The 68,619-nt window shown below is 43.8% G+C and overlaps 1 non-coding gene and 2 pseudogenes across 1 annotated transcript; 1 reads left to right on the forward strand and 2 right to left on the reverse strand.

The window, feature by feature from the left end:
* Positions 1-15,623: 15,623 nt before the first annotated feature.
* LOC101034898 (peroxiredoxin-1 pseudogene) lies at positions 15,624-16,228 on the forward strand (annotated as a pseudogene).
* Positions 16,229-24,632: 8,404 nt separating this feature from the next.
* On the reverse strand, positions 24,633-42,098 carry LOC101035212 (coiled-coil-helix-coiled-coil-helix domain-containing protein 2-like; annotated as a pseudogene).
* On the reverse strand, positions 35,923-36,119 carry LOC120362213 (small nucleolar RNA SNORA74). Its single transcript, XR_005578175.2, has one exon. It is a non-coding gene; the product is annotated as a small nucleolar RNA SNORA74 (small nucleolar RNA).
* Positions 42,099-68,619: the final 26,521 nt, after the last annotated feature.

The raw sequence follows: 68,619 nt of genomic DNA on the forward strand, positions 1-68,619 counted from the left end.
GAGGATTCTTTGTTCCTTTCTCCTCTCTTGCTGTCTTCCTTTGTGATTAAGTGATCTTCTCTGGTGGTATACTTTGATTCCTTACTTTTTATCTTTTGATCTCTATTCTACCATAACTTTTCACTTTGTGGTTACCATAAGGCTTACATAAAATGTTTTATAACAGGCTATTTTATGCTCATAACAACTTAATTTTGATGACATTAAAAAGGCTCTACTCTTTTATTTCATGATTCCCTCATTTTATGCCTTTGATGTCACAATTTGCATTTTTTATATTGTGTGTCTCTTAATAAATTATTGGTAATTATTATTTCAATACTTTTGTCTTTATAGTAAAGACATATGTAATTTACATATCACCATTACAGTATGAGTATTTTTAATTTGAACTGTGTACTTACTTTTCCCAGTGAGTTTTATACTTGTAAATGTTTCATATTATTAATTAGTTTTTCTTTCTTTCAACTTGAAGAGTTCCTTTTTTGCATTCCTATAAGACAGGTCTGGTGGTGATAAGCTCTCTCAGCTTTGTTTGTCTAAGAAAATCTTTATCTCTCCTTTATTTCCAAAGGATAGCTTTACTGGGTAAAATATTCTTGCTTGGCAGTTTTTTCCTTCAGCACTTTGAATATATCATTCTTCTCTGTTTTGGCCTGTAAAGTGTCTGCTGAGAAATCTGCTGCTAGCCTTATGATAACTCACTTATAAGTGATTTGCTTATTTTTGCTTGCTGCTTTCTATATCCTCTCTGTCTTTTCAACAGTTTGAGTATGTCTTAATGTAGTTGTGTTTGAATTGAATCAGATTGGAGACTTTTTAACCTTCCTTTGCCAGGATATATATATCTTTCACTAGATTTGAAAAATTTGTCTGTTATTTATTTAAATAAGATTTCTGGCCCTTTGTCTCTTTCTTCGCCTTCTTAAAATCCAATTATTTGTGGCTGGGCACGGTGGCTTGCACCTGTAATCCCAGCACTTTGGGAGGCCAAGGTGGGCAGATCACCTGGGTTCAGACCATCCTGTTCAAGACCAGCCTGGCCAACATGGTGAAATCCTGTCTCTACTAAAAATACAAAAATTAGCCAGGTATGGTGGTGGGCACCTATAATCCCAGCTCCTTGGGAGGTTGAGGCAGGAGAATCACTTGAACCCAGAGGCGGAGGTCACAATGAGCTGAGATCATGCCATTGCACTCCAACCTGGGCAACAGGAGCAAAACTCCATCTCAAAAAAAAAAAGAAAATCCAGGCCGGGCGCGGTGGCTCAAGCCTGTAATCCCAGCACTTTGGGAGGCCAAGGCGGGTGGATCACGAGGTCAAGAGATCGAGACCATCCTGGTCAACATAGTGAAACCTTGTCTCTACTAAAAATACAAAAAATTAGCTGGGCATGGTGGCGTGTGCCTGTAATCCCAGCCACTCAGGAGGCTGAGGCAGGAGAATTGCCTGAACCCAGGAGGCGGAGGTTGCGGTGAGCCGAGATCGCGCCATTGCACTCCAGCCTGGGTAACAAGAGCGAAACTCTGTCTCAAAAAAAAAAAAAAAAGAAAGAAAATCCAATAATTTAAACATTTGCTCTTTTGATGCTATCACATACATCTTGTAAGCCTTCTTCATTACTTTTCATTTCTTCCCCCCCTGACTGTATATTTTCTTTTTTCTTTTTAAGTTGGAGTTTTGCTCTTCTTGCCCAGGCTAGAGTGCAGTGGGGGCAGGATCTTGGCACAGTGCAACCTCTGCCTCCTGGATACAAGCAATTCTCCTGCCTCAGCCTCCCAAGTAGCTGGGATTACAGGTACCTGTCACCATGGCCGGCTACTTTTTTTTTTTAAGTAGACATGGAGTTTTACCATGTTGGCCAGGCTGGTATCAAACTCCTGACCTCAGGTGATCCACCCGCCTCACCCTCCCCAAGTGCTGGGATTACAGGCATGAGCTACTGAGCCTAGCCTTTGACTGTATATTTTCAAATTACTTGTCTTTGAATCCATGGATTCCTTCTTCTCCTTGATCAATTATTTTGTTGGTGCCCTCTATTGCATTTTTAAAATTTCATTCATTGTGTTTCTTAGCTTTAGAATTTCTGTTTGATTTTTTAAAATATATTTTCAATCTCTGTTAAATTTCTCACATTGGTCATTTATTTATTTTTTCTTTTATTGAATTGTTTCTCTGTGTTTTCTTGAAGTTCACTGAGCTTTCTTATTTTGAAGTATTTATTTTACAGTTCATAAATCTTAATTTCTTTACAGTCAGTTACTGATGCTTTATTTTGTTCCTTTAGAGATGTCACATTTCCCTGGTTATTGTTCTTCTTCTTCTTTGAGATAGGCTTTCACTCTGTTGCCCAGGCTGGAGTGCAGTAGCATGATCATGGTCCACTGCATCCTCAACCTCCTGGGTTCTAGGGATCCTCCCACCTTAGCCTCCCAAGTAGTTGGGACTACAGGTGCAAACTACCACACCCAGCTAATTTTTGTAGAGACAGGGTTTTACTATTTTCCCAGACTGATCTTAAACTCTAGGCTCACATGATCCTCCTACTTTGGTCTCCAAAGTGCTGTGATTACAGGTGTGAACCACTGGGTCCAGCCTCGTTGATTCTTAGATGCTGGTGGTCACATGTTGGTGCCTGTGCACTTGAAGAGGTAGGGACTCATTCTGGTCATTGCAGACTGGCTTTGTCTGGGAAAGTCCTTTGCCAATCAATCCACCCAGAGATTCTGAGCAGGCCATCTGGCATGGTCTGCAGATGGGCTTGTCGTTTTGTCGTTCAAGACCTCAGTCAAGCTGCCCTGGTGCCTAGATCAGCTGGTGGGTGAGGTTGGTACCTGAGTCTGTGAGTTAGGCCTGTAGCCTGGATCCACTGGAATGGATTTACTGGTTGGGCATAAAGCCTGGGTCCACAAGAGCTGACCTAGCACTGAGTTGGACCTTGAGCCTGAGTCTGCAGGGCCTGGCCATACTCTGGGATTGGCCTGGTGCATGGGTCTGCAGGGTGGTCTTAGGACCTTAATCTGTGGGATCCAGCCTGGTACTGGTATCTACTGGGGTTGGCCTGGCTCTTCAGCCTGCTAGAGCAGATCTGGGCACTGAGTTCACTGGACACTGGAACATTGGGATTAGTCTAGAGCCTGTGTTTGTCCTGGTGCTGGAGATCTTGGATGCAGCCCTGATCCACAGGGGCCAGGCTGGGGCCTGGGATTATGAGTGTTAGCTTGGTATCATGGGGTCTAATTTGGAACCTGGGTTTGTGGGTACCATGCTGGAGGTTAGGTGTGCAAGTGCTGGGCAAGAGGGTAGGTCTGTGAGGGGTAGCCTGAGTCCTGAGATCTTGGGGGCCAGTCTATAACCTGGGTTGGCAGTGATGGTCCTGGAGCCTAGGTTTGTGGGAGCTGGCTCAACACTGGGGTCTACTGGGATGGGCCTGGACCCTGAATCTGCTGGAGCAGACCTGCTCCTTATGCCTGCTGGGGCATGGAGTTGCAGTGGCCACCCTGGAGAGTGGGACTATATGGGCTAGCCTGGTACTGGGCAGACCGGGAGCCAATGTCCATGAATGCTGGCCTGATGCCTGAGGCCAGGGGTACTGACGTGGCACTTGAGTGGTCTGGAAGCCTGGGGCCATCTGGGTGAACCTGGCTCTGGGCTGGCCTGGAATCTGGAGCAGGTCTGAAGCCTGGGGCTGCAGTGGGTGGCCTGGCACTAGATAGGCTTATCTATGCCTTATCCACAGGGAAAAGGCATAGAAGCTGGGCCCAGACTACAGGCTTGATGATTAGGAATGTGGGTGCTGGCCTGTGTGTGGGATGGGCTTGGAGACTGAGTCTCCCAGGCAGATCTGGAACCCGGGGCTAATTTTTGTATTTTTGTAGAGACAGGATTTTACTATTTTCTCAGAATGCTTTGGTCTCCAAAGTGTTGGCACTGGGGCAGGCCTGAGGCCCTGTCTGTGGGTATTGATTTTGGAATCTAGGACCATGTGGGCTTGACCGCTGCATTCTGTGGGGGGTGGCCCTAGTGTTGAGGTCTGAGACAAAGCTTGTTGCTTACTTCCCTCTCATTCTCATAAGTGGAGGGTATGCCTCGCCACACTATGCTGACTAAGGTTGAGGCAGGGGTATTATGGGTATTGTAAAACTGTCCTTCATACTCTCCTCAATATGTCTTTTCTTATTTCTGCACTACAATCAGGTGCTGTAATCTCTCAGCTGGTATCCTTAGTGCTTGTATTTTCATGCATGAATAGTTGTTCAAGTTGATGTTTCTGTGGGAAATATATGCTGGAATGGCCCATTTTGCCAACTTACTGATGTCTAGACCCTGTCTTCTTCTTCTAGGGAGAAAGATGTTTGAGCAAGCAAGAGGAGTAGATGCATAGGTAACCATCCAAAAGCCCACATGCACGAAATCTCGACAATTTCTTTGTATTGAATTGTATGGTTATGAATTAGTAGCAACTACAATCATTTCACTTTAATGCGTTATTAGTTCTATCATGGGTTTTGCTCCTTATTTTGAAGATTTAGCCTTTAGTGGCACATGTGTGTACTACAGAGGGACAGGGTATTTCTCTGTAAACTGAAAATACCTAAAAATATCAGGAAATATTTTCAAATTCAAGGGAAAGGCTTAAATAAACCAATAGATTAGAGAAAATCAGGATGGATGCCAGGCGCAGCGGCTCACACTTGTAATCCCAGCACTTCAGGAGGCCAAGGCGGGCAGATCATGAGGTGGGCAGATCATGAGGTCAAGAGATTGAGACTATTCTGGCTAATATGGTGAAACCCCGTCTCTACTGAAAATACAAAAATTAGCTGTGTGGTGGTACATGCCTGTAGTCCCAGCTACTTGGGAGGCTGAGGCAGGAGAATCACTTGAACCCGGGAGGCAGAGGTTGCAGTGAGCTGAAATCGCACCACTGCACTCTAGCCTGGGTGACAGAGCAAGATTCCATCTCAAAAAAAAGAAAAAAAGAAAAAAAAGAAATCAGGGTGCGCACAGTGGCTCACTCCTGTGGCTTATTCCCTACACGTTGGGATGCTAAGGTGGATGGATCACTTGAGTCCAGGAGTTCAACACCAGCCTGGGCGAACATGGTATACGCTGTCTCCTCAAAAAAATATAAAAAATTAGCCAGGCATTGGTGGCAAACACCTGTAGTCCCAGCTACTAGGGAGGCTGAGGAAGGAGGATCGCTTGAGCTTAGGAGGTTGAGGCTGCAGTCTAGGTAACAGAGTAAGATTCCTGTCTCAATAAAGAAAGAAAGAAAGAAACAAGGAAGAAAATCAAAAAACCTACAAGCTGTATAATGCTTAGTTCCTGAATGTTGGCCAACAATGAATAATTCAGGACATCTGAAATACAGTAAACAACAAAAACTTACTTGACTACTCTCTCATTTCAAAACGTGAAGCATATTGAAGTAGAGATGGCAGGATTTTCTCATGCATAGAATGTGGGATGTGAATTAAAACAGAAGGATCACTTGATTGCTGTGGACCTGAGCACTGGAGGGATAGAGTTGCAATGAGATAAAGTGAGGAATTCCGCAGGGGAAGCAAGTTTTGGAGTAGAATATTTTATTAGGGATATTTTAGTTATTAAATATTTAGATTTGTGTGTTAATCACAACTCCACACTCTTACCTGATTTAGAGCTCTGTCAGTCTCCCAGCTCCGAGCATCCTTAGGCTGGGAAGCCAACAGGTGGGGAGAAGGCATGGATAGCTTCTGGTCCTCTTTCCCCACTGTGGCTCTGCTCCTCTTCCCCAGCCCTCACCATGTTTTCTCCAGCTCCTCTTCTGGGACAGAAAGGGACAGAAAGATCTTACTGACAGGTACCCTATGAAGGTGTCCCCTAGGGGATGGAGATCCTAGGGCTGGCCCTTCCCTGAATCCTTTAGAGATTCCTGGTAATGCCCCTCATCTGACTGCTATTTTGACTGCTCCCTGCCATCTTTTAGGCCACCTCTCTTTTGGGATCCCATGGCCTCTCCAGGGAAGGATCCAAGAGAGACCCACGATCCACATTTGGTCCATAAGAACCACCCGTGCTTTGCTCCATCCTCAGAGGGTGTGTAGTCCACATTTTTTTTTTTTTTTTTTTTTTTGAGATGGAGTTTCGCTCTTGTTACCCAGGCTGGAGTGCAATGGCGCGATCTCGGCTCACCGCAACCTCCGCCTCCTGGGTTCAGGCAATTCTCCTGCCTCAGCCTCCTGAGTAGCTGGGATTACAGGCACGTGCCACCATGCCCAGCTAATTTTTTGTATTTTTAGTAGAGATGGGGTTTCACCATGTTGACCAGGATGGTCTTGATCTCTCGACCTTGTGATCCACCCACCTCGGCCTCCCAAAGTGTTGGGATTACAGGCTTGAGCCACCGCGCCCGGCTGTGTAGTCCACATTTAACACAGCCCTCTCTACTCTGCCACCATCGGCCACTTTGGCCGGGAGAATGTTTTCAGAACTCATCTCTGTACTACACAAACTCCAAGGACCTCAAGTCAAACTCTCCAAGGGATTCTCTTGAGGTCCTTTCTGTTGCCTACTTAAAGTAACCTGGCAACTAACCAAACATATGTGTGTGTGTGTGTATATATGTATGTATGTGTGTGTTTATATGCACATACACATATACACATATAAATATACATACGTGTATGCACACATATACAAACATACAATTAACAAAAGACATGTAGGCAGATGGCCATAGCAGCATAATAGTCATATTCTGGAAAAAATTCAAATTTTAGTTAGCAATAGAATGGATAAATAATGGGCCAGGCACAAGTGGCTCACGTCTATAACTCTAGCACTTTAGGAAGCTGAGCCGGGAGAATTTCTTGACCCCAGGAGTTTGGGACCAGCCTGGGCAACATGGCAAAACACCATCTCTAGCAAAAAAATACAAAATTAGCCAGTCATGATGGTTCACACTTGTAGTCCCAGCTACTACTTGGGAGGCTTAGGTGGTAGGATCACTTGAGCCTGGAAGGTGGAGGTTGCAGTGAGCTGAGATCCCACCACTGCCCTCCAGTCTGGGTGACAGGGCAAGACCCTGTCTAAAAAAAAAAAAAAATGGGTAAATAATAGTAGTGTATATATATATATATATATATATATATATATATATATATATATTTTTTTTTTTTTTTTTGAGACGGAGTTTCGATCTTGTTACCCAGGCTGGAGTGCAATGGCTCGATCTCGGCTCACCGCAACCTCCGCCTCCTGGGTTCAGGCAATTCTCCTGCCTCAGCCTCCTGAGTAGCTGGGATTACAGGCACGCGCCACCATGCCCAGCTGATTTTTTGTATTTTTAGTAGAGACAGGGTTGCACCATGTTGACCAGGATGGTCTCAATCTCTTGACCTCGTGATCCACCCGCCTCAGCCTCCCAAAGTGCTGAGATTACAGGCTTGAGCCACCGCGCCCGGCCAGTAGTATATTTTTTAATGCAATTTTTTTTTATACTTTTTTTCTTTTTTTAAAGATGGGGTTTCACCATGTTGGTCAAGCTAGTCTTGAACTCCCGACCTCAGGTGATCTGCCCACCTTGGCCTCCAAAGTGCTTGGATTACAGGCGTGAGCCACCACGCCTGGATTTAAATGCAATTTTTTAAAAAAGAATGAACTACTACCATAATGTGGGTAAATTTCACAGGCATATGTTAAGTCAAAGAAACAAAATACAAAAGAATGTATGCTGTTCGATTCCACTTACACGACTTTCAAGAAGAGGCAAAACTAATCTATGCTGTTAGAAGTCAAGATAGTAGGGTAAGTAGTGAGTGGACAAGAGGGAGGTTTTGGGAAGATCTACTGGAATATGCTCTAATCTAATCTGGGTGATGATTACATTTGTTATGTAATGGGTTTATACATTTGTACAATTTCATCTAGCTCTACAGTTGAGATTTGTGCATTTTATTACATATATGTTATACATCATTAAGAAAGTGAAGACACAATTTGGCTGGGCACGATGGCTCATGCCTATAATCCCAGCATTTTGGGAGGCTGAGGCAGGCGGATCATTTGAGGTGGAGACAAGCCTGACCAACATTGAGAAACCTTGTCTCTACCAAAAATACAAAATTAGCTGGGCGTGGTGATGCTTGCCTGTAATTCCAGCTACTTGGGAGGCTGAGGCAGGAGAATTGCTTGAACCCAGGAGGCAGAGGTTGTGGCAAGCCAAGATCATGCCATTGCACTCCAGCCTGGGCAACAAGAGCAAAACTTCATCTCAAAAAATAAATACAGAAAAATAAAGAAAACACAATTCATGGAGAAATTTCTCCCAGTTATTCATACATTGCATTTTCATCATTTGATGACATAAGCTGGGGATTATTTATAAAGAATCCTTTAGTTGTGAGGACATTCTGAGCCCAAAACTGGCAGAGGCATTTCAAAAGTGAAAATGTTATGTCTAAGTAAAAATAGCCCTCTTCCTTTGCTGCATGCTTCTCAAGCAGCTTGGCTTCCTGGGCTTCTACCAGAATTTACCAGCAGGGGTCAGCCCTGTACAAAATCCAGAAGCTTGAGCCTCGCATGAATTGGAACTAGCTCTCTGGGTCAGCCAAGCCATTCTGGCCTTCTAGCTTTCTCACTTCACATTCCCAGCTACACTTTCCTCGGCTCTGTTACCACCACCCACTCCCATGATCACAACATGGACCAGAAACTTCACAGCCTTCCTCACTCATTCGAACACCCTCTCCTTTCCTTCCATGCTCTCAAGTAACCCCCCAGCAACACTCCTTTCACCTTACTAAGCCCTTCAGTCCAAGACCTGCTGTTCTTTCTCCATTCTGCAGTCCCCGCCTCTGTTCACTCTCCCCTTTTCAGCCCAGACATCACGGGTCATCAATGAAATAACTTTTGCAAACACCTCCAACTCTTTCACCATGCCAGGCTTCAGCTTTTAAACCATTAAGGATTCTCTTTTTCTTTTCCCCCGTGCCCCGCCCCATTAAGGATTTTCTATTGCACTTAGGATAAAGTACAAAACCCAATACAGGGTCCCCAAGGCCCTGAATGACCCAGCATTGGGCTGGTATCTCTCCCACCTTGACTCTTGCACAGCTCTCCCCTCTCCATGTTTCCCACTCTTCCCTCCACCAGTGGAGAAAAAGTCATTTCCTCCAAGTCCACTCTCTCATTCCTAACAAGGTGTTCATTCTTTCCTAGCAAAGTGTTCATTTCCTTCAAGATGCAATGTAAAACTTTTTCATATTTGTATAATTACTTATTTAGTGTTTGTCTTCCACTTAGAGCTGTGCAATCAAAAAAGGCAGTGCCAAGCACTTGCTAGGTTCATAGAATACACCTAAGAAGAGTTTGTTGGCCAGGCATGGTGGCTCATGCCTATAATCCCAGAACTCTGGGAGGCTGAGGTGGGCAGATCGCTCTAGTCCAGGAGTTTGAGACAAGCCTGAGCAATATGGCGAAACACTGCCTCTGCAAAAAAGTGAAAAACTTAGCCGGGTACAGTGCGCATGTAATCCCCAGCTACACAATTTGGCTGGGAAGCTGAGGTGGGAGGATCACTGAGGCCTGGGCTGTCCAGGCTGCAGTGAGCTGAGATTGTGCCACTGCATTCCAGCCAGCCTGGGTAACAGAGTGAGACCCTGTCTCGAAAGGAAGGAAGGTAGGAAGGAAGGAAGGAAGGAAGGAAGAGAAAGAAAGAAAAAAAGAAAGAAAGAAAAGAAAGAAAAAAGGAAGGAAGGAAGAAAGGAAGGAAAAAGGAAAAAGAGAGAAGAAAGGAAGGAAGAAATGTTTGTTGCATTAGAATATCAATCTAGACCTTAACCCCACCAAGACAGGAGACAGGCATAGTGCCCCTGTTATTTAGAAAAGTAATCGTAGTGGCACTTAATATTTGTATAGTATTTGTCTTTTCAAAGTACTTTAGCATCTATTATCATAATAATAAAGATAGGTAAAAATAGGTTGCATGCAATAGATAAGTGCTATTTTCCCATTTGACAAGTAAAAAATAAAGTCACAAAGAAAGTTGGCTAAAATATCAGAGTGAGGACTAAAGCCAAAATCTTCAACCTACCTGTTTGTACATCCTAATTAGTGTGTAAATGTTCTGTCTTATGATCAAACTTGCAGTTGAGATAAGAGCTTAATAGGTAAGTGTTCAGCCCTGGAGACAGACTGTTCAGGTTCCAAACCCAGCTCTAGTACTTAACTTGCTGTATGACCTGTCACAAGTTACCTAACTTCCCTGACCTTCAGTTTCTGTACGTTTTGTTGTTGTTGTTGTTGTTGTTTTTGTTTTGTTTTTTGACGGAGTTTCGCCCTTGTTACCCAGGCTGGAGTGCGATGGTGCGATCTCGGCTCACTGCAACCTCCACCTCCTGGGTTCAGGCAATTCTCCCGCCTCAGCCTCCTGAGTAGCTGGGATTACAGGCACGTGCCACCATGCCCAGCTAATTTTTTGTATTTTTAGTAGAGACGGGGTTTCACCATGTTGACCAGGATGGTCTCGATCTCTTGACGTCGTGATCCACCAGCCTCGGCCTCCCAAAGTGCTGGGATTACAGGCGTGAGCCACCGCGCCCGGCCTTAATTTCTGTACCTTTAAAGTGTGAATAATAATGCTTATCTGAGGGGGTTGTAGTGAGGTTACAGAGTATATTGCTGGGTGAGCAATATGTTGATATATTTATATCATATCAAAAATACATCAACGTACGTTGGTGCCTTTACATCCCGCCAACGTACGTTGGGGCTGTTACATCCCACCTACGTACGTTGGTGGGGCGCCAACGTACATTGGCGGGATGTAAAGGCGCCAACGTACGTTGGCAGGGCCCCAACGTACGTTGGCGAGAGGTAAAGGCCCCAACGTACATTGCCGGGGTGCCAACATACATTGACTGGATGTAAAGGCGCCAACGTACGTTGGCGGGATGTAAAGGCGCCATCGTACGTTGGCGGGATGTAAAGGCTAAAACGTACGTTGGCGGGACGTAACAGCGCCAACGTACGTTCGCGTGATGTAAAGGCGCCAACATACGTTGGCGGGATGCAAAGGAGCCAACGTACGTTGTCGGGGCACCAACCTATGTTGGCAGGGTGCCAACGTACGTTGGCGGGATGTAAAGGCGCCAAGGTACGTTGGCGGGATGTAAAGGCGCCAAGGTACGTTGGCGGGATGTAAAGGCGCCAACGTAGGTTGGCGGGATGTAAAGGTGCAAACGTACGTTGGCAGGATGTAAAGGCGCCAGCGGACGTTGGCTGGATGTAAAGGCGCCAACGTACGTTGGCGGGGCCCCAACGTACATCCCGCCTTTACATCCCGCCAACGTACGTTGGTGCCTTTACATCCTGCCAGTGTACGTTGGCGCCTTTACATGCAGCCAACTTAAGTTGGCGCCTTTATATCCCCCCAATATATGCTGGCGCCCCGCCAACGTACGTTGGTGCCTTTACAGCCCGCCTACGTATACCGCCAACGTACGTTGGCGCCTTTACATCCCGCCAATGTAAGTTGGCGCCCCGCCAACATAGGTTGGTGCCCCAACGTACGTTGGCTCCTTTGAATTCCGCCAATGTACGTTGGCGCCTTTACATCCCGCCAACGTACGTTGGCGCCTTTACATCCCGGAAACGTACGTTGGCACCTTTGCATCCTGCCAACGTACGTTGGCGCCCCGACAACATACGTTGGCGCCTTTACATCCCGCCAACGTACGTTTTAGCCTTTACATCCCTCCAACGTACGTTGGCGCCTTTACATCCCTCCAACGTACGTTGGCGCCTTTACATCCCGCCAACGTATGTTGGCACCCCGGCAACGTACGTTGGGGCCTTTACCTCTCGCCAACGTACGTTGTGGCCCTGCCAACGTACGTTTGCGCCTTTATATCCAGCCAACGTACGTTGGCGCCCCGCTAATGTACGTTGGCGCCTTTACATCCCGCCAATGTACGTTGGCGCCTTTACATCCCGGAAACATACGTTGGCGCCCCGACAACGTACGTTGGCTCCTTTACATCCCGTCAACGTACGTTGGCACCTTTGCATCCCGCCAACGTACGTTGGCGCCTTTACATCCCACCAACGTACGTTGGCGCCTTTACATGCAGCCAACGTACATTGGCGCCTTTACATCCCGCCAACGTACGTTGGTGCCCCGCCAACGTACTTTGGCGCCTTTACATCCCGCCAACGTATGTTGGCGCCTTTACATCCCGCCAACGAACGTTAGGCACCTTGGCGCCTTTACATCCCGGCAACGTTAGGCACCTTGGCACCTTTACATCCCGCCAACGTATGTTGACACCTTTATATCCCGCCAACGTACGTTGACAACTTTATGACACCTTGTACGTTGACATATTTATAACATATATTTATGTCCTATCAACATATGTTGATATATTTATATCATATCAACGTTGATATATTTATATCATGTCAACATATGTTGATATATTTATAACATATTTATATCATATCATATGTTGATATATTTATAACATTTATATCATATCAACATGTTTATATATTTATATAATACAAATATATGTTTATATATTTATATAATACAAATATATGTTTATATATTTATATAATACAAATATATGTTTATATATTTATATAATACAAATATATGTTTATATATTTATATAATACAAATATATGTTTATATATTTATATAATATAAATATATGTTTATATATTTATATTACATAAATAATGTTTTTTTTTTTTTTTTTTTTTTTTTTTGAGACGGAGTTTCGCTCTTGTTACCCAGGCTGGAGTGCAATGGCATGATCTCGGCTCACCGCAACCTCCGTCTCCTGGGTTCAAGCAATTCTCCTGCCTCAGCCTCCGGAGTAGCTGGGATTACAGGCACGCGCCACCATGCCCAGCTAATTTTTTGCACCTTTAGTAGAGACGGGGTTTCACCATGTTGACCAGGATGGTCTCGATCTCTTGACCTCGTGATCCACCCACCTCGGCCTCCCAAAGTGCTGGGATTACAGGCTTGAGCCACCGCGCCCGGCCATAAATATGTTTATATATTTATGTAATATAAATATATATAAATATACGTTTATATAAATATATAAACATATATATAAATATATGTTTATATATTTATATATAAATGTAAAGATACACACCCAGACACAGTGCTGAGCATGGTACATGGGAAGCACTGAAAGTGAGTTTATTTTATGTGGAAGTCTTTTGAGAATAATGATTATGTTTCACACTCCTCTGTAAATCTAACCTGTAGCACACTGCCTTTTACAGCAACGTTCAATACACATGTTTAAGACAACCTTCCAGTAACACAGGAATTTCTGTTTTCTTAAGTTTACCTTTATCTGTGAACACTGTTGCCTTTGAGGGTTAATAAAGGTGCGATATGTACTCAATGTGACCATTCCCATGCATATAATATTTAAGATGTGATACTTAGGAGCAGACTTCCAGATGCCTGGTTTTTATTAGTTCTCTCATTTTAGAGACTATTTTCCTGTCCTTCAAAGAAGGACAATTTGCCTCTAACCTCTTTATTCTGGAGTGGGTATATACTATAACACGGCAGTCACTTGAATTGCCTTAATAAGCATTGAATTAATAGGGTAATCTCGGGCCGGGTGCGGTGGCTCAAGCCTGTAATCCCAGCACTTTGGGAGGCCGAGGCGGGTGGCTCACGAGGTCAAGATATCGAGACCATCCTGGTCAACATGGTGAAACCCCGTCTCTACTAAAAATACAAAAAAATTAGCTGGGCATGGTGGCACGTGCCTGTAATCCCAGCTACTCAGGAGGCTGAGGCAGGAGAATTGCTTGAACCCTGGGTAATGAGCGAAACTCTGTCTCAAAAAAAAAAAAAAAATAGGGTAATCTCCACTCCTATAAGATAGGATAAAAAAATTAGTTTAGGATGCAAAGTAGTGGGTCAGTTCTCTTTAAATAAGTTTACTAGAATAGAAAAGTCACATGCCATTTACAAATTCCTTTTTGCAGGAAAAAGTGATAATTTAAAATAAACCTCTAAGAAAGAAGTAAAGGTTATGGCATATTACTTAATTTGATTTATCCTTTTGAAAAAAAAAAAATATCAGGCCAGGTGTGGTGGCTCACATCTGTAATTCAACATTTTAGAAGGCCAAGGCGGGTGGATCACCTAAGGTCAGAAGTTCGAGACCAGCCTGACCAACATGGATAAATCCCATCTCTATTAAAAATACAAAATTAGCTGGGCATGGTGGCGCATGCCCATAATCCCAGCTACTTGGGAGGCTGAGGCAGGAGGAGAATTGCTTGAACCTGGGAGGCGGAGGTTTCGGTGAGCTGAGATTGTGCCATTGCACAGCAGCCTGGGCAACAAGAGTGAAACTCTGTCTCAAAAAAAAAAAAAAAAAAAAGAAAAGAAAAGAAAAGAAAAGAAAAATCTCATGCTGTAATATTTTTCTCTTCTACAATTATTAACATGAATATATAGGAATAATGATCCTTAATGAAACTCGTGAAACAGATAAATGCATATTTAAATAGAGGTTTCCCTGGAAAGCTAACACAAATGATTAATGGGTTGCAATCTGTTGGAAAAGACTGAAGTACTTTATTTATGATGAGGCCTCTTTCTCTATCTTTGTCATAATCTATTAACAGTTATTGCATGGCTACCTGAGGTGATGAATCTGCAGGAAAAATTTGTTAAAAGTACATAAAAGCATTCTTCCCTATTCCTGTATTTTATAGAATTCAATAAACTATTAACGGCATAGAACAAAATGGTCTGTATACTAATTAATGTTCAAGGATCCCAAGTAATGAGGTTCAGCCTTCCAGTTTTCATTAAAAGACTACAAAGTTTTCTCTCATACCCATAGTCAACTTTTAAGAAATGTTTGATTCCTTCCTTTTATTTAATTTTCAAAATAATGAGTTGGTTCTCTAGCATTCTCTAAAAATGACCAATGAGATTTTTAAAGTAGAATTTTGGCCTTAATATTTACACCTATTTAATGTGTTTTCATGAATTACAGCTATTATTCTTATTGATACTTAAAATGTTCCAACTCTGGCTATTGAGACTGTCTACAATTTGTCTGAGTCATGTTGACAGGCTTCCTTGCTTTCTAGTAGAATAAGATGGTCCAGAGTTCATTTTGCGTATTTCTTGTTTCAGACTTGCAGTTATCCATTTCTCCAAGATTTGGCTCCTTTTAGTAAGAAACTGTGGGCCGGGCACAGTGGCTCTTGACTGTAATCCCAGCACTCTGGGAGGCTGAGGCAGGCAGATCATGAGGTCAGGAGTTCGAGATCAGCCTGGCCGATATGGTGAAACCCTGTCTCTACTAAACACACACACACACACACACACACACACACACACACACACACACACTAGCTAGGCATTGTGGGGCTTGCCTGTAGTCCCAACTACTTGGGAGGCTGAGGTAGAAGAATCACTTGAACCTGGGAGGCAGAGGTTGCAGCCAGCCAAGATCATGACACTGCACTCCTTCCTGGGCAACGGAGCGAGATTCTGTCTCAAAAATAAACAAATAGGGGCGATTGGAGACCAAGTGTTGGAGACCAGCGTAGCCAACAAGCTGATAGGAAGATGTTTTCAGGAAATGCTAAAATTGGGCACCCTGCCCTCAACTTCAAAGCCATAGCTGTTATGCCAGATGGTCAATTTAAAGATATTAGACTGAGTACAAAGGAAAATATGTTGTATTCTTCTTTTACCCCCTTGACTTTACCTTTGTGTGCCCCACAGAGATCATTGCTTTCAGTGACAGGGCACAAGAATTTAAGAAACTCAACTGCCAAGTGATGGGTGCTTCTGTGGATTCTCACTTCTGTCACCTGGCATGGATCAACACACCTAAGAAACAAGGAGGACTGGGACCCATGAACATTCCTTTGGTATCAGACCCAAAGTGCACCATTGCTCAGGATTATGGGGTCTTAAAGGCTGATGAAGGCATCTTATTCAGGGGCCTCTTTATCATTGATGATAAGGGTATTCTTCGGCAGATCACTGTGAATGACCTCCCTGTTGGCCGCTCTGTGGATGAGACTTTGAGACTAGTTCAGGCCTTCCAGTTCACTGACAAACATGGGGAGGCGTGCCCAGCTGGCTGGAAACCTGGCAGTGATGCCATCAAGCCTGATGTCCAAAAGAGCAAAGAATATTTCTCCAAATAGAAGTGAGTGCTGGGCTGTTTTAATGCCAGGCTTGCAGTGGGCAGCCATGAAAACAAAACCTCTTTTGTATTTTTTTTTCCCATGAGTAAAACACCAGACTTTAGATCCAGCTGACTTGTGGTGTGTAACAAGGCAGTTCTTTCCTGCAGAGAGTGGAGAGACTAGCCTTTCTTTCTACGATAGGAATGGACTGAGTTGTGTTGTGGGCAGGCAACTGATTTGTATGATGTATCAGTAGAGGGCATCAACCCACCCACTGATCTTTTGTAGTTTGTATTAAACTTGAACTGAGACAAAAATAAATAAATAAATAAACTGTATTTAGAGACTACAGTCTGATTGCTAAATGTGTTAATTGTTTCTGAGTTTATAATCATTTGTAGAATTTTTCGGCAAACTACTTTTAAGAAAAACTCTAATTGATCCATTCGATATATGCTGTATCTCATTCTAGCGCTTCACTTAGAACATCTTGTTTTTGGCCACGCATGGTGGCTCACTCCTGTAATCCTAGCACTTTGGGAGGCTGAGGCAGGTGGATCACGAAGTCAGAAGTTCAAGACAAATCTGGCCAGCATGCCAAAACTCTGTCTCTGCTAAAAATACAAATATTAGCTGGGCATGGTGGCATGTGTCTGTAGTCCCAGCTACTTGGGAGGCTGAGGCAGAAGAATTGCTTGAACCTGGCAGGTGGAAGTTGCAGTGAGCCAAGATGGTGCAACTTTACTCCAGCCTGGGGGACAGAGCGAGACTGTCTTAAGAAAGAAAGAAAAAAAAAGAATGTCTTGTTTCCCCCAAGTTCCTTGTGATTACTTTTATGGTCTTAACGCTCTTCTTCCTACCTGTTTTTATAGAAACTGACCTTTCCTTGACTGACAAGCCTAGGGTAGAGAAAAAAGAAGAAAAAAAAAGTGACCTTTCCTTTTCTTGCTCACCATGCAAGCTGTCAGTGGATCTACCATTCTGGGGTCTGGAGAACAGTGACCCTCTTCTCACAGCTCCACTAGGCAGTGCCCCAGTAGGGGCTCTGTGTGGGGGCTCCAACCCCACATTTCCCTTCTGCACTACCCTAGCAGACGTTCTCCATGAGAACCCCACCCATGAAGCAAACTTCTGTGTGGGCATCCAGATGTCTCCATACATCCTCTGAGATCTAGATGGAGCTTCCCAAACCTCAGTTCTTGACTTCTGTGTACCCACCGCCTCAACACCTCGTGGACGCTCCCAAGGCTTGGGGCTTCCACCCTCTGAAGCAACAGCCTGAGCTGGACCTTGGCACCTTTTAGTCACAGCTGGAGTGGCTGGGATGCAGAGCATCAAGTCTCTAGACTGCACACAGTATGGGGACTCTGAGTCCAGCCCATAAAACCATTTTTACCTCCTAAATCTCTGGGCCTGTGATGGGAGGGGCTGCTGCAAAGGTCTCTGATAGGCCCTGAAGGCATTTTCCCTATTGTCTTCATGATTAACATTCAGCACCTTGTTACTTATGCAAATTCCGCAGCCAGCTTGAATTTCTCCTCAGAAAATGGGATTCTCTTATTTATATATTTATTTATTTTTTGAGACGGAGTTTTGCTCTTGTTACCCAGGCTGGAGTGCAATGGCGCAATCTCGGCTCACCGCAACCTCCGCCTCCTGGGTTCAGGCAATTCTCCTGCCTCAGCCTCCTGAGTAGCTGGGATTACAGGCACGCACCACCATGCCCAGCTAATTTTTTGTATTTTTAGTAGAGACGGGGTTTCACCATGTTGACCAAGATGGTCTCGATCTCTTGACCTCGTGATCCACCCGCCTCAGCCTCCCAAAGTGCTGGGATTACAGGCTTGAGCCACCGCGCCCGGCAGAAAATGGGATTCTCTTTTCTTTTCTTTCTTTTTTTTTTTTTTTTTTTGAGATGGAGTTTTTTTGTTCTTGGTGACCAGGCTGGAGTGGAATGGCTTGATCTGACTCACTTCAACCTCCGCCTGCATTCCCCTTGTCCAGACACAGGTGCCTGTAGCAGAAGCTGCGTGCAGTCCACCAGGTCCAGCCACAGCCTTGCACGGAGCCAGCACCTGTGCCGACACCTGGAGCTGCCTGCCCTGCCACAGCATGCCTGGCTGTGTACAGTGGCTGGACCCTGGACTTGCTCACCCACACACTCCTCACCACTCCGTGCCTGATTTGCACTTAGCACGTATGGGATGAGTGCAGCCTGCTGGGCAGAATGAGCCCAGTGAGTGCACGCAGTACTCAGGCAGAAGGCACTGCTGGCCACAGAGGTTTTTGTCTGGCAAAGCGACACCTTAAGGATCCTGTGACAATAATATACATGGTGATTCTCCCAGAGAAGGAATTCAGAATGAAGTCATTCTGAAGTGTGTCAACTCCTTTTTCAAAGAGCATCTCAATAAATTTTCATCTGAGCCACTTATTTGCTGTGAGAACTTAAAAGTATAATTAGCCACAAAGAATAAAGAAATAAAAAAAATTTTTTTAAGTATAATTAGCCTCTTTAAACCTAAGTTTCTTTATTTAGAAAATGAAGACAATAGGCCGGGTACTGTGGCTCACGCCTGTAATCCTAGCACTTTGGGAAGCCGAGGTGGGTGGATCACCTGAGGTCAGGAGTTCAAGACCAGCCTGGCCATCATGGTGAAACCCCACCTTAAAAAAAAAAAAAAAAAAGAAAAGAAAATGAAAACAATAATCCTACCCCATTGCTACTGCGGAAGATTAAGAAGAAATTAGATAACAAGTTTATGGTGTCTAGCACAAACTCATTAAAGCTGTAACTATGATTAGTAATACATTCTATCGAATTGAAATACAAAGCATTGTTTGTATGTGTGAGGGTATTTAGAGAGAGGGTCTCACTCTGCCACCCAGGCTGGAGTGCAGTGGCATGATCATAGCTCACTACAGCCTCAAACTTCTGGGCTCAAATGATCCTCCTGCCTCAGCCTCTCCAAGTGCTGGCATCATAGGTGTTAGCCACCAGGCCGAGCCCTAATTATTATTTTAATTTGTTTTATTTTACTGTGCTGATGTACCATAGTTTACTAAGCAATTCTAAAGTCAGATACTTAGTTTTTTCTCCACTTTTAAAAATATATCATAGTCAGTGCTGTAAGGAAAAACTGTACTATTGCTTGTTTTTCGCTTTACTTTAAATATTGCCTTTAGGTTAAATTTTTAGAAGTCAAATTACATAAAATAGTATAAGCTTCATTGTTTGCTGTATATAGTCTCATTGTTTCTAAAAGAATTGTATCATACACATTTTTTACATGATACGATATTAAGCAGTAGTTCCTGATCTATTTCAAAATGTTTTTCTAGACTCCTTTAAAAATGCTGTTAAGGCTGAGTGCAGTGGCTCACACCTGTAATCCCAGCACTTTGGGAGGCTAAGGCGGGTGGATCACCTGAGGTCTGGAGTTCAACACCAGCCTGGCCAACGTGGTGAAACTCCATCTCTACTAAAAATACAAAAAATTATCCAGGCATGGTGGCAGGCGCCTATAATCCCAGCTACTTGGGAGGCTGAGGCAGGAGAATCACTTCAGCCCGGGGGGGTGGAGGTTGCAGTGAACCAAGATCCTGTCATTGCACTCCAGCCTGGGCAACAACAGTGAAACTCTGTCTCAAAAAAAAACCGCTGTTAATATTCATATATCTAAAAATTAGTCCTTGAAAAGCAAATCATATAACAGTAATAATCAACAGAAACTATTCTCATTTACCTAAAGAGTTTAAAAATAATTTTAGGCTAGGCACAGTGAATCACACCTGTAATCCCAGCACTTTGGGAAGCCGAGGCGAGTGGATCACCTGAGGTCAGGAGCTCAAGACCAGCCTGGCCAGTGCGGTGAAAACCTGTCTCTATTAAAAATATAAAATGAGCTGGGCATGGTGGTGCACGTCTGTAACCCCAGCTACTTGGAAGGCTAAGGCAGGAGAATCACTTGAACCTGGAAGGCAGAGGTTACAGTAAGCTGAGATCACTCCACTGCACTCCAGCCTGGGCAACAGAGTGAAACTCTGTCTCCAAATAAATAAATAAATAAATAAAAATAATTTAATAATATAATTAATTGATTCATTATTAATTATAAATTTTCTTCTGTCTTTGAACCTCTTATTGGAAAAATTATCAATAGTCACTGACATAGCATATGGGCAGCATGAAGAAGTACAGAATAATTTTCAAAATGTATATATCCCAATTTTGTAAAATGTATCTTATCTTGAGAAATAAAAACCTTTAATTTGAGGGAGAAGTTATACCAATTACCAAATAATTTACTTCAGTAGCTAACCCTAGCATCCAGAGCTACCTTCAGGCTATTAAAAATAGCCTGGGATGTGGCCAGGCGCAGTGGCTCACACCTGTAATCCAAGCACTTTGGAGGCCAAGGCAGGTGGATCACCTGAGGTCAGGAGTTCAAGACCAGCCTGGTCAACATGGTGAAATCCTGTCTTAAAAAAAAAAACAAAAGTTTCTAGGTTTGGCCGGGCACAGTGGCTCAAGCCTGTAATCCCTGCACTTTGGGAGGCCGAGGCGGGTGGATCACAAGGTCAAGAGATCGAGACCATCCTGGTCAACATGATGAAACCCCGTCTCTACTAAAAATACAAAAAAATTAGCTGGGCATGGTGGCGCGTGCCTGTAATCCCAGCTACTCAGGAGGCTGAGGCAGGAGAATTGCCTGAACCCAGGAGGCGGAGGTTGCGGTGAGCCGAGATTGCGCCATTGCACTCCAGCCTGGGTAACAAGAGCGAAACTCCGTCTCAAAAAAAAAAAAAAAAAAAAAAAAAAAAAAAGCCTGGGCACCGTGGCTCCTGCCTGTAATCCCAGTGCTTTGGAAGGCCAAGGCAGGCAGATCACAAGGTCAGGAGTTTGAGACCAACCTGGCAAACATGGTGAAACCCTGCCTTTACTGAAAATACAAAAAATTAGCCAGGCATGGTGGCAGGTGCCTATAATCCCAGCTGCTTGGGCACCTGAGGCAGGAGAATCACTTGAACCCGGGAGGCGGAGGTTGCAGTGAGCTGAGATCACACCACTCCAGCCTGGGCAATGAAGTGAAACTTTGACTCAAAAAAAAAAAAAAAAAAAAAAAAAAAAAAAAAAAAAAAACTTAGCTTTCTTTTCAAAGAATGAGTTTCGTATTCTGAGTGATTTCATTCCTCCCTTCACCTTTTCGGGTTGTAGGAATAAGGCTTATTATACATAAGAAATGTTTTATACTACTCTTTACTCAAAGTGTGATTATCACACAGCAAAATGCACAGATACAAATTGTGATCAGTTTTCACAAACACATAAACCTGCATTAACCACACACAAGAACCCCAAAAAGCAACTTGAGCCTCCTTCTAGTCAATTATCTTCTTACCTTCTTACTCCCCAGAAACAACTATTATTCTAATTCCTTTCATCAAGGATTAACTTTTCCTAACTTAGATATAAATGGAATCATTTAGTAGGTGCTGTTGTGTTTGCCTCTTCAACTCAGCATGCTTTTGAATTCATTCATATTGTTGCATATTATCAGTAGTCCATTCCTTTTTACTACTTAGTATTTTGCTTTATGAATATTACACACTTTGTTTATCCATTCTCCTGTTAATGGACATTTAGGTTGCTTCCAATGTTCAACTATTATGAGTAAAGCTGATAATGAACATTCATGTGCAACTCATTTTGTAGACATACGTTTTTATTTTTTTGAGTAAATTCCTAGAAGTGGAATAGTTGGGTCATATGATGGGTGTAATGTTTAACTTTATGAGAAACTGATGAACTCTGACAAATCAATAAGAAAAAAGACAATCTTATAGAATAGAAGAAAGACTTGAACAGATGTTACAAAAGAGATCCAAATGGTTAATAAGTATGCAAAAAGATATTCAATTTCTTCAGTTAACAGAGGAAAGCAAATTAAAATTACAATGTAATATATTACAAAATCACAACGCAATACATTACACACCAACCAGAGTAAGTTAAAAGATGGAAAATACTGGCCAGGCACAGTGGCTCACATCTGTAATCCTGGCCCTTTGTGAAGCCGAAGCAGGCAGATCATCCTGAGATCAGGAATTCGAGACCAGCCTGGCCAACATGACGAAACTCCTTCTCTACTAAAAATACAAAAATTAGCCAGTGTGGTGGCACATGCCTGTAATCCTAGTTACTCAGGAGACTGAGGCAGGAGAATCGCTTGAACCCAGGAGGCAGAGGTTGCAGTGAACCAAGATTGCACCACTGCATTCCATCCTGGATGACAGAGTGAGACTCCAGCTAAAAAAAAAAAAGGAAGATACCAAGTATTTGTGAGGAGATAGAACAAACAGAAAGAACACTCATGCAATCAGACATATGAAAATGCTTTCTTTATTATCTTATTTACATAAAGTACAAAGACCAGTCAAAATGAATCTATTAGTTTGAAGTCAGCATAGAGGTCATCTCTGTGGGAGGGAGGGTAGTGATTAAAAGGGAACACAAGGAAGTTTGGGAATAGTGATAATGTACTGTTTCTGGATCTGGGTGCTGATGACATAATTGTGTTCAGTTCGTCACCATTCACCAAGCTATATACTTATGATATGTGCACTTTTATGTATGTATAGCATACTTCAATAAAAGTCTTTCTTAAAACTACAATGCAATACCACTTTGTACCCAGCAGAATAGATAAAATCAAAAAGACACAAAATACAGTTGTCCCTTTGTATCCATGGAGGATTGGTTCGAGGATCCCTTGGATACCAAAATCTGCAAAGGCTCATGTCCCTGATTTGAAATGGTGTAGTATTTGCATATAACCCATAACATCCTCTTGTATACTTTAAATCACTCTAGATTACTTATAATACCTAATGCAATGTAAATGCTATGTAAATAAATAGTTGTTATGCTTAAAAATTTTTTTTTAAATTACTGTATTCTTAGGCTGGGTGTGGTGGCTCATGCCTGTAATTCAAGCACTCTGGAGGCCAAGGCAGGCAGATCACCTGAAGTCGGGAGTTCAAGACCAGCCTGACCAACATGGTGAAACCCCGTCCTAAAAAAAAAAAAAAAAAAAAAAAAAATTACTGTATTCTTGTTTTTTATTGTGTTTTTTTCCTGCAAATATTTTCCATTCTCAGTTGGTTGAATTCACATATGTGAAACCCATGGATATGGAAAGCTGACTGTACTAAGTATTGGCAAAGATATACAGCAACAAGTATGCTCATATGAGCCAGGTGTGGTGGTTCACAGTTGTAATCCCAGCACTTTGGGAGGCTGAGATGAGAGGATTGTTTTGAGGCCAGGAGTTCCAGACCAGCCTGAAAAACACAGTGAGAAAAATAAAAAATAAAAAGAAGTCAGGTGTGGTGGTGCATGTCTGTAGTCTCAGCTACTTGTGTGGCTGAGGCAGGAAGATTGCTTGAGCCCAGGAGATCAAGTCTGCAGTGAACTATGATCATGCCACTGCCCTCCAGCCTGGGCAACAGAGTGAGATCTGTCTCTAAATAATAATTTTAAAAATTTTAGAAAAAGAATGCTCAGGGCAGGGCGCAGTGGCTCACGCCTGTAATCCCAGCACTTTGGGAGGCCGAGGCGGGTGGATCACGAGGTCAAGAGATCGAGACCATCCTGGTCAACATGGTGAAACCCCGTCTCTACTAAAAATACAAAAAATTAGCTGGGCGTGGTGGCGCATGCCTGTAATCCCAGCTACTCAGGAGGCTGAGGCAGGAGAATTGCCTGAACCCAGGAGGCGGAGGTTGCGGTGAGCCGAGATAGCACCATGCACTCCAGCCTTGGTAACAAGAACAAAACTCTGTCTCAAAAAAAAAAAGAAAGAAAGAAAAAGAATGCTCAAATATATGGTTGGCCATGTCTAGTAACACTGAATATGAATATATATACACATGCATACACACGTGTATAAGTATATGCAATTTTATTTATGTTACACAGGTGTACATACCCAATAGAAATGAGTATATATGGTCATCAAAAGACACATTTTTTTTTTTTTTTTTTGAGATGGAATTTCACTCTTGTTGCCCAAGCTGGAGTACAGTGCCATGATCTTGGCTCACTGCAACCTCTTCCCCCCAGGGTCAAGCGATTCTCCTGCCTCAGCATATCAAGTAGCTGGGATTACAGGTGTGCACCACCACGCCCGGCTAATTTTTTGTATTTTTTTTTTCTTGGAAGAAAATCGCTTTATTCTAATTAATTCACAAAGAATAAAATCATAACAGCTAGTTTAAGGAGGCCCCACAAACACTTGACCAGCTCCAAATTCTACAGAGTAGGAACACCCCCTTCCATTTCAATCCTGAAGCAAGGAAGCTAGGAATGACAGGAGAGCTTTAACTGACGGCTACAGTTTATACCTTCACTATTAATTACATTTTTATATTAAATTAACTTGGTTATGAGAGCTGGTTTTCCATTTCTCCAGGTTGAACTTCTTGATTAGGCCAATCCGTTTGCAAGTCGGCACTGTTTCAGCACCTCACTGAAACCGTCACAGAGCTTGATGTCACCCTGGCTCTGGGCGCACTCCAAGAACTGTTTGATCTCATAGAAGCAAGGCTGCTGCCGCTGTGCCAACTGGGTTCCCTGAGGCTCCTAGTAAGTGATGTCAGGCCTCTCACGCTCAGGATCACTTCCTCCACTGAAGCCCCCAGTACTGGTGTGGCCCAGTGTGTGCCCCACAGCAGAGCCCACAGCCACGCCAGCTGCAGTCGTTGCCATCTGGGCCAGCAGACCTGGCTGCTGGGGGTAAGCAGTAGGAGAACCAACTGCAGAGGGGGGTGCCACTGCTGGTGGCTGAGCGGCTGGTGCTGGCCTGGGCACAGCTCTCATCTGAGGGGCCCGGCTGGCCGGAGTGGCCATGTGGGAGGTGCGGCTGTGGCTTCGGCTTCCACAAGGAATCCTAGCTACGGGGCGGCTCAGCCTTTAGACGTGCAATCAATTATATGTATTTTTAGTAGAAACTGGTTTCACCATGTTAGCCAGGCTGGTCTTGAACTCCTGACCTCAGGTGATCCGCCCGCTGTGGCCTCCCAAAGTGCTGGGATTATAGGCGTGAGCCACCGCACCTGGCCTAAAAGACACATTTAAGACTATTAAGAGCAGCAGTATCCATAATAACCAAAGCTGGAAGCTGCCCAAATGTCCATCAGTGGTAGAATGAATAAATTGTGGTATATACACATGATGGAATGTTATGTACCAATGAGAATGAATAAACTACAGCTGCATAAAACCACATGGGTGAACTTCACAGACTTAAAGTTGAGAATCCAGATATCAAAACATATTAGTCCAGCCCAGAGCGGTTGCTCACACCTGTAATCCCAGCATGTCAGGAGGCGGAGGCAGGAGAATCGCTTGAACCTGAGAGATGGAGGTTGCAGTGAGCAGAGATTGTGCCACTGCACTCCAGCCTGGGCAACAAAGTGAGACTCAGTATAAAAAAAATCAAACCAGAACAAAAAATCATATTATTCCATTTGTATAAAGTTCAAAAAATAAACTAATTTATGATGTCAGAAGAGAGGATATGATTAATCTTGAGGGATTTTGTTACTGGAACGGTCACAAGAAGGTTCCTAGGGTTGTGATAATGTTCTGTTTAAGATTTGTGGGCAATACAGAAGAGTGTGAGCTTTGAGGAAATTCATCAATCTGAACAGTAATGATCTGTACATTAATTCATCAAGCTGAACACTTTCTGAATCTATGAAATTTCAACATTTACTTTAAACGTGCCCTTTGATCTGAGATCCAATCTGATTTAAACATTACCTGAATGCTATCTTGTTTCTTTAGGTCACTTTTTTCTTTTTTTCTTCCAGGGCTTTCAGAAAGACTGTAACTATTAAAAAGGGAAGTTCTCTGTTGCTCCTTGCAGCACTGTGAACATAATATACACAAATGTTCTAGAACAGCCAAGTGACACAGCATTAAGCTACATAATTAGTGTGCAATAGCTAACTAGTTTGGAAAAATAGGCTGAAATGCAACGTTGCAATAGCATATGGCTTTTACCCCATTTAGATAAATCATTAACCCAGTCACTCTGTGGTATAGTGTATTTGACTAACCTTGTAAACCAAGTCAGGGAGAAAATGTAGAGGCTGTGGCTGCCTTCCTCCCTGAGGTAACAAAGGAAGACAAATAATTTGGTAAAGCGTTCCAAACACCAGGTGTCTCCTGTCCAGCTTTTGATTATCATCACCAAATGTGTCTTTTCTCTGATTTTGAAGGGAGAAAACACCTTCAGAGAGGATTTTGAAATGACTATAAAGAAATGTCCAATCAAAATATACTATTCCTCTGTCAATTAACCCACGGGAAAATTTCAGGGGAGTTGGAATGGGCTGTTGGTTTATCTACCAGCAAATGTTGACAAATAATCTAATGAAAGTTCATGTTTTATCTTTCTTTTTCTTCTTCTTTTTTTAAATTTATCACTAGAGAAAGATACTTTATTTTCACAATAAACTCTTCCTTCCCGTGGCAATGGCAATTTCTGCGTCAATGTCTGCCTTTGTCAGCAGCTGCAGTTAATAAAATGGTTCATTTAGTAGTGGGCCCAGTGGCTCATGCCTGCAATCCCAGCACTTTGGGAGGCCAAGGCAGGCGGATCACCTGAGGTTAGGAGCTCAAGACCAGCTTGGCCAACATGATAAAACCCTGTCTTTACTAAAAATACAAAAGTAAGTGGGGCATGTGGTGTGGACCTATAACCCCAGCTACTTCAGAGGCTGAGACAGGAGAACTGCTTGAATCCAGGAGGCAGAGGCTGCAGTTAGCCAAGATCGTGCCACTGCACTCTAGCATGGACGACAGAGCGAGACTCCATCTCCTCATAAAAAAAAAAAAGTTAGAATTGGCTGGGCGCGGTCGGTGGCTCAAGCCTGTAATCCCAGCACTTTGGGAGGCCGAGGCGGGTGGATCACAAGGTCAAGAGATTGAAACCATCCTGGTCAACATGGTGAAACCCTGTCTCTACTAAAAATACACACAAAAAAAACTAGCTGGGCATGGTGGTGCGTGCCTGTAATCCCAGCCATTCAGGAGGCTGAGGCAGGAGAATTGCCTGAACCCAGGAGGCGGAGGTTGCGATGAGCCGAGATCGCGCCATTGCACTCCAGCCTGGGTAACAAGAGCGAAACTCCATCTCAAAAAAAAAAAAAAAAAAAAAAAAAAGTTAGAATTAAACTTTTTAAATATTTATGTAAAATATTTATATAAAATAAAATAAAATGGCATCATTTAGCGATGAGCACTTACTCAGCCAGAAGGGGGCATGCAGAAACAGCAACCGAAGATTTTAATGCAGTCTGAGATCTGTATCCTGCCTGTGGCTGCCAGATTAAGCTAGCTGAAATTATGAGACTTCCTCAAAGACTTTGAGCAGCTCTCCACCGCTTAATAAATCAAGTGCAAACTCTGTACTCCTAAAAATTTAAGCTTAACTCAAGATGATTATTTCAATTAAGGATGATGGTGTATTTTGGTCTCTGTTGGAAAAGTCTGAAATCATATACTATATATTTGTAGAAGTGTGTGTAGTGGGGCGCTATGGCAATTTTTTTGTTTATTTATTTATTTTTCGAGATGGAGTCTTGCCTTGTCGCCCAGGCTGGAGTGCAATGGCGTGGTCTCTTACTGCAACCTCTGCCTCGTGAGTTCAGGCAATTCTCCTGCGTAGCTGGGATTACAGGTGCCTGCCACCATGCCCAGCTAATTTTTGTTTTTTAAGTGGAGACGGGGTTTCACCATGTTGGCCAGGTTGGTCTGGAACTCCTGACTTCAGGTGATTCACCTGCCTCGGCCTCCCAAAGTGTTGGTGCTGGGATTACAGCCGTGTGTGTGTGGAGTGTGTGTATTTTTTTGAGACGGAGTTTCGCTCTTGTTGCCCAGGCTGGAATGCCATGGCACAATCTCGGCTCACCAAAACCTCTGCTTCCCAGGTTCAAGTGATTCTCCTGCCTGTCTGGTGGCACGTGCCTGTAATCCCAGCTACTTCGGAGACTGGGGCCGGAGAACTGCTTGAACCCAGGAGGTGGAGATTGTAGTGATCCAAGATCACACCGCTGCACTCCAGCCTGGGTGATAGCTTGAGACTTTGTCTCAAAAAAAAAAAATTAGGATTTTAGGTGAAAGTGACAAAATGATAAGAGTTATTGAACTTGAGTTGTGTTTTTGGTGAACACATATTTGCATTTCTTTTGGGTTTGTACCTAGGAGTAGAACTGCTAGGTCATAGAATATGCACATGTTCTTGTAATGTTCCGTTTCTTAATTTTTTTTTTTTGAGACAGGGCCTTGCTCTGTCGCCCAGGCTACAGTACCGTGACATGATCACAGGCCACTGCAGCCTCGACCTCCCAGGCTCAATCAATCCTCCCACCTCAGCCTCCCAAGTAGCTGGGATTACAGTCACACACCCAGTGTCTCTTTTTTATAGAGACAGAGTCTTACCATGTTGCCCAGGCTGGCTGTTTTTAATTTTAAACTTACTAATCAAGAGAAGTCAAAAGTTATTCAGTGCAGTACAGGCATGGTAGTTGGCACTTGTAATCCCAGCACTTTGGGAGGCTGAGGTGGGGGGATCCCCTGTGGTCAGGAGGTCAAGACCAGCCTGGCCAACATGGTGAAACCCTGTCTCTACTAAAAAAAAAAAAAATAGCCAGATGCGGTGGTATATGCCTGTAGTTGCAGCTACTCAGGAGGCTGAGGCAGAAGAATCACTTGAACCCAGGAGATGGAGGTTGCAGTGAGCTGAGATTATGCCACTGCACTCTAGCCTAGGAGCAAGGGAGGTAGAATGCAATTAATGTTAGCAGATCACCTGGCCCTGCAAAATGGATGTTTGGACTTTTACAAGACACAGATGTTTTCACATCTACTCTAGATGCTTTGCTACTGGGGAATAAGCTGAGGAAAAGGGAAAGCCTCCATGCAACGTCAACAAGGGAAACTCAATATGTAGCCAGAACAAGGAGGAAAACAAAAACTTGTAAAAGATCGTGTATTATGAAGTCAGTTCATTCATTTATTCAACCATTCAGCCAGCATAAACTTCAAGCACTGTGCTGGGAGTCAAGAATATGGCAATAAAAGAGGTACAGAAACAGTATCGCCAGCCACCCCCCTGGCCAGGTCTTCTGGTTGGGTGCTGCCATCTCAGAGGAAAGGTGGGGCTGAGAAGGCTGCACCCCCTCTAAGCCTTCCTCCCATCCCTCCTCAGCCCCACTAACAGTAATACCACTTTCCCTGTCCACTTCAATTCTCTACTTTCTACCTATAGGGCTTGGATTCCCCATCCTCCCACCCACCTTCCCCCAACTACCAGGAGAGTCCTCAAACCATAATAATCCCAAGCAATCTACTTCTGAGGCACAGTTTTGCAAATAATTCTATGGGAGTGAGGCAGGGGGTGATTTCTACCCAAAGAAGCAAGGATGGGGCCTATTTATGGAATGAATGAACTGAATGAATAGTCACACTTTGGTTGTATCTCTTAAGCAAAAGAACCTACAGAGAGAGTTTTAACGGGCTAGAAATTAAAGGATGTTTACAAGGCAGGGCAGAAAGGAGGAGCGAGAACCTTTCAATTCCCACCCTCTGAAGTGGTTAAAATCCTGCTAAGCTCCAGATTACCTGGGTTCAACCTGGCTTTTCCATTCATCACTTGAGAGACCTAGGACAGACCCTCTCACCTCTCTGTACCCGTTTCCTTATTCATAAGTTTGGAGGAATAGTTATTTTACAAGTTACAAAGATAAAGCCCTGGGAGCAGCACCTCACATGTAACAAACACTCTGTGTGTTAGCTGAATGCATGATTTGGGGCCCCTCTGCCATTGTGACAGTCAGGACATGCCTGCCCACTTCCCTCAGCTTCCTTCTGCAGCTCTATTCCTGGTGGCCCGTGGGTAGCTCTTGGACAAAAATCAACATTCCCAGTCTCCCAAGACTAGCAACAATTCCTAGTGACAACAATTTAAATTCATGTTAAGCTGAAAAGGGAAGTCTGCGTCAAAGGAACAAATCAGCAAAGATTTCCCTTGTCCAATTGTAGATCACTTCTGAGGTTATTATACAGAGTACTTTTATTCCTCTTTTCTAAACTTCCTGCTTCTAGATTAGGCCTAGGGAACCTACTGCTGCATTCTAAAGCCCATTTCAGTGTCTTTCTGCATGCCTTGGCAACCCTCCTAGAATGTGGAAACAGCTCATTTAAAAACAGAACCCTTTTTTTTCCCCTTTGGTCCTTCTACACTTAGCAAACAGTGGACTAAGTTGAAAAATAGTCATCATAGTCCTTCCTTCCATTTCTTCCCTTCTCTCTGCCCCTCCTCTTTTCTTCTCCACTTTTTTTTTCTCTGTTTCTTTAAATCCCTCCCTATGGGTCAGAATGGAGCTGATACTGTTCTGGACTGAATTTTGTTATGAACTATATAGACACAAGTCTAGGAAATGGTAGTTTCTTTTCTGAACTTGGTGCATGGCTGAAAAATGAGACAGAAGAGATTCCTGGATAAAGAACAGGAGATGAAGAGAAAAGGAACTGGCTCTGGGAAGAGGTTTAAAGACATTTCCTAAGCTGATTAGTTCATTACTAGCAATTACTCTTCAGCCTCCCTCAAGTGGACAGACTTAGTTTCTCTTAAGATAAAATTCATAATGCTAGATCCAAGCATTTCCCTCATCTTCAATCCAGTGTCTTTTATCTCTGGATTTCTTTTTTTTTTTTTTTTTTGATACAGAGTCTCGCTCTGTCGCCCAGACTGGAGTGCAGTGGTATAATCTCAACTCACTGCAACCTCTGCCTCCCAAGTTCAAGTGATTCTCCTGCCTCAGCCTCCCAAGTAGCTGAGATTACAGGTTCATGCCACCATGCCCGGATCATTTTTGTACTTTTAGTAGAGACAAGGTTTCACCAAGGCTAGGCTGGTCTTGAACTCCTGACCTCAGGCAATCTGCTTGCCTTGGCCACCCAAAGTGTGAGCCACCGTGCCCGGCCTTATCTTTGGATTTCTAGCTACAGCCAACACCAACTTTTTAAAAATTATTTATTGTTAAATACATGTCTGATCTTAGTTCCATATGTGATTTATTTTGTTGGTGGTTATTTCCTGAGTCATAAAGGGAGGGGTTCGGGAAACTCAACATGAATAAAATTTGCTTGACTGCTTAGCAACCTCCTATCTAAAAATCAATCTTTTTAGCCGGGCGTGGTGGCTGGTGCCTGTAGTCCTAGCTACTCAGGAAGCTGAGGTGGGAGGATCCCTTGAGCCTAGGAGTCTGAGGCTGTGGTGAGTCATGATTCTGTGAGGGCACTCCAGTCTGGGTCATAAAGCAAGACCCCATCTCAATAATCAATCAATCAATCTTTTTATAGTTATGCCCAAGGACCAGATACAAGATAGGAGTTTGCTCTGAAGCTACAGATACCCTATTTTATGGCAGCTGTGGACAGGCTATGAATAATATTTATAAGGAAAGAAAATAGTTTTTTTTTTTTAAATTGAAATATGTCTTGCTTCTTTGGACTGTCATACTTTTAGTTTTTAACCACAGTTTATTTTGTGTAGATAGATGTAAGGCGCACCTTTAAAAAAGTGTTAACTCTGTGGTTTAAAAAAATCATAATTGTCATTCAACTTCTTAATTTCCTAATTAGCCTTTGATATTGATGATTGGTTTGTTTTGAGTTAGTGCTGAAAACTGAACTGAATCTTTGCCAATTCAGACAGCAATATTGTGACTTGATCACTTTTTTTTTTTTTTTTTTTGGAGATAGGGTCTCACTCTGTCACCCAGGCTGGAGTGCAGTGGGGTGATCACAGTTCATTGTAGCCTTTACCTCCCAGGTTCAGGTGATCCTCCCACCTCAGCCTCCCAAGTAACTCAGACTATGGGTGCTCAGCCAAGCCCAGTAAATTTTTTTGTAGAGATGGGGTTTCATCATGTCACCCAGGCTGGTCTTGGACTCCCGGACTCAAGTGATTTGCCTCCCTTAGCCTCTTCAAAGTTCTGGGATTACAGGTGTGAGCCACCATGTCCAGCTGACCTCTTCATGCTTTATGGAGTCTATGCTCCCGGGTATATTAGGTTGCTCATTTAAAACAATCAAAAGGAATTATTTGATTCCTGTCATAATTACCCCAGTCTTAAGAAGACCAAGAAAAAAATAGTTTGTTCTGCAAGTGTGAAGAAGATACTCTGAAATTAGAAGGACAATTTGCATGAATGCCTTTTGTATCTGTCTCTTTACATTTTGGTAAATTTCAGGATCAGCGGGGTGTGGTGGCTCATACCTGTAATACCAGCATTTTGGGAGGCTGAGGTGGTGGTGGAGGGGGAGGAGGATCACCTGAGGTCAGAAGTTCAAGATTAGCCTGATCAACATGGAGAAACCTTGTCTCTACTAAAAATACAAAAATCAGTCAGTTGTGGTTGCATGTGCCTGTAATCCCAGCTACTCGGGAGGCTGAGGCAGCAGAACCGCTTGAACCCAGGAGCCGAAGTTGCAGTGAGCCGAGATCACACCATTGCACTCCAGCCTGAGCAATAAGAGCAAAACTCCATCTCAAAAAAAAAAAAAAAAAAAAAAAATCAGCAATCAGAAGAAAATGTCCGCCTGCTCTGAATAACATCTACTTCCTCGGGTTCCTCCTCCTTTAATTGTTGCTCCTTCTAGGATCTTCCTCTTCTTGCAGACCTCCTACCCTTGAGGTGCCCCAGGGCTCCTTTCCTGACCCTGTCATTATCTGCATTCACTTGCTCCGTTATCTCATTGATTTGGGGGATTTTACATTCCTTTCAGGAATGCCAGAGTATTCAAGAGCGAAGCGACAAGATGTTTCCCACTCTGCAATGGCTCAGTTAAACAAACGAATAAAAGCATATATAAATAGACAAATATGGCTGGGCTGGGTGGCTCATGCCTGTAATACCAGCACTTTTGGTGGCCAAAGCTAGAAGATCACATGAGCGCAGGAGTTTGAAACAAGCCTGGGGAACATAGTGAGAACCTGTCTCTATTTTTATTTTAAAAGATAGAGAAATATAGAGCTAATATGGCAAAATGTTAATAATTGTTGAATGAAAGTAGAAGGTATATGTACTAAATGTGTGTACATTTCTGTATGCTTGAAAATATTCACGTTAAAAGGATGGAAAAAAGTAAATAACTATTGGCTGGGCGTGGTTGCTCATGCCTGTAATCCCAGCACTTTGGGAGGCTGAGGCAGGTAGATCACAAGGTCAGCAAATTGAGACCATCCTGGCCAACATGGGAAACCCTGTCTCTACTAAAAATAAAAAAAATAGCTGGGCATGGTGGCGCTTGCCTGTAGTCCTGGCTACTCGGGAGGCTGAGGCCGGAGAATGCCTTGAACCCGGGAGGCAGACGTTGCAGTGAGCCGAGATTGCGTCACTGCACTCCAGCCTGGGCGACAGAGCAAGACTCCGTCTCAAGAAAAAAGTAAATAACTATTATCTATCTACATACTTACCACTCACAAATTATGTCTTCTGCTCAGCCCTCTCTCCTGAACTCCAGATTCACATATCCAAAGCCCAGTGATGGCCACAAATGGATGTCAAAGCAATGTATCCAAAACGGAACCCCTTATCTACCTCCAAGCCTGCTGCATTAGCAGCTTCCCACCTCACCTGATGACAACTCCATTTTTTGTAGTTGTTCAGGCTTCAAACCTTGGAGTCACTTTGACTCTTCTCTTTCTCTCCCAGCCCAGATTGCAACCCTCTGGATATCCTGTTGGTTCTGTTTGCAGAACTTGTCCAGAACGTGATCCCTTTTTATCCCTGACACTCTACATGGTAGTTTGAACCACTCCCAGCTCTTGCTTGGATCATTACAGTAAGCTCCCACCTGGTCTCTTTGTTTCTGTCTTGTCCCCTTCAGTCTATTCTCAAAAGGGTGGTCTCAACAGGACCCCCTCTTTTCTTTCTGAGACAGAGTCTCGCTCTGTCACCTAGGCTAGAGTGCAATGGCACGATCGCGGCTCACTGCAACCTCCGCTTCCTGGGTTCAAGCAATTCTCCTGCCTCAGCCTCCTGAGTAGCTGGGATTACAGGTGCTGCCACCACGCCCAGCTAATTTTTGTGTTTTCAGTAGAGATGGGGTTTCACCATATTGGCCTGTGGTCTCAGTCTCTTGACTTCAGGTGATTTATTCACCTTAGCTTCCCAAAGTGCTGGGATTACAAGTAGAGCCACCATGCCTGGCCCACAGAGACCCTTTAAAATGAAAGTCAAATTGAGCTCCTCTTAAAGTGCCTTACTCAGAGGAAGCAAGGAAACAGTAGAAACTGAAATCCTCCAACAGCCCGAGGCCCTACCCAATCTCCTTGATCTTCCCACCTGGCCCACTATGCAGTCACTTTGGCCTCCTTGCTGTTTCTGGAATAAGCCATTATACTGCTTTCTTGGGACTCTGTGCAGCTGTTACCACTTCCTGGAATATTCTTCCCCTAAACATTGGCACCATTTGCTTAAAGCTAATTCTCAACAATGCCTGCTCTTAAGATCGCAACCTGCTTCTCCACACATGTCAGATCAGCCTAAGCTTGGTCTTATTTTGCCATAGGACTCACATTGCCTGATTTCCTTATGCATTATGTTTCTTATCTGTCTCCATCACTTGAATATCAGCTTAGTCAGGATAGGGATGTTTTGCCTGCTGTTGCATATCATATGAGTAGAACAGTACTCAGCCCAGTGTGGGGCCTGGCATGCAATATTTTTGGAATGAATGAATAGGTACACTTTGGTTGTATCTCTTAAGCAGAAGAACCTATAATGATAACGTTTATAGGTCAGAAATTAAACTTGGCTGGGCATAATGGCTCATACCTGTAATCCCAGCACTTTGGGAGGCTAGGTGGGAGGATGGCTTGAGGCCAGGAGTTCAAGACCAGCCTGAACAACATAGTGAAACTCTATCTCTACAGAAAAACCAAACATTAGTCAGGCATGGTGGTACATGCCTGTAGTCCCAGCTAACTCAGGAAGCTGAGATGAGAAAATGCTTGGGCCTGGGAGGTTGAGGCTACAGTGAGTTATGATCACAACACTGCATTCCAGCTTGGCTAAAAGAGTAAGACCCTGTCTCAAAAAACAACAACAACAACAACAACAAAAACAAAAACAAAAAAAGAAATTAAACGTGGGTGGGCATGGTGGCTGACACCTGTAATCCCAGCACTTTGAGAGGCTGAGACGTGAAGATCTCTTGAGCTCAGGAGTTCAAGACAAGCCTGGAAAACATAGCAAGACCCTGTCTCTAAAATAAAATAACATAAAATATTTAAAGAAATTAAACTTAGCCCAAAACTTTTTTTTTTTTAAACAGGGTCTTGCTCTGTCACCCAGGTTGGAGTGCAGTGGCACAATCTTGGCTCACTGCAACCTCCATCTCTTGAGTTCAAGTGATCCTCCCACCTCAGCCTCCTGAGTATTTGGGACTACAGGTGCATGCCACCACACCCAGCTAATTTTTTCTATTTTTAGTAGAAACAGGTTTCCCCATGTTAGCCAGGCTGGTCTCAAACTCCTGAGCACAAGTGATCCACCCATCTCAGCCTCCCAAAGTGCTGGGATTATAAGCGTGAGCCACCACGCCAGGCCTCAACACTATTTTTTTTTTTTTTTTAACAGAAAAGATTGTTTGCACCTAGACTAGGACCAACTCTACAGGAGTCATTTCACTCTCAGAGGTGCAAAACACTGCCCAAAGGGACTTGGCCCAACACCAAAACGGCACCTGGAGCCAAGCCTCAGTGAAGACAGTGCTTGCTGTTGCTATAGCAAAACACCGTCACAGCCATCACACTAGCCAGGAAAGCTGACGACAGCTGGATAAAATGTTCAAAATCCAGAATCCCGAGCTATACCTTCCTTTCACTCCAGTTGGTTCTTTATTTTTTTACTACAGTGGTACCAAGCTGTCTGTGAATGGTCTCTTTTGTGAATGATTTCATTGTTCTTTTTATTCGATTTTTTGCAGTTCTTGGAACTCCTATCAGCTGTTTCATTGAAACTTTGCACTTCCTTAAAGGAAAATGACACAACTCAATACATTAGAATCAGTGTGGGTGAAAGTCACAATAAGAATAATCTCCCCTTGACCTGGAAAAATTTAAACAAGTGTCCTATGGAGTATGATGATGTACCTTTAACATCCACTGACTTTTTTTTTTTGTTTGAGACAAAGTCTCACTCTGTCACACAGGCTAGAGAGCAGTGGCGTGATCTTGGCTCACTGCAACCTCTGCTTCTTGGGTTCAAGCTATTCTTGTGTCTCAGCCTTCCAAGTAGCTGGGATTCCAGGCACACCTCACCATGCCCAGCTATTTTTGTATTTTTAGTAGAGATGGGGTTTCACCGTATTGGCCAGGCTGGTCTTGAACTCCTGACCTCAAATAATCCACCTGCCTTGGCCTCCCAAAGTGCTGGGATTATAGGATTGAGTCACCATGCCTGGCCATGACATCCACTGTCCTTAACATTCACTCCACATCCTCCATTTCATGGCAAGCTAGGCTCTTCCTAAATGCTGTTAGTCCCTTGGACTAGTATGAAAGATCACTTTTTGACAATATAATAGATTTCTTCCAACCTTTCTTGGCTGACTTCTTAAAAAGCAGAAGCAGAGTTATCACTATGCTCTCAGGAAGAGCTATTTATGTAATGCAACACAATTCTTTTCTATAGTAATTCTGCTGCTAAAAATAGCCTATTCTAGAAGGTAGCTCCTCTTTTTTTCTAGTATGACCATATTTATAGACATGTTAAATGCCTTTCTTAGTGTCTCAAAATAAATCTCATGGCTTTATTTATTTATTTATTTATTTTTGAGACAGGGTCTTGCTTTGTCACCCAGGCTGGAGTGCTGTGCTGTGGTCACTACGGTCTTTATCTCCTGGGTTCAAGCGATCCTCCCATTTCAGCCTCCTGAGTAGCTGAGCCCACAGGCACCTGCCACCACACCTGGCTAAATTTTGTATTTTTTTTGTAGAGACAGGGTTTTGGTATGTTGCCCCGGCTGACCTGGCCTCAAGCAATCCACCCACTTCCAAAGTGCTGGGATTACAGGCATAAGCCACCATGCTTGGCCAATCTCATAGTTTAAATGGATGAAAAGCCAATGGTTCACAAGTTCATCTGATCCTTTTTACTCCCGCTCTTCCCTTTTGTTAGTGCATGAAAACTGGCAAATTCAGAGAGAAAAGACAATGAATATAAGGCACTAAATGGAAATGAAAGTAAGTTAAACAGAGGATTTTTTTTTTTTTTTTAAATAAAAGACTGATTCCTGAAAGAGAGAATGATAGAGCTAATGTGGCAAAATATGAACAACTGGTGAATTGGGCAAAAGGTATCAGAAAGCTTTTGTGCAATTGTAACTTTTCTGTAAGTTTGAATTATTTAAAAATAAAGAGTTAAAAATATATCTGATCTTGCCAGGCGCGGTGGCTCAAGCCTGTAATCCCAGCACTTTGGGAGGCTGAGGCGGGTGGATCACGAGGTCGAGAGATCGAGACCATCCTGGTCAACATGGTGAAACCCCGTCTCTACTAAAAATACAAAAAATTAGCTGGGCATGGTGGTGCGTGCCTGTAATCCCAGCTACTCAGGAGGCTGAGGCAAGAGAATTGCCTGAACCCAGGAGACGGAGGTCGCGGTGAGCCGAGATCGCGCCATTGCACTCCAGCCTGGGTAACAAGAGAGAAACTCCGTCTCAAAAAAAAAAAAATTATATATATATATATATATATATCTGATCTTTTTGTGCTAAGTATTAGTAAAGAAGGCATCGACATCTAGTAGCTGCTGGGGATACCATGATGAATGACACATGGATCTTGTCCACGAATTGTTCACAGTCTAGAAGGAGAGAGAGACATGTAAATAAATGTCTCGAGTTAATCAAGTGGGGCTCCTTCATTTCAGCATCCACTGTGGCACCCGTGAACAGATAACCAGGGTAAAAGAGTCAACTGGAGATAGCCTACTTGAATTCCAGTTCCTAACTAGCTTAATTTTTCACATTTCAGAACAAAAAGTAAGATTAAATGACATTTAGGTTTTTTCACAGCTCCCAAATTCCATAATTCAAAAAACATGATTTTCTTTTCTTTTTCTTTCTTTCTTTCTTTCTTTTTTTTTTTTTTTGAGACAGAGTTTCACTCTTGTCACCTAGGCTGGAGTGCAATGGTGTGATCCTGACTCACTACAACCTGTTCCTCCTGGATTCAAGCAATTCTCCTGTCTTAGCCTCCCAAGTAGCTGGGATGACAAGAGCCCACCACCATACCTGGCTAATTTTTGTATTTTTAGCAGGGATGAGATTTCACCACGTTGGCCCAGCTGGTCTCAAACTCCCGGTCCCCAGCGATCTGCCCACCTCAGCCTCCCAAAATGCTAGGACTACAGGCGTGAGCCACCATACCTGGCCATGAAAATATGGTTTGAAGCTTTGGGTGCATGTGTGGACCTTACTGACTGAGATTCCCTGTGGATGCTCTGGCTGGGCTATTCAGTTGGAAGACCTTCATAGTCACTAGCTTTAAGTTTTCCTGTTCTGCTACATTTCTTGCTGCCTGTTTTCCCGCTTCCATATTATGTTGCTGTTGTCTCTAATCCTATTCTTCCTGTTATTGTGGGTTTAAAAAAAAAAAAATCTCTTGTCCAGGCACAGTGGCTCACTCCTGTAATCCTAGCACTTTGGGAGGATGAGGCGGGCAGATCACAAGGTCAGGAGTTTGAGACCAGCCCGTGCAGTGGCAATATATCAGCTCACTGCAACCTCCGCCTCCCAGGTCCCGGTTCAAAAATTCTCCTGCCTCAGCCTCCCAAGTAGCTGGAATTACAGGCACGCACCACCATTCCCAGCTAATTTTTGTATTTTTAGTAGAGATGGGGTTTCACCATGTTGACCAGGCTGGTTTCGAACTCCTGACCTTGTGATCTGCCCACCTTGGCCTCCCAAAGTACTAGGATTACAGGGGTGTATTTTTTTTTTTTTTTTTTTTTTTTTTGAGATGAAGTTTCACTCTTCTTGCCCAGGCTGGAGCGCAATGGTGCGATCTCGGCTCACTGCTACCTCCTCCTCCTGGATTTAAGTTATTTTCCTGCCTCAGCCTCCCAAGTAGCTGAGATTACAGGCACCCACCACCATGCCCGGCTAATTTTTGCATATTTAGTAGAGACAGGGTTTCATCATGTCGGCAAGACTGGTCTTGAACTCCTAACCTCAGGTGATCCACCCGCCTCAGCCTCTCAAAGTGCTGGGATTACAGGGGTGAGCCACTGTGCCTGGCCCAAAATCTCTTTACTTTGTATTACTGTTGTTTTATTGGGCAGAAGTATTTGTCATCTTTCCCAGAAACGCTAACTGAAATTAATCAGTGTTGTGCTATTTGTTTGCCATTCCAGACTCACATCTAATTCAGCACTCAAGATTTTCAGAGTTTGGCATTGCCTAACTTTCTCTTTACACCTTTTAATAATCCAGAGATACCACTGACCTGACCTATGGGCCTGAAGATGTGTTGTGGTGGGCTGCTCCTTAGGAACACCAGAGCTCTCTGGCAATGTGGAAGGAGTTAGTCACTACCAATATGGTTTCCATCCTAACTATTTTTGTGCTCTTTTTGCTGTTCTACATTACAAAATAAACTCTTATTACAAAAATTGCTTATAAATTAGCCCTATATCACTTCAGGAAAAAGTTCTTCCACAAATCTAGTCTATTGGAAAGCTGTGGCACCAAGAAGCTACTAAAAGGCATTCAGTGGAGCTATATTCACACAGGCCTTCTGGTTGGACCTAGAAATCACTGGTTTCCCTGGTCCTGGAGGACACACTTTGAATTTTGGTTGCATGTCAGAATTAACTACAAAATGTTTTAAAAAATAGCTTATCCCCAGCCTTCACTCCAGGCCAATTAATTGAGAGTATCTGGCAATGGAGCACAGACAATGGTTTTTTTTTTTTTTTAAAAAAAAGAAGTTTATTAAGAAAGTAAAGGAAAAAGAATGGCTACTCTATAGGCAGAGCAACCCCACAGTGATATTTTTTTAGGCTGCCCTGGGGATTCTCAAGTGCACCAGGGTTAAGAGCCCTGACTTAGGGAGTGTTCTGGTGGGAAGGGTTTGGCTGATACTTTTGGAGCTGCTCCCAATCTTGTTAAGGCAGCTTGTTAAGTTTCCTCCCCTTGGTGGAGTCAGTACAGAGGAACTCAGGTTGCTTCACTTCCACTTGAGAACTTGCAAATGAAGCAACAAAATCCTTTCATATTTTTCCTTCTGAGGAAATTGTTTGACATATGTATGTTTTTAAAGGACTGATGCCTTGAGTGTGGCTTAGGAATTACACAGCATACCTGGCTTCATGCTTCCAACCTTGGGCAGGTGCATAACATCTCTTAGACTCAGTTTCCTCCTCTATAAAAGAGGGAATAAAAATATCATAGTGGTCAATAAATAGCAGTTCTTCTAGTTTTTAATTTTTTATTGGTTTTATTTTATTCTGAGACAGTGTATTAGTCCATTGTCACCCTGCTATAAAGAACTACCTGAGAGCCTGGGAGGTTGAGGCTGCAGTGAGTTGAGATTGCACTCACTGCACTCCAACCTAGGTGACAGAGTGAGACCCTGTCTCAAAACAAAAACTATCTGAGACACGGTAACTTATGAAGAAAGATGTTTCATTGACTCACAGTTCCCCAGGAACTAAGAGGAAGCATGATTGGGAGGCCTCAGGAAACTTACAATCATGGTGGAAGATGAAGGGGAAGCAAACACCTTCACATGGCAGCAGGAGACAGAGTGAAGAGGGAAGTGTCATACACTTCTAAACCATCAGATCTCATGAGAACTTACTATCGCGAGAACAGCAAGGGAGAAATCCACCCCCATGATCCAATCACCTCCCACCAGGCCCCTCCTCCAATTCAACATGAGATTTGGGCAGGGACACAAATCCAAACCATGTCATTCTGCCCAGTCCCCTCCCAAATCTGCTGTTCTTCTCACATTACAAAATAAAATTATCCCATTTCAACAGTCCTGTAGATGTTCATAATTTCAGCACTAACTTAAAAGTCCACAGTTCAAAGTCTCATCCAAGACAAGGTAAGACCCTTCTGCCTATAAGCCTTTAAAATAAAAAACAAGTTAGTTACTTCCAAGATACAGTGGGAGTACAGGCATTGGGTAAATGCTCCCATTCCAAATGGGAGAAATTGGCCAGAACAAAGGGGCTACAGGCCCCATGCAAGTCCAAAACCTGGCAGAGCAGTCATTAAATCTTAAAGCTCCAAAATAACGAGGCCGGGCACAGTGGCTCACGCCTGTAATACCAGCACTCTGGGAGGCCGAGGCGGGTGGATCACGAGGTCAAGAGATCGAGACCATCCTGGTCAACATGGTGAAACCCTGTCTCTACTAAAAATACAAAAAAATTAGCTGGGCATGGTGGTGCGTGCCTGTAATCCCAGCTACTCAGGAGGCTGAGGCAGGAGAATTGCCTGAACCCAGGAGGCGGAGGTTGCGGTGAGCCGAGATCGCGCCATTGCACTCCAGCCTGGGTAACAAGAGCGAAACTCCATCTCCAAAAAAAAAAAAAAAAAAAAAAAAGCTCCAAAATAACTTCCTTTGATTCCATGTCTCAAACCCAGGGCACAGTGATAAAACAGGTGAGATCCCTAGGCCTTGGGCAGCTCTCCCCCTGTGGCTCTGCAGGGTACAGCACCCCACAACTGCTTTGACAGGCTGGGATTAAGTACCTGCAGCTTTTCCAGGTACACAATGTTAGCTGCTGGTGGAGCTACCATTCTGGTGGCTGAAGGATGGGGCCCTCTTCTTATAGCTCCACTAGGTAATGTCCCAGTGGAGACTCTATGTGGGGGCTCCAACCTGACATTTCCCCTCTGCACTGCCCTGATAGAGGCTCCACCCCTGCAGCAGGCTTCAGCCTGGACCCCCAAGCATTTCCATACATTTTCTCAAATCTAGGCAGGGGTTCACAAACCTCAGCTTTCACCTTCTGCACACCCATGGGCACAACACCACATGAAAGCCACCAAGGCTTGGGGCTTGCACTTTCTGAAGCCATGGCCTGAACTGTACCTTGGACCTTTTTAGCCATAGCTGGAGCTGGAGTGGCTGGGATGCAGGGCACCATGTCTGGAGGCTGCATAGAGCAGCTGGGGCCCTAAGCCTGGCCCATGAAACCATTTTTCCCTTCTAGGCCTCCAGGCCTGTGATGAGAGGGGTGGCCATGAAGGTCTCTAAAATACCCATGAGACATTTTCCCCATTATCTTGGCTGTTAACATTTGGCTCCTCTTTACTTATGCAAACTTCTGCAGCTGGCTTGAATTTCTCCCTAGAAAATGGGATGACATGGTCAGGCTGCAAATTTTCCAAACTTTTATGCTCTGCTTCCCTTTTAAATATAAGTTCCAGACTGGTCGCAGTGGGTCATACTTGTAATCCCAACACTTTGGAAGGCCGAGGGAGGAGGATCACTTGAGGTTAGGAATTTGAGACCACTCTGGTCAACGTGGCAAAACCCTGTCTCTACTAAAATAATACAAAAAAATTAGCAGAGTTGGCGGTGCATGCTTATAGCACCAGCTACTTGGGAGGCTAAGGCAGGAGAATTGCTTGAATCCAGGAGGTGGAGGTTGCAGTGAGCTGAGATTGTGCCACTGCACTCCAGCCTGGGTGACAGAGTGAGACTCTGTCTCATTAATAAATATAAATAAATAAGCCAGGCGTGGTGGCTCAAGCCTATAATCCCAGCACTTTCGGAGGCCGAGGCGGGTGGATCACAAGGTCAAGAGATCGAGACCATCCTGGTCAACATGATGAAACCCCGTCTCTACTAAAAATACAAAAAAATTAGCTGGGCATGGTGGCGCGTGCCTGTAATCCCAGCTACTCAGGAGGCTGAGGCAGGAGAATTGCCTGAACCCAGGAGGCGGAGGTTGCGGTGAGCCGAGATCGCGCCATTGCACTCCAGCCTGGGTAACAAGAGCGAAACTCTGTCTCAAAAAAATGAAAAAAATAAAAAATAAAATAAATAAATAAATAAAATATGAAAAAATAAATATAAACTCCAGTTTCAGATAATCTCTTTGTTCACACATATGTGTGTACACTTTTAAAAACAGCCAGGTCACAACTTGAATGCTTTGCTGCTTAGAAATTTCTTCTGCCAGATACCCTAAATTATCTCTGTCAAGTTCAAAGTTCCACAGATCTCTAGTGCAGGGGCAAAATGCTGCCAGTCTTTTTCCTGAAGCATAAAAAGAGTGACTTATACTTCAGTTTTCAATGAGTTCCTCATATTCATTTGAGACCACCTCAGCCTGGGCTTCATTGTCTGTATCACTATACCATTTTGGTCAAAGCCATTCAGCATGTCTTGAGGAAGTTCCAAATTGTCCCACATCCTCTTGTCTTCTTCTGAGTTCTCCAAACTGTTCTAACCTCTGCTCATTACCCAGTTCCAAAGTCGATTACCATATTTTCAGGTATCTTTATAGCAGTACCCAACTCCCAGTACCAATTTTCTGTATTTTAGTCTGTTCTTACATGGCTGTAAAGAACTAGCTGGGACTGGGTAATTAACAAAGAAAAGAAGTTGAATTGACTCACAATTCTGCAGGCTTAGCAGGAACCATGACTAGGAGGCCTCGGGAAACTTACCATCATAGCAGAAGGTAAAGAGGAAGCAAGTACCTTCTTCACATGGCGGCAGAAGAGAAAGAAAGAGAGAGAAACAGGAAGTGCCACACACTTTTTATTTATTTTGAAATGGAGTCTGGCTCTGTCATGAGGCTGGAGTGCAGTGGCATAATCTTGGCTCACTGCAACCTCTGCCTCCCGGGTTCAAGCAATTCTTCTCCTTCAGTCTCCCAAGTAGCTAGGATTACAGGCACATTCCAACACATTTGGCTAATTTTTGTATTTTTAGTAGAGACGAGGTTTCACCATATTGGTCAGGCTGGTCTCGAACTCCTGACCTCAGGCGATCCACCCACCTTGGCCTTCCAAAGTGCTGGGATTACAGGTGTGAGCCACTGTGCCGGGCCTGCCACACACTTTTAAACCATGAGATCTCATGAGAATTCACTACCATGAGAACAGTAGGGGAAAATTCACCCCCATGATCAAATCACTTCCCACCAGGCCTCTCCTCTAAATTGTCATGATATTTAGGTGGGGACAGAAATCCAAACCATATCAGATAGGATCTCCCCCTGTTGTCCGGACTGAAGCACAGTGCACAATCATGGCTCACTGTAGCTTTGACCTCCAAGGCTCAAGCAATTCCCTAACCCCAGCCTCCCGAGCAGTTGGGACTAAGGTTCATATCACCATGCCCAGCTAATTTTAGTATTTTTGTAGAGACAGAGTCTCACATATTGCCCAGTCTGGTCTCAAACGCCTGGGCTTAAGGCATCTTCCCTCCTCAGTCTCTCAAAGTGCTGAAATTATACTCATGAGATGCTGTGCTCAGACTGTTTATCATTTTATTAAAATAAATGTTTTTAAGCGATAGAGTCTATTATCTGTTTTCATGCTGCTGACAAAGACATACCCAAAGGCTGGGCAATTTACAAAGGAAAGAGGTTTAATGGAGAATTCACAGTTCCACTTGGCTAGGGAAGCCTCACAATCGTGGCAGAAGGCAAGGAGGAGTAAATCACATCTTACATGGATGGTGGCAGGCAAAGAGAAGAGAGTTTGTGCATGGAAACTCCCCCTTATATAATCATCAGGTCTCATGAGACTTATTCACTAGAACAGCACAGTAAAGACCTGCCCCCATGATTCAATTACTTCCCAATTACTTCTTGAATTCCCACACAACATGTGGGAATTCAAGATGACATTTGGGAGGGTCCACAGCCAAACCATATCACAGGGTCTCACTCTTCATGCACAGTTGCTGTCTGTGACTTCATGGTGCTACACTTTGATTCCCTACCCCCAAGCTGTGGTCTCTGGGTACCCTTAAAGCTTCCAAGTCTCAGAGTCCAAGAACAGTGCTGGGACAAGCAGAAGTGGGGAAAAGGGGCCTCTTCCTTTTACTTCTCTGTTTTGACAGATCTCTCAAAGCCTCTCTTTAATAATTCCGTCAATGTCTGCCTCTAACTCTAACAAATGAGCTCAAAACCAGTCCAAGGGAGGAGGTAGGATCCTTTTGTTCTCCTTCCATTCTTCAGTTCCTTAACTTCAGCTTCTCCCCTTCTCTGAATGAGCTCAGTGAGTTCATGTGGGAGTGACTTTCTCTCCACGTTCTCAGTTTCAAAATAAAAACTCCCTTACACCCGGCGCGGTGGCTCACGCCTGTAATCCCAGCACTTTGGGAGGCCGGGGCGGGTGGATCACGAGGTCAAGAGATCGAGACCATTCTGGTCAACATGGTGAAACCCCCGTCTCTACTAAAAATACAAAAAATTAGCTGGGCATGGTGGCGCGTGCCTGTAATCCCAGCTACTCAGGAGGCTGAGGCAGGAGAATTGCCTGAACCCAGGAGGCGGAGGTTGCAGTGAGGCGGAGGTTTCGGTAAGCCGAGATCGCGCCATTGCACTCCAGCCTGGGTAACAAGAGCGGAACTCCGTGTCAAACCGTACTCCGCCACCCGCCACCGCCAAAAACAAAAACAAACAAACAAAAAAAACCAAAAAGACAAAATCTCCCTTACATATGAATGCAAATATGTTAACTGATACTGACCCAGGTGTAGGCGTCCATGGTAAAAGAAGGGTGTCCACGCTGTCTATAGCCACCAGACAACAAATGCCCTGACTTACATGCATTTAAATGTTGACTGCACTTCATCCCATATGAGTTGCATGATGACTCTTTTGCAACTTTGAGTAGTATAAAGAATGATTTTGTGCACAATGCACTCTACTAGAGACACTCATGTTTTGTTACCAACAGAACAAATTGATTTCACAGACATACTGTCAAATGTTTATAAAAAGATTTTGTGCAAAGGACGTAAATGGGGTGCTGTTTGTACTTTGCTTTCCCAGTTGATGAGATAAACAATATTAATTCTCAACTCCTAATGATCTGAATGATTTTTGAGGTTAATGAACTGAATTCAAAGTTGAGACTCAGAAAAAAATAATAGAGGGTCAATTTCTTCTGAATGTCAGAATGAGCTAAGTGAGTTCCCATGGGAATGACTTATCTCAGCACTTGGATTCCAGGGATCACCAAAATCACTGGATTGACCATAGTGCAGTCCAACAGGATATTTGGAAACAAACCAAACTCCAAGAAATGGTGAGTGTGTCCCTGGATATCACACAGAAAAGAGCTTCTGGGGCTGGGCGCGGTGGCTCACGCCTGTAATCCCAGCACTTTGGGAGGCCGAGGTGGGTGGATCACCTGAGGTCAGGAGTTCAAGACCAGCCTGGCCGTCATGGTGAAACCCTATCTTAAAAAAAAAAGAGCAAGCTTCTGCAGCTCACATTTGCCGGGCGCGGTGGCTCAAGCCTGAAATCCCAGCACTTTGGGAGGCCGAGGCGGGCGGATCACATATTGAATATGTTAGAAAAATATCAAGAAATAGCATTCTATACACCGTAAATGAGTAGAAAAATGCAAACCTGTTATTAGGTCTATGCATCATACTGTTCAAAGATAGGTGTTTGCTCTTGGCTGCCTGCCTGACTTAATTCAATTTGTATTTAAATACGGCCATAACATGAGCAAGAGGGACAATTTTTATCAAACTGCAGTGTTCCCAGGCCAGGTGTACCATGTAATCCCATGCCTGTAACCCCAGCAATTTGGGAAGCTGAAGAGGGAGGATCCCTTGAGCTCAGGAATTTGAGACTAACCTAAGCAACATAGTAGATGACCCCACCATCTCTACTAAAATTTTTTTTAATTATAGTGTTTCCTTAATGAAAAAATCTTGTCTTTCCCTTTCTATATTAATTCCAGTTCTCAGCTGCAGCTTTTGACCTCCAGATAAAAACTGAATTGCATTTGGAAGTATGTTTAGAACAAACCCACTAAAACAGTGTTTTTCAATTGGAGAACTGTCTGAAACATTTGGCAATGTCTGGAGACAGCTTTGGTTTTCACAACTGGGGAGTGCGACTAGCATCTAGTGAATAGAGGCCAGGGTTCTGCAAAACATCCTGCAATGCACAGGATGGCCCTCACAGGAAAGAATTATTCAGTCCAAAATGTTAGTGGGAAACCCTAGTTAAATGAACAAAGTATGTCAAACACGTGTAATTAACCCAGAAAGAATTGGTATTTGAAAAAAGATGATAGCTGGGTTCAGCGGCTCAAGGCTATAATCCCAGCACTTTGGGATAAAGTAGGAGGATTGCTTGAGCTCAAGAGTTCAAGATCAGCCTGGGCAACATAGCAAGACCTTGTCTCTACTAAAAATAACAAATAAAAAATAGCTGGGCGTGGTGATCTGTGCCTGTAGTCTCAACTACTCAGGAGGCTGAGGCAAGAGGATGGTTTGAGCTCAGGAGATCAGGCTTCAATGAGCCAAGCATCCAACCTGCTGAGGGACAGAGTGAGACCCTGTCTCAAAAACAAAACAAAACAAAACAAAAATGTAGAGTTATTATACATAACTGCACTCCACCTTGGGTGACAGCCTGTCTCAAAAAAAAAGAAAGAAAGAAAAAAAGAAAAGAGTTGATCAAAATGAAGCTAAATTTCCAGTTTTCATAGAGGTGCTCAGTTCCGCTGGTAATAGGGCTCCAACAGTTCCTTCCTTTCCTTCCCTTCCCCTCCCTCCCTCCCTTCCTTTCTCCCTTCTTCCCTCCCTTCCTCCCTGCCTCCCTCCCTTCCTTCTTTCCTTCCTTCCTTCCTTCTTTCCTCCCTCCTTCCCATCCTCCCTCCCTCACTTCCTTCCTTCCTTCCCTTTTTTCCTCCCTCCCTTCTTCCCTTCTTTCCTTCCTTCCCTCCTTTCTTCCTTCCCAACTTTTTTTTTCTCCCTTTCTTTCTGGTGTAGTGATATGAGGAACACATATATCATCTGCTCTACTCATTTTGGAGTTCCATCGTTATTTTAAAGTAGTAGGGCTGGGACATGGTGGCTCACATCTGTAATCCCAGCATTTTGGGAGACTGGAGCTGGCAGATCACCTAAGGTCAGGAGTTCGAGACCATCCTGGCCAACATGGTGAAACCCCATTCCTACTAAAAATACAAAAAAAAAAAAAAAATAGCTGGGCATGGTGGTGCACACCTGTAGTACCAGCTACTTGGGAGGCTGAGGCAGGAGAATGGCTTGAACCCAGAAGGTGGAGATTGCAGTGAGCTGAGATCGCACCACTGTGCTACAGCCTGGGAGACAGTGCAAGACTCCACCTCAAAAAAAAAAAAAAAAAAAAAAAAAAAAAAGAGAAAAGAAAAGAAAAAGAAAGAGAAAGAAAGAAAATATTTTCAAGAAAGTAAAGTGGGGAAAAAAAGAAAGAAAATATTGACCATGTGACTGCAGGCATAGCTTTCCTGACCATCCATTTCCCTCTCTCACAAACGGCCAGGGCCAGTTTTCATTGTGGGCTCTTTTCTGGCTTTATGAAGGGTTCCCTGCCGCCATCATTTTTAATTGGTTCATGGCTCATTTAGACTGGTGGGCTGCCCAAGCCCAGTATCTTTACTATCACCACAAAAAGTCGATAGAATAACTGCATTGTCCACCTCAAACGGCTTAGAAGGCTCTCATGCAGTTACTGAAAATACTTTCAAAAGCATAACAACTATATATATGTGAGGTCCTGAGGAAAGGAATGATTTGAAAATACTAAAGATGGCAACCCAAAGACCAAAATCTGCTTGGTCCCATCTGGGGATTTAGGGCGAGGTTATTTTTAAATTTGTTTTGTTTTTTTAAGCTGAGTTTTTATTTTTTGAGGCCATTTAATTTGAGAGAAAACAAAGGTCATTATGGTCTTGAATTTTATCTCAGAGTTATTCAAATCCCTTTTTGGTCACAGGAGAGTAAATTATCACAGAAAAGAAAAAAAAAATCTCCTAAATAATTGGGTCGTCATGGCCTGGATCCATGTGAGCTCTTCTGGGACAAGATTTAATCACTTCATAAATTGCGTATGTTGATTGTGTTATAAATAATAATCCTGTGTGCCTCATTAAGCCCCAAATGCATGCTCTTGGTGAAACTCATTCCTGTTTTTGCCAGCCTGACTAGATGCATTGTCTGTGGAGTTCTGTCTTGGGAAACAGGTGCATCTGGCTCAGTGTTAGCCAGGTGCCAGATGTCTCAAGAGCAGTGAATTTATACGCTCATCAGTTTTGACAATCCGTGCTCTAGATTAATCATCTAGACTTCTCCCCTTTCCCTCCACCTTAACTGGAGGATCAATTAAAATTAATAAAAATTACCGGATAGGAAAAGTAGCTTGCCTCCTGAGACTTGGAACAATCTGCCTTACACTATATTTAAGACTCGAGATGGAGTTTTACAAAAGGCAAGCCTGTCCTAGTTTCTTCTAACAAACCATTTAAAATATATTTTCTTGGAGCCAACTTTTTTTTTCGATGCAGCAATGCAAAATAAACTATTGGCCAGTGTGGTGCCTCATGCCTATAATCCCGACACATTGGGAGGCCAAAGCGGGCGGATCCCCTGCGGTCAGGAGTTCACGAACAGCCTGGTCAACATGGTGAAACCCTGTTCCTACTAAAAATACAAAAATATTAGCTGGGTGTGGTGGTGTGTGCCTGTAATTCTAGGTACTTGGGAGGCTGAGGCAGGAGAATCACTTGAACCCAAGAGGTGGAGGTTGCAGTGAGCCAAAATCATGCCACTACACTCAAAGAATAAACAAACAAATAAATAAATAAACCATAGAAATTGAATGGATTTTCTTTTAATAATAAAGAATGTAATAAGGAATTCCTATCCATTTTATTTTTTTAATTTAATTTTTTTTTTTTTTTTTTTTTGAGACAGAGTTACACTCTTGTTGCCCAAGCTGAAGTGTAGTGGCTTGACCTCCACCTCCCAGGTTTAAGCAATTCTCCTGCCTCAGCCTCCTGATTAGCTGGGATTACAGGCATGCGCCACCATGCCTGGCTAATTTTTTGTTTAGTAGAGACAGGGTTTCTCAATGTTGGTCAGGCTGATCTTGAACTCCCAGCCTCAGGTGATCTGCCCACCTTGGCCTCCCAAAGTGCTAGGATTATGGGCGTGAGCCCTTGTGTTCCTGGCCCTTTTAAATTTAATTTAGTTTTTAGTTTTAGTTTTTTTTTTTTTTTGTTTTTTGTTTTTTGAGACAGAGTCTCACTCTCTTTTGCCCAGACTGGAGTGCAATGGCATGATCTCAGCTCACTGCAACCTCTGCCTCTTGGGTTCAAGTGATTCTCCTGCCTCAGCCTTCTCAAGTAGCTGGGACTACAGGCACACACCACCATGGCTGGCTAATTTTTTGTATTTTTACTGGAGACGGGGTTTCACCATGCTGGCCAGGCTGGTCTCAAACTCCTGACCTTGTGATCTGCCCGCCTTGGCCTCCCAAACTGCTGACATCACAGGTGTGAGCCACCGTGCCAGTCATATGCCAAATTTTGCATTTATTATTCTCATGTACTAATAGAAACAAAATAAAAATATTTATCCTTTTCATCTATTTATTTATTCATGTAAATTAAATCATAACCATATGTATCCTTCTGCAACTTTGCTCAACATTATGTTTGTGAGAGCTATTTGTGTTGACACATATAATGCTAGTTTATTCACTTTCATTGCTGTGTAGTATTCCATTGTATGAATATACAAAAATTATTCTGCACTATCTTTGCAACTTCTTTATAAATTTAAAATTATGCCAAAGTAAAAGTTTGAAAAATACAATTGCAATGAACAACAACAACAACAACAACAAAAACAAAAACAAAAAAAACCCCAAAAAAACAAAAAACAAAAAAACCCTGAAATACAGAGAGATGAGTTGATTGCTCAGGATCATACAATGAACAAACAGTTTACCTGGAATTAGAATCCACGTCTCCAGAGCAATGGTAGTTTGTCCTAGCAGTCTCCAATAGTCCATTCTATTCCTGGTATCCATCATTCTCCTGGTCATTTGTTTGTTCGTTTAAATTCATTTATTTATTTTGAGATGGAGTCTTGCTCTGTTGCCCAGGCTGGAGTGCAGTAGTGTGATCTCAGCTCACTGCAACTTCTGACTCCCAGGTTCAAGTGATACTGCTGCCTCAGCCTCCCTAGTAGCTGGCATTACAGGCACATACCATCATGCCTGGCTAATTTTTGTATTTTTGGTAGAGATGGGATTTCATGGTGTTGGCCAGGCTGATCTTGAACTCCTGACCTCAGGTGATTTACCCACCTTGGCCTCCAAAATTACTGGGATTACAGGTGCGAGCCACCATGTCCGGCCATTCTCCTGTTTATATTGGAGATACATTTATGAATTAAACGTTTTCTGGATCTTCTGAGTGAGCACCCAATAATGTTGATCCAACTACAGTCTTTCCTGCAACACTGAAACCTACTCCCCCAATCTCAAAAACAATCATTTCCAACTTCCTCCCTGTTTCCATCTTCAGAGTCTACCACATTTCTCCTCACTCCCTCAAGGAGCCAGATCTAATTCCCAGCAAGAACATTCACCATCAGAAGACTTCCCTAACTTTTTATGACCCAAACTGCAAACCCATTTGTTTGCACACCTGCCTGCCTTTCTCCAGTCATTAGCACTTTACCAGAAGAGGTGTTCCCCATGCTGCCACAGGCTATGCCCTTCACCTGTGCCCTGAATTTTCCCTACTGCCACAATCTCAGGGATACATCTGGCAATAATTCTCCCTCATCTGTTCTCTCCAAGTTCTCCCTCTCTACTGATACCTTTAGACCAGGCGTCCCCAAACTTTTTACACAGGGGGCCAGTTCACTGTCCTTCAGACCGTTGGAGGGCCGCCACATACTGTGCTCCTCTCACTGACCACCAATGAAAGAGGTGCCCCTTCCTGAAGTGCAGCGGGGGGCCGGATAAATGGCCTCAGGGTTTGGGGACACCTGCTTTAGACATTCTGTTATCTTCTATTTTAAAAATAATTATTGATACTACATTTACCTTAAACACCTCCCTGGCCCTTCTTTCACAGCCACACTTCCTGAAAACATCATCTAACTTGTTTCTCCTTCACCTCGCACTTCCCCGTTCTTTTCCTATTTGATTTCTCTGAACATGTGACACTATTAACCATGTATATTAGACTCTTTTCATGCTGCTAACAAAGACATACCTGAGACCGGGTAATATATAAAGAAAAAGAGTTTTAATAAACTCACAGTTCCACATGGCTGGCGAGGCCTCACAATCATGGTGGAAGGTGAAAGGCCTGTCTTACATGGGGGAATACAAGAGAGAATGAGAGCCAAGTGAAAGCAGAAACCCTTCTAAAACTGTCATGAGACTTACTACCACGAGAGTAGTATGGTAGTACTACTAAAGTAGACATCTAAAGATGCCGTGAGACTTACTACTGTGAGAGCGGTATGGGAGAAACTGCTCCCATGATTCAATTACCTCCACCGGGTGCCCTCTACAATATGTGGGAATTATGGGAGCTACAACTCAAGAGGAGATTTGGGTGGGGACACAGCCAAATCATATCACCATGCCATTCTTATTTTTAAAAAGACAGCTTTGGCCAGGCACAGTGACTGGCTCATGCTTGTAATCCCAGCACATTGGGAGGCCCAGGCAGATGGATGACTTGAGGTCAGGAGTTTAAGACCAGCTTGGCCAACATGGTGAAACCCTATCTCTACTAAAAATGCAAGGAAAAAAAAATTTTTTTGGCCAGGCACGATGACTCATGCCTGTAATCCCACTACTTTGGGAGGCTGAGGCAGATGGATCACATGAGGTAGGGAGTTCAAGACCAGCCTGGCCTACATGGTGAAACGCTGTCTCTACTAAAAATACAAAAATTAGCTGGGCATGCACCTGCAATCCCAGCTACTTGGGAGGCTGAGGCTGGAGAGTCACTTGAACCCGGGAGTTGGAGGTTGCAGTGAGCCAAGATCCTGCCACTGTACTCCAGCTTGGGCAACAGAGCAAGACTCCATCTTGAAAAAAAAATTTTATGTGCGTGGACATAAGTTTTTGTGTGGACATATATCTTCTTTTTCTTGGGTATCTGCTTAGGAGTTGAGTAGCTGAGCCATATGGTAACTTAATATTTAATCATTTGAGGAACCATCAGACTGTTTTCCAAAGCAGCTGCGCCTATTTACAATCTCATCAACAGTGCAAGAAGTTTCCTATTTTCCACATCCTCTGATATGATGTGGCTTGGCTCTGTGTCCCCATGCGAATCTCATATCAAATTAGAATCCCCACATGTTGAGGGAGGGACCTACTGGGAGATGACTGGATCATGGGGATGGTTCCTCCATGCTGTTCTCATGTTAGTGAGTGAGTTCTCACAAGTTTTGATGGTTTTCAAAGTGGTGGTTTCTGGGAGGCGGAGGTTGTGGTGAGCTGACATCGACCCATTGCACTCCAGCCTGGGCAACAAGAGTGAAATCCCGCATCAAAAAAAAAAAGAAGTGGTGGTTTCCCCTGCACTCTCTCTCACTCCCGCTCCCTCTCTCCTGCCACCTTGTGAAGATGCTTCTCCTTCTGCCATAGTTGTAAGTTTCCTGAGGCCTCCCCAGCCATGTGGAACTATGAATCAATTAAATCTCTTTCCTTTATAAATTATCCAGTCTCAGGTGGTATCTTTTTTTTGTTTTTTTTTTGAGATGGAGTCTTGTTCTGTCACCCAGACTGGAGGGCAGTGGGGTGATCTCATCTTACTGCAACCTCTGCCTCCTGGGTTCAAGCAATTCTCCTGCCTCAGCCTACCAAATAGCTGAGACTACAGGTGTGCACCACCACCGCTGGCTAATTTTTGTATTTTTAGTAGAGATGGGGTTTTACCACATTGGCCAGGCTAGTCTCAAACTCCTGACCTCAAGTGATCCGCCCACCTCTGCCTCCCAAAGTGCCGAGATTATGGGCATGAGCCACTGTGTCCATTTTTTTGTAGTATCTTTACAGCAGCATGAAAATGAACTAAGACACTCATGAACCTTTGTTATTATCTGACTTTTTGACTCTAGCCATTCTAGTGGACACGAAGTGGCATCTCATTGTAACACATCATTCTTCTTGAATATGAATGAGTCCTGTGACTTCTATAAGACTATACTCAGAGGAAGAAAGCATAATTTTCTTTTCTTTTCTTTTTTTGAGATGGAGTCTCATTAGTTACCCAGACTGGAGTGCAGTGGTGTCATCTTGGCCTACTGCAACCTCCGCCTGCGGGGTTTGAGCAATTCTTCTGCCTCAGCCTCCTGAATAGCTGGGATTACAGCTGGGATTACTAATTTTTGCATTTTTAGTAGAGACAGGGTTTTACTATGTTGGCCAGGCTAGTCTTGGATTTCTGACCTCGTGATCTACCCACCTCGGCCTTCCAAAGTGCTGGGATTACAGGCGTGAGCCACTGTGCCAGGCTCAGACAAAGTATCATTTTCAAAAAAGTTTAAGAGATGATACAACACATGGGAAAAATGTGTCAAAGCTTTTTACTCATTAATTAAGGATGAAACCAGTAACATAGTAAATCAGGTACAAAGAGCGTTTTGAGAAATCAAAGTTTATATAGTCCTTTTAAAAGGTTAGAATAAAATTGCTAGCTTAAATACAAAATTGGTTAATGTCCTTCAGGCCAATAAGCCATAAATAACTTTTCAGGTTACCCAGTGGTATACTGGAGCCAGCTCACACCAGCTCTTGAGAGCTGATTTTGAAATATTCAGGAATTTTGCCAGCCAGACCTCCTTCTCCCAGCCAGTTTATCAGCACATCAACTGAATTTCTACTAGAAAGAAATTATTCAAATGTCTACCAAACACAATCTAACATGTTAGCAAGTAATTTTATGGATCTCACCCCTTAATTAATAATAAGGAGCAAAGTCAAACAATACTATATTGTCCTTGAAAATTGAATCATCCTTGGGTTAACTTGTTAAGCAATACCTCAGTATGACATTGAACAAATATAAAATCGTCTTCTTGGCCTCATTTCCAAATTTTGAATTATTTTTCTTCTTAAAAATTATTATTATTATTATTATTTCATTATTTCATTTTTCCTCTTCTTATAAGAGCTTCACTCTTGTTGCCCAGGCTGGAGTGCAAATGGCACGATCTTGGCTCATTATACCCTCCGCCTCCTAGGTTCAAGTGATCCTTCTGCCTCAGCCTCCTGAGTAGCTGGGATTACAGGCATGTGCCACCATGCCCGGCTAATTCTGTATTTTCAGTAGAGACAGGGTTTCTTCATGTTGGTCAGGCTTGTCTTGCGCTCCCGACCTCAAGTGATCTGCTCACCTTGGCCTTCCAAAGTGCCGGGATTACAGGTGTGAGCCACCACGCCCAGTCAAAAAAAATCATTTTCAGAGACAGAATTTCACTCTGTCACTGAGGCTGGAGTGCCATGGCGTGATCTTGGCTCACAACAACCTCTGTCTCCTGGTTCCAGTGATTCTCCTGCCTCAGCCTCCTGAGTAGCTGCGATTATAGGCGCACTCCACTATGCCCGGCTAGACATCTTTTTTTTTTTTTTTTTTTTTTTTGAGACGGAGTTTCACTCTTGTTACCCAGGCTGGAGTGCAATGGCATGATCTCGGCTCACCGCAACCTCCGCCTCCTGGGTTCAGGCAATTCTCCTGCCTCAGCCTCCTGAGTAGCTGGGATTACAGGCACGCGCCACCATGCCCAGCTACTTTTTTGTATTTTTAGTGGAGACGGGGTTTCACTATGTTGACCAGGATGGTCTCGATCTCTTGACCTCGTGATCCACCCGCCTTGGCCTCCCAAAGTGCTGGGATTACAGGCTTGAGCCACCGCGCCCGGCCTAGACATCTTTTTAAGTCGAAGAAACATGTACAGTTCTATTCTCTCTGAGCCTGCTACCTGGAAGCTTCATCCGCACAAGAACCTGGGCCTCCGCAACACCTTATCTTAACCCAGACACGCCATTTTATGGATTCCAGGTCTTTTAAGATGAACTCTTTCTACCAATTGCCAACCAAAAAAAATCTTTGAATCCACCTATGAACTGGAAGCCACTCCGCCCACCCCTTTGAGTTGCCCCACCTTTCCGGACTGAAGAAATATACTTCTTACATGTATTGATTAATGTCTTACGTCTCCCTCAAATGTATACAACCAAGCTGTAGCCCTACTGTCAGAGGTGTTCAAACAAGAGCGACTCCATTTTGAGTGAGGGCTAGGAAAATGAGGCTGAGACTTGCTGGGCTGCATTCCCAGAAACTTAGGTATTCCTAGCCTCTAGAGTTTACAGTTAAGGGAACAAATTAATAATGTTTACAAAAACAGACCCGGATTTGGCAGTGTCCAGAAATCCAGATATCTGGAGAACAAAGGCATTCCTTGCTGGGCTTGGTGGCTCATGCCTGTAATCCAAGCACTTTGGAGGCCAAGGTGGGCGGATCACCTGAGGTCGGGAGTTCAAGACCAGCCTGACCAACATGGTGAACCCTGTCTTAAAAAAAAAAAAAAAAAAAAAAAAGGCATTCCAATTTTGCTTTAAAGATAATAATATCCAGCCAGGCGCAATGGCTCACACCTGTAATTCTCACACTTTGGGAGGCCAAGGCAGGAGGATCACAAGGTCAAGAGATGGAGAGCATCCTGGACATCATAGTGAAACCTCGTCTCTATTAAAATACAAAAGATTAGCCAGGCGTGGTGGTGTGCCCCTGTAGTCCCAGCTACGCAGGAGGCTGAGGCAGGGTATTCACTTGAACCTCGGAGGTAGAGGTTGCAGTGAGCCAAGTTCGAGCCACTGCACTCCAGCCTGGCGACAGAGCAAGACTCTACCTCAAAAAAAAAAACCCAAAGATAATAATATTGATTCTTGCCGGGCGCGGTGGCTCAAGCCTGTAATCCAAGCACTTTGGGAGGCTGAGGTGGGTGGATCACAAGGTCAACAGATCGAGACCATCCTCGTCAACATGGTGAAACCCCATCTCTACTAAAAATACAAAAAATTAGCTGGGCATGGTGGCGTGTGCCTGTAATCCCAGCTACTCAGGAGGCTGAGGCAGAATTGCCTGAACCCAGGAGGCGGAGGTTGCGGTGAGCCAAGATCGCGCCATTGCACTCCAGCCTGGGTAACAAGAGTGAAACTCAGTCTCAATAATAATAATAATAATAATAATATTGATTCTTGCAAGTAGCAGAGCACATTTCCCCATATATACAAGCATTGTACCTAGGGTGAATGCGTTTCTTCTTTTGCTTTCAGGAACATCCTACTCTTTCTATGGAGTGGCTGCTCTTTCACCACTTTACTTTCTTAATAAACTTGCTTTTACTTTGCACTGTGGACTCTCCCTGAATCCTTTCTTGCACGAGATTGAAGAACCCTCTCTTTGGGTCTGGATTGGAACCCCTTTCCTGTAACACTATCACCTTGGACATATGTTCACAGGATCTACTGGGGCTGTGTCACAGACCATAGCCATTTGTATTTGGCTTGGAATAAATCTCTTCAAATATTTTATGGAATTTGGCTCTTTTTTTTTTTTTTTTTTTTTTTTTTTTTTAAGATTCAGTCTTGCTCTTGACTGCCAGGCTGGAGTGCAATGGTGCAATCTTGCCTCACTTCAGCCTCCAGCTCCCAGGTTCAAGCGATGCTTTTACCTCAGCCTCCTGAGGAGCTGGGATTACAGGGCACCTGCCATCATGCCCGGCTAATTTTTGTATTTTTAGTAGAGCCAGACTTTCATCATGTTGGGCAGGCTGGTCTCAAACTCCTGACCTCAGGTAATCCATCTGCCTCAGCTTCCCAAAGTTTTGGGATTATAGGCATGAGCCATCGCACCTAGACTTTGATTCTTTTTGTCTACACATACTACTTCACAGTAGCATGGGAAACAATTTTCCATGGGTCTCTTAACGTTTTTGCATGTGTCTCTCACGTTTTTGCATGTATCCTAACCAGAGGCACTAACAGTCTTTCCTTCCTCCCTCCCTCCCTTTTTCTCTTTCTCGTTCTCTCTTTTTTTTTTTTTTTTTTTTTGAGATGGAGTCTTGCTCTGTCACCCAGGCTGGAGTGCTGTGGCACAATCTTGGCTCATGCAGCCTCCACCTCCCAGGTTCAGGCGATTCTTCTGCCACGGCCTCCTAAGTAGCTGGGTCTATAAGTGCGTGCCACCACGCCCGGCTAATTTTTGTATTCTTGTAGAGGCAGGGTTTCACCATGTTGGCCAGGCTGGTTTTGAACTCCTGACCTCACGTGATCCACCCACCTCGGCCTCCCAAAGTGCTGGAATTACAGGAGTGAGATACTGTATCCGGCCTTGTGCTAGCTTTTCAACAATAAGACTGCCTTGGAAGATGGAGATTGCACCTTCTGCCAGAGCAGAATGTAGGTTTGCTTGCTGTCCAGTGTAATTAAGAGTATTCCCCAGGCTGGGCATGGTGCCTCACACCTGTAATCCCAGCACTTTGGGAGGCTGAGGCCGGCAGATCATGAGGTCAAGAGATTGAGGCCATCCTGGGCAACATGGTGAAATCTCATCTCTTCTACTAAAAATACAAAAATTAGCTGGGTGTGGTGGTGCACGCCTGTAATCCCAGCTCCTCAGGAGGCTGAGGCAGGAGAATCACTTGAACCCGGCTGGCAGAGGTTGCAGTGAGCCAAGATCGTGCCATGCACTTCAGCCTGGGTGACAGAGTGAGACTCAGTTTCAAAAAAAAAAAGTGTTTCCCTCTTGGGTAAAGGTTGGTCAATGTGTTTGCTTGTAGCCCACTATACAAAACTAGCATTTTCTAAGCTAGGGATTTCTTTCCTGTAATGCAACCCCCCAGGTGTGCAGGCATCACCTGGGTCTCATTGTATCACCTTTAGGAGGAATTGGAGTTGGGGAACTAATGCAAGAAAATGATGATTCTTTGGCTATTACTCTTGCTGTAATAAACTATCCTTTGACATAGATTTGTCTTGGTCACCATCCACAAAATTGGCAGACTATTTGCAGCTACTAGCTATTTGCAAGCAGAATAAAATCTCAAACTCTTCACAGTAATTGACACAAAGCAGCTATTTATTAACATTCATAGAGACTGGGTACAGTGGCTCATGCCTGCAATTCCAACACTTTGGGAGGCCTAGGCAGAAGATCCCTTGGGTCCAGAAGTTTACGACCAGCCTCGGCAACATACGGAGATCCCATGTCTATAAAAAAAAGTACAAAAATTATTAGCCAAGCATGGTGGTGCACACTTACAGTCCCAGCTACTCAGGAGGCTGAGGTGGGAGGATTCTTGAGCCCGAGAAGTTGAGGCTGCAGTGAGTTGTGGTGGTGCCACTGCACTCCAGCCTGGGTGACAGAGTGAGACCCTGTCTCAAAAAAAAAAAAAAAAAAAGCCAAGTACTGTGGCTCCTACCTGTAATCCCAGCACTTTGGGAGGCCAAGGTAGGCAAAACAAGAGGTCAGAAGAACAAGACCATCCTGGCCAACATTGTGAAATCCCATCTCTACTAAAACTACAAAAAACTTAGCTGGGTGTGGTGGCACATGCCTAGTCCCAGCTCTTGAGAGGCTTAGGCAGGAGAATTGCTTGAACCCGGGAGGCGGAGGCTGCAGTGAGCCAAGATCGCTCCATTGCACTCCTGCCTGGGCGACAGAGTGAGACTCCATCTCAAAAAAATCACATTACTCTTGCTCTCTCTTGTGCTCTCTTTGCCCTTTTGCTATGGGATAATGTGGTAGGAAGGCCCTCACCAGATGCCAGCCTCACGATCTTGAACTTCTCAGCCTCCAGAACCATAAGCCAGTAAATTTCTGTTTATTATAATTTTTTTTAAAAAATCACATTAATTGTTTGGTGATCTGGAAGGAAATATTTTAAGCATTTTATATCTTGATATAATTGGTTGCCAGGAGCAGTGGCTCACGCCTGTAATCCCAGCACTTTGGGAGGCTGAGGCAGGTGGATCACGAGGTCCGGAGATCGAGACTATCCTGGCCATGGTGAAACCCCATCTTTAATGAAATACAAAAAAAAAAAAAAAAATTAGCCAGGCGTGATGGTGGGCACCTGTAGTCGCAGCTACTCAGGAGGCTGAGGCAGGGGAATCGCTTAAACCTGGGAGACGGAGGTTGCGGTGAGCCGAGATCGTGCCACTGCACTCCAGCCTGGCGACAAAGCAAGATTCTGTCTAAAAAAAAAGGTCGGGCGCAGTGACTCAAGCCTGTAATCCCAGGATTTTGGGAGGCCGAGGTGGGCGGATCACGAGATCAAGATACCGAGACCATCCTGGCCAACATGATGAAACCCCATCTCTACTAAAATACAAAAATTAGCTGGGCGTGGTGGCACATGCCTGTACTTGGGAAGGCTGAGGCAGAAGAATTGCTTGAACCTGAGAGGCAGAGGTTGCAGTGAGCCCACATTGTGCCACTGCACTCCAGCCTGGTGCCTGGCGACAGAGCAGGAATGTCTCAAAAAAAAAAAAAAAAAGAAAAGAAAAGAAAGTTTTAGGTTGATATGCAACTGATTACACATTTTTATGTTGAAATAATATAAAATACTGAGGCAGGTAGGTCCCCTGAAGTCAAGAGTTTGAGAACAGCCTGGCCAACATGGTGAAACCCTGTTTCTACTAAAAATACCAAAACAAGCCAGGCATGGTGGTACATGCCTCTAATCTCAGCTGCTCAGGAAGCTGAGGCAGGAGAATCGTTTGAACCTGGGAGGCGGAGGTTGCAGTGAGCTGAGATTATGCCACTGCACTCCAGCCTGAGCGACAGAGTGAGACTCCATCTCAAAAAAAAAAAAAACACAAAAGAAAAAACAAGGCTGGGCATGGTGGCTCAAGCCTGTAATCCCAGCACTTTGGGGGGCCGAGGCAGGTGGATCACAAGGTCAATAGATCGAGACCATCCTGGTCAACATGGTGAAACCCCGTCTCTACTAAAAATACAAAACATTAGCTGGGCATGGTGGCACGTGCCTGTAATCCCAGCTACTCAGGAGGCTGAGGCAGGAGAATTGCCTGAACCCAGGAGGCGGAGGTTGTGGTGAGCCGAGATCACGCCATTGCATTCCAGCCTGGATAACAAGAGTGAAACTCCGTCTCAAAAAAAAAAAAAAAAAAAAAAAAAAAAGCAAAATAGCCTCCCCATTTGGGTTTTCACACCAAGCAGAAAAATTTCTGCTTTTCAAAAGAGCTTCTCTGCTATTGAGTGAGAGACACCTGTGTATTGGTTCAACACTGTGTATTGGTTCAACACACTGGTGTGTTGTTCTAGAAGTACCTTAATTCATCTTCTCAGGTGTAAACTTAGCATTGTCACAACCACCCCAAAACCAGAGTCACATATTTTATTATTTTGCATCCCCCTCATACTTCCTATAATCTTCTGTTCAAGTATAATCACTACGCCAATAAGGTGGACTGTGTTTTCCCAAGATGGCAGCAATGACATCTCCCACACCTTACGCTTTTGTGCAATGCAGCTTTGTCGTTCCCTTTGCAAGTAGTGGAGTCTATTTTTTTAATCCCCTTGAATCTGGGAAGGCCCTGTGACTGCTCCAACAAATAGAATATGGCAGAAGTAACACTGGGGAAGTTCAGGCATAATCCTTTACTGGCCGGAATTCAGTTGGCAGCATTTCCTCCTGCCTCGTTGAACCCTTGTTTCTGGGCTGCTTCCTCTGAGAATTCAGCCTTCATGTTGTGAGAAGCCCAGGCCACACAGGGAAGCCATAAGTAGGTGGGTGCTCTGGGTGGCAGCTTCAGCTGTGCTCTTGACCAACGGTCAGCATCAACTACCAGACAGGTGAGAAAGCCATCTTAGACATCTAACCTAGTTGAGTCTTCAGATGACTGCAGTTCCAGCTGGCATATGACTGCAACTGCAAGAACTGAGCAAGATCTGCTAAACTAAACCCAGCCGACCCACAAAAACATAACGAAGTGTTATTTTAAGCGACATTGTTTTGGAGTAGCTTGTTGCACAGCCGTAGATAACCAAAACAAAGAGGTCCCTGAATAAAGAACTTCACTTGAGCACATAGTTTTAAACCGATCCTTATGTCCTCAAAGGCAGGAAGCAAGTTTTATTCATGATCCAACATGGCAGCTTGTGCTACTAGTAGACTTTAAGCATTTTTATGAATTGATAAATGTCTACAAAACTAAAACACTATAAAGCACGTATCTTCAACCCCAAACCAATTTTTTTTTTTTTGAGACGGAGTTTTGCTCTTGTTACCCAGGCTGGAGTGCAATGGCATGATCTCGGCTCACCGCAACCTCCGCCTCCTGGGTTCAGGCAATTCTCCTGCCTCAGCCTCCTGAGTAGCTGGGATTACAGGCACGCGCCACCATGCCCAGCTAATTTTTTGTATTTTTAGTAGAGACGGGGTTTCACCATGTTGACCAGGATGGGCTCGATCTCTTGACCTCGTGATCCACCCGCCTCGGCCTCCCAAAGTGCTGGGATTACAGGCTTGAGCCACCGCACCTGGCCCAATTTTTTTTTTTTTAAAGATGGGGTTTCGCCGAGATCGCCCCATTGCACTCCAGCCTGGGTAACAAGAGCGAAACTCTGCCTCAAAAAAAAAAAAAAAAAAAAAAAGATGGGGTTTCACCATGATGGCCAGGCTGGTCTTGAACTCCTGACCTCAGGTGATCCACCCATTTCAGACTCCCAAAGTGCTAGGATTACAGGCATGAGCCACCCTGCGCCTGGCCCAATTTTTTTTTTTTTTTTAAGAAATTTCCTCTGTTACCCAGGCTGAAGTATAACAGCACAATCACAGCTCACTGCAGTTGGTGGGCACAGTGGCTCACACCTGTAGTCCCAACACTTTGGGAGGCCAAGGAGGGTGGATCACCTGAGGTCAGGAGTTCAAGGCCAACCTGGCTAACATGGCGAAACCCTGTCTCTACTAAAAATATGAAATTAGCCGGGCATGGTGGCACATGCCTGTAAAAAATCCCAGGTACTCAAGAGGTTAATACAGAAGAATTTCTTGAACCAGGGAAGTAGAAGTGAGCCAAGATCACACCATTGCACTCCAGCCTGGGCAACAAAGCAAAACTCCATCTCAAAGAAAAAAATAGTTGTTTGATAAATTTCAAACCAAGCACTTAGAAATAGCTCTTCTTCCTTAATTTAAATTTATCTGGTTTCTTTTCGCTTCCTCTTGGGCATGGCCAGATCTCCAGACCAGAATTCAGACAACCCGTTTGACCACAAGTTTGGGTTCAAGTAGGCGGATATTCTAGAACTGGTTTTGCTATTGTTGGGCAACAGGTTTAAATCTAATGTTATTTTGGTAGCTCAGCATGGAGGCTCATTTGCCACTGTTTTGAAGGGCTTGAGAATGGTGACCATAATTCTGGGAATACAGTCTTCAAATACCAGAGCATAAAGTGTTTTTGTCTCAAAAAAATAGTCATTGGGAAACATAGCAGTGGACAGTGTTGGGGTTCAGAAGCCAATACCCTTAAATATGGGGCTTTGACATGCTGAACTGAACCAACAGCCTCCAGGTCTCTCTGATCTTCTTCCTGACCTCCACTCACCATCTCTCCCAAAGCACAGTGAAATTCCTTTTTCTGCCTAAGATCTGGAACCACCAGAAGAAACTTTTTCTTCCCACCCCCAAGACCAAGAATGTAATCACACCTGAACAGATCCTTTCACAAGATAATGTACAAATTAATCTCTTTTCTCTGAGTCATTCTTTGTCCTTAGTAATCCCCTCAACAGAAACCCTCTTCCCCACTCCTGCAGACTGTTTTGCCAGGATGGTATATAAGCTTCTGATCTCCCTCTGGGGTAGGTAATTACCCTGTGGTTCTTCCCATGTACAAGTTCATAAAATTTGTATGCCTTTTTTCCTGTTCATCTGCCTTTGGTGAGTTGATCTTTTCAGCAACTCTTCAGAGGGCAAAGGAAAGTTTCCCTTGGCCTCTACAACAGAATACTCTCCACCCTCTTCATCAGCCTTCATAGTGTGCCTCTACCCTCTCACTTCCTGTGCTCCAGCCTTGCTGATTTTGCAAGTCCTTAAATATACCATGTTCCTTCCTGCCACAGGACCTTTACACATGCTATCTCATCCTGCCATATCCACTCTCCACTTCATCAAGCCAAACTCAACATTTTGCATCAGTTCAAAGATGAGTTTCTCAAAGATGCTTTTCCTGACCTCTGCAGAATTGGTAAGGTGCCTCAATGATATGCTCCAATCACACCCTATATTTCTCCACAGCATGTTTTGTAACTGTAACTACATATCCTTAATTGTATAATTATTTCTCCTGAGGTGCACATTTTTGACATGTTTATGACATACCTTACCCTAAGCATTAACATGGCTTACTATTGTACTGCCATCATCAGCATAACTTTACCATTCCAGGAAACACTTACCCATGAAGATAAAAGTTGAAAATAATTTTATTATTGATTTTATTATTATATTATTGATTTCAGAGACTTCCAGAAGACCCATCAACTCTTAAAATAATAAATCAAATGACAAATTGTATCCCAAGATTCTTTGAATCTATTGGCTCAAATTGCTATGCCTACCAATCCTAAATTATCATATCATGATTCTTATTTTTTTTATTTTTTCATTTTTATTTTTTTTTGAGACGGAGTTTCGCTCTTGTTGCCCAGGCTGGAGTGCAATGGCGCGATCTCGGCTCACCGCAACCTCCGCCTCCTGGGTTCAGGCAATTCTCCTGCCTCAGCCTCCTGAGTAGCTGGGATTACAGGCACACGCCACCATGCCCAGCTAATTTTTTGTATTTTTAGTAGAGACGGGGTTTCACCATGTTGACCAGGATGGTCTCGATCTCTTGACCTCGTGATCCACCCGCCTTGGCCTCCCAAAGTGCTGGGATTACAGGCTTGAGCCACCACACCCGGCCCATATCATGATTCTTATCCAGTGCCAGCCAAGACTTTTCTTTTCCAGCAGTAAAAGATTCTCCTTAAACCAAATTTTTACAGCTCAATAAATAGCCCAATCTTGCCTTTACTCTCCTCTGAAATGCTACAAAGACTGTCTAGAAAGTGCTCTGCCTTACCACAATAAGCAAGAAACGAAATGTTGTCTTAGTGACATGTTGCTTTGGTGATTTTTTGGGGAAGGTATTTTTGATACTAACATCTAATCACTGTGTTTATTTAATGTGGGAGTACATTTTATCTTTCCTGAAAAGCTGTTATTAAACCCACTGTGGCAATCAATGGTGCCTTAGATTTGAGGAAATATAGTAATTGATTGATAGATCTCTCTCATGATAATTTTTTTTTTTTTTTTGAAACAGAATCTCAGTCGATTGCCCAGGCTGGAGTGCAGTGGAGTGATCTTGATTCACTGCAACCTCTGCTTCCTGGGTTCAAGTGATTCTCCTGCCTCAGCCTCCCAAGTAGCTGGGATTACAGGTGTGTGCCACCATGCCCAGGTAACTTCTATATTTTAATAGAGATAGAGTTTCACCATATTGGCCAGGCTGGTCTTGAACTCCCCACCTTAAGTGATCCACCCGCCTCAGCCTCCCAAAGTGCTAGGATTATAGGTGTGAGCCACTGCACCCGGCTTCTCATGAGAATTTACATTCTCCAGGAGGGTCTAGACCTAGGGTGTTTTGAAAACTGGTATATCTCCATATTAGAACAGAATCGGTAATTAATACACAATTGAGTGAATGACTGGATCAATGAATAGATGAAAGATCAACATAGGATGGATTTCATGGAGTATATAAAGGCGACTCTTACTGATAAGACTTCCTGGCTGACCCTCTTGTGGCAAAGTGAGTAGGAAAAAATAACTGCACTTTCTCACCCTTCTGCTCTAACCCAATTCCAGAGAATATTGCTCGATACGTAACATTTTATATGGAGCTCTAATGTGAACTGATATTGTCATATAGCTGCTTATCTGCTGGTTCAGGATTCTGATTTGCCCAGCCTAGTTATGTGGTATCACCATTACATGAAATAGAAGTTGTCCACAGGGTTGCCATTGACAAGGAAGTGAAAATGGGTTCCTTTGGGGCACATAGCCTGTTGTTATGGCTTGGCTGACAGAAGAGTATCAGCCAACACCTAAGTAACCAGGGAGGAAGGCTATGGTGCCACACTCACAGGTGGTGCCACAGCATCAGCAATCTGTCACAAGAGAGCCATTATAGAGATTTGTCAAACAATGGTTTGGTTGATACAAGCCTGCCATTGTTATATACATATTAGAATACAAGTGACCAAAGGACTGTGACTTGCTTCTTTATTGGGTTTATCTAGAAACTTCACACACTCAAAGTTTCCTAGTGCTTAAAACATCTTAGGCACTGTGTAAAGTGCTTTGAGATATACACTTTTCTTATTTTTTAGAGATATGGTGTATTTCTATGTTACCCTGGAATGCAGTGGTACGTGACATCCCCCAAACTCCCGGGCTCAAGCAGTCTTCCTACCTTAGCCTCCCAAGTAGCTGGGACCACAGACACATACTGTGGGGCCTAGCGAAATATTTAGTGTGTGTGTGTGTGTGTGTGTGTGTGTGTGTGTGTGTGTGTGTGAGAGAGAGAGAGAGAGAGAGAGAGAGAGAGACAGAGAGAGAGAGAGAGAGAGAGAGAGAGAGAGAGAGATGGAGTCTCATTCTGTCTACCAGGCTGGAGTGCAGTGGTGCGATTTTGGCTCACTGCAACCTCTGCTTCCTGGGTTCAAGTGATTATCCTGCCTCAGCCTCCTGAGTAACTGGGACTATAGGCACATGCCGCCACACTTTCAGCTAATTTTTGTATTTTTATTTATTTATTCGTGTATTTATTTTTGAGATGGAGTTTCCTTCTTGTTGCCCAGGCTGGAGTACAGTAGTGCAATCTCAGCTCATGGCAACCTCTGTCTCCTGGGTTCAAGCGATTCTCCTGCCTCAGCCTCCCAAGCAGCTGGAATTACAGGCATGCAACACCATGTCCTGCTAATTTTTGTATTTTTAGTAGAGACGGGGTTTCACCATGTTGGCCAGGCTAGTCTCAAACTCCTGACCTAAGGTGATCCACCTACCTCGGCCTCCCAAAGTGCTGAGATTACAGAAGTGATCCACCACGCCTGGCTGGAAAGTGGACTTTAAACTGCATTTTTAGGATGAGTAAGACTTGAAGAAATAGAAAAAGGAGGCATGTTTCAGTGCTAGATTTGGGAAAGGAAACAAAAGCAGAGGGAGTTTACATTTTTTTTTGAGACGTCCTCTATGGAAGGCACTTCCACAAACATCAGCTTTATCTAATCATCTCAAAAAATATGTAGGACTGTGATGGTAGTGAGGGCCCTGACCTCAAGGGTACAAATATTACACTTATAACAATGAGACAACAGTAGATGTTAAGTTAGAAAACACTAAACTAAATATAATTAGGTGTGGCTCAGCTCTTGTTTGCTGGTAAATTTCTTTTCTTTTTCTTTTTTTTGAGGCAGATTCTCACTCTTTTTCCCAATCTGGAATGCAGTGACATGATCTTGGCTCACTGCAACCTCTGCCTCCTGGGTTCAAGCGATTCTTCTGTCTCAGCCTCCTGAGTAACTGGGATTACAGGCACATGCCACCACACCAGGCTAATTTTTGTATTTTCAGTAGAGACAGGGTTTCCCCATGTTGGCCAGGCTGGTTTCGAACTCCTGACCACAAGTGATCCATCTGCCTCAGCTTCCCAAAGTGCTGGGATTAGAGGAGTGAGCCACCATGCCTGGCTTGCTGGTAAAGTTCTTAGGTTCCAGGAACTAAGTCCTAAAGCTATCCTAATTGACTGAGATCAGGTAGGTGGGTGAGAGCTGGGTATGGCTGGAGGTATGTTCCAAAACAAGTTGTCCAGATTGGCTAGCTGAGCCCTGTGTCACCCCAAGCACAGGGTATCTGGAATGGTTCTGAGCCCTATTTAGAGAATTTCAATTTGACTTTATCCAACATACCTGTGGCCTGCCCTGCCAATTGCTGAACATGGTGGTGGCTTTGGCAGTACCTTGTCCTCATAGAAATTAGCAAGCTCTGCAGAGAGAAGAAAAAAAAGAAAAAAAAGAAATATTTCACCATGGGAGCTGGGAGTCAGGGAACTAGGCATTCAGGTGGATGTTCCTTTCAGAGGATCAAAGGCCTGGACTTCAGTATCTGTGGTAGATCCCTTCCTTTGCCTTTTCTTCCCACTGGGTATGCCTGGATGCACAGAAATTT

Source organism: Saimiri boliviensis, chromosome 1, assembly GCF_048565385.1.
Source record: "Saimiri boliviensis isolate mSaiBol1 chromosome 1, mSaiBol1.pri, whole genome shotgun sequence".
Classification (NCBI taxonomy): domain Eukaryota; kingdom Metazoa; phylum Chordata; class Mammalia; order Primates; family Cebidae; genus Saimiri; species Saimiri boliviensis.